This window comes from Girardinichthys multiradiatus, chromosome 7, assembly GCF_021462225.1.
Source record: "Girardinichthys multiradiatus isolate DD_20200921_A chromosome 7, DD_fGirMul_XY1, whole genome shotgun sequence".
Taxonomy (NCBI): Eukaryota; Metazoa; Chordata; class Actinopteri; order Cyprinodontiformes; family Goodeidae; genus Girardinichthys; species Girardinichthys multiradiatus.
Window position 1 is genome coordinate 24,582,389 of NC_061800.1, and position 72,089 is coordinate 24,654,477.

The 72,089-nt window shown below is 39.4% G+C and overlaps 2 protein-coding genes across 6 annotated transcripts in view; both read left to right on the forward strand.

Annotated features, from left to right (window-relative positions):
- Positions 1-850: 850 nt before the first annotated feature.
- On the forward strand, positions 851-52,694 carry mid1 (midline 1). Of its 5 annotated transcripts, none has more exons than XM_047370824.1 (11): positions 851-967; positions 23,792-24,513; positions 26,720-26,779; positions 36,499-36,594; positions 37,178-37,285; positions 39,922-40,070; positions 40,936-41,063; positions 41,623-41,766; positions 44,203-44,364; positions 44,481-44,688; positions 48,792-52,694. In XM_047370824.1, exons 2-11 carry the CDS (start codon positions 23,848-23,850, stop codon positions 49,138-49,140), a joined length of 2,070 nt encoding a protein of 689 aa, XP_047226780.1. In that variant the 5' UTR covers positions 851-967; positions 23,792-23,847; the 3' UTR covers positions 49,141-52,694. The 5 variants fall into 5 exon arrangements, with proteins under 5 accessions (XP_047226780.1, XP_047226777.1, XP_047226782.1 ...); XM_047370821.1 differs by lacking the exon at positions 851-967 and adding an exon at positions 12,630-12,857; XM_047370822.1 differs by lacking the exon at positions 851-967 and adding an exon at positions 15,022-15,173.
- A 2,418-nt stretch (positions 52,695-55,112) lies between these two features.
- cog3 (component of oligomeric golgi complex 3) overlaps positions 55,113-72,089 on the forward strand; it is a 24,041-nt gene continuing 7,064 nt past the window's right edge. The window contains exons 1-14 of the mRNA XM_047371139.1: positions 55,113-55,349; positions 55,604-55,750; positions 55,836-55,897; positions 58,637-58,802; positions 59,079-59,153; positions 59,390-59,482; positions 59,732-59,857; positions 61,268-61,348; positions 61,444-61,487; positions 61,594-61,720; positions 62,509-62,600; positions 62,783-62,922; positions 71,279-71,439; positions 72,085-72,089. The exon at positions 72,085-72,089 is cut by the window's right edge and continues 104 nt beyond it. Coding sequence (XP_047227095.1) covers positions 55,182-55,349; positions 55,604-55,750; positions 55,836-55,897; positions 58,637-58,802; positions 59,079-59,153; positions 59,390-59,482; positions 59,732-59,857; positions 61,268-61,348; positions 61,444-61,487; positions 61,594-61,720; positions 62,509-62,600; positions 62,783-62,922; positions 71,279-71,439; positions 72,085-72,089 — 1,487 coding nt within the window. The 5' untranslated portion in view covers positions 55,113-55,181. The remainder of the gene's footprint in view (positions 55,350-55,603; positions 55,751-55,835; positions 55,898-58,636; positions 58,803-59,078; positions 59,154-59,389; positions 59,483-59,731; positions 59,858-61,267; positions 61,349-61,443; positions 61,488-61,593; positions 61,721-62,508; positions 62,601-62,782; positions 62,923-71,278; positions 71,440-72,084) is intronic.

Consider the following 72,089-nt stretch of genomic DNA (forward strand, 5'->3'; position numbering starts at 1 on the left):
GAGAATAACATATGCTTGCTCAGACAGATTTATGCCGTGCAATAATTTGTTTCTCAACAGCTGCCCCTTAGGCATAAGCTGTTGCATTATTAAGAAATAAAGTTTCTGAAACTATCTAATATAAGACAACTTCCTAAACACTTAGAGATTTAACTTATCTGCAACCTTCCTGTGCATCCCGTCTAGCACAAATGGACAGTTTCATATTCATGAATGTTAATGTGCAAGGATTTGCTGGAGTTCAACAGATAAAATTCATTGAAACAAATTTAGTTTTGGCTAAAACTCTTCTTTCTTTTACTTGGGGGATGCACACCCGATTCCTCAAATATGATCTCATTATAACAAGTATGAAATTGTTTTCAGAGTGACTCATCTATCTCAAAGGATGAATTCACATTGGGTTAGAGAAAAAACTATTCTTTCTTGCTCAACAGTAAGACATCCCTGTTCCCCACCCATCCTTTCCCCTCTCTTCTCTTGATCTTTATTGTCTCTGCTTGGTTACACAAAACAGGCAACAGTGGCAGTGAAAATAGGCCCTCTATCAGCATTATCTGATGCCAGGCTCCTTTTTACACTTTTGGAAAGACAAAATCAGTGCGACCATTTAGTTTCTCCCCATCATTGATGGAGCACATTTTCTGCCAGTTCTCATAGTTTATATAGATGAAAAAGTTTATCCTTTAGTGGCAGCATTTCAAAGGGTTAAGAACTCCTCTTTGGAGCCTTCCCTGATCCTGTATAAACCTGTAAAGAAGATGACATGCTGTGTGTGCATGTGTGTCTCAGGGAGGTATTTGCGAATACACACCCTAGTAGAGAGGAGTGTATGCAGACAAGAACACCTTTCAGTCTTCTGTCTCCTGTCTGTCTTCTTCTTCAGGGAAGTAGCCAGCTGTCTAAAAATAATTCTCTGCATTTCCCTTTTTCAACCGAGAGAGCACATACAGCCATGGGGAAGCAGGTAAGATCTGATCAAGAAATGTTTCTGTTGGACTGAGGGAGTCCTATCTCTTAGATTTTGATTTGGTTGAATCAAGTAGAAATCTAATCAGCTCAGGGTGAGCAATGGGGAATCCTGAAGTCTTACTGAAACAGACAGTATTGATTTTAGAATACGGATCACATACATTTAACCTTGTACCTGGATGCTGGTTATTTCTTCCACTGAATTATGCATGTTGCCATATACATGAATGGACACATACCTGGAGGAGCAAGAGGAGAGCAGGAAGAAGAACTGAATTTTATGAACTCATTAAAAGAGTTCTGACTGTTAGTGTTAAGTTAGAAAGCTATTTTAGAGAGGAGCCAGATGCTTTGTCAAAAAACTGTCCATGTTTTCATATGTATCACAACTGCTGACAGCTGAGGAGCTCTAATATGTCAGTGTCCTCATGAAACAGCTGTTGGTGAAATTATTCATCTGGCAAAAGGGTGTCATTTCACACTCACAAAAGGAAACTTATATGGTTTTGCCTTAGACAGATTTTTAATAAGCAGCCTTGCTCTCCTATTTTTTTGTTAATGGGAACTAAAGCAATGGAGTCTTGCTCTGTTAAAGTCTGGACTTGAAAATTTGGTGGACTTGTTTTGGATTTGGGATTTTTCTTTATACCCCCCAAAAGACTGAGCAGATGTGTTGTTTCTTGTTGGTTTTCCATTTTTCCTGGGGTGCTAGCATTCATTTAATTAAAAATTGATTATTTTGGTCCTTGAGAGCTTTGAATGTTAAAATGCCACAATTTCTTTAATTACTTAACTCCGTTTCCACAACCCTCCCTTCAAATCATAGACAACCATATCTCCTGCATTCTCAGTGCCAACTTCATTAGCAGCCAAGTTTTCTATGCCTGGTTGTTGTGACAGGACGAGAGCTGTTGCTAGACCACTCCCATTTTGACAGCCAACACCACAAAGATGTGGGGCCTGAAGAACTACGTACAGTCACATTTTGGGGCCATGTGTTCTGAATACTCACAAGAAGTCAGTCTTTACTATGAAAAGGTGCAAGGTCAGGATTAGTCACTAATTTTAGTTAAGAGGACATTCAGTCCAATACGTCAATAGTCATTGACATTAAATTTACACTGGATGTTGGGAACAACTCGTGTAATCCACACATGCAAAGAAATCTAAGCACAGTCCACAGATGATGGGCATAAAAGTGGATTGACATGGGGAATAAGTATTAAACACACTTGCAGAAAATTTAGGGATTTGTTTTTTTTGGGAATGACCACTTAACTTTTGTATGAGGAAGCTAGCCAAATGCATCTCCCAGGAGTGATTTTAACCCATTCTTTCATACGAACCATCTTCAAATATTAAAGTTTACGGGGTCTTTTTTATGCATTCTGAATTTCAAATATTTCTATTGTTTATAAATTATACACAAGTCAGGTAATGTAGTGGGCCACTACAGCAGTCTTACTTTGTTTCTCTGAAACCAATTAGGAGTTTCCTTGGCTGTGCTTGAGACTGTTGTCATACATAGAAAACCACACCATCTTCAGATTCTTCCCCATTCAAACTTTCTTGAACTATGTCTGCTAGTAACATGTGCTGTAAAACAAAAAATAAAAAAACCCATGCCATTTTCACTGTCAACATACTGACATTGTGTAGTGCCATTCTTCCTCCAAATATGAGTACAATGACATCCAAAGAGCTTAGCTTTAAATGACCAGACTGTCATCGTTTTCAGAATAGATCTGACCCACATACAGAAGTACACTCTGGAAAACTGAATCAGTAAAATTATGTTTTATTGTGCAGCAAATAATCAGGAACGTGAACGGATGAATCGCCAACTGTATGGAAGGAAGGGGAAGAGAACTGGTGAATCCACATTTTCTGAAGCAAACAGTAAAGAAGAAGAAAGCAGAAGAAAAAGCATGTTGAAGCTTGTTTAGTGTTTGCTTCAGAAGATCAGTGAAATAATGGCATGATTTGCTTTAATTTAATGGCCTTTTTGGGTTGTTGCCAACATCTGATGTGGATTTTATGTCAGTGACTCCATTAGAAAAATATATTAGTTCATTTAATATTTCAAGCTCGGTGCCATGCTAGTGTTGTCCAATATGCTAATGTTAGCATGTTAGGTTTTTTTTTCACCATGTCTTGTTGCTGCGTTACCTCAAGACAGTATCCTAATTGTGTGATTAACGTTATTAATTCCAGATTCAACCCAGCATCAAAGAAGCAGGTCACATTGAGGTTATAGAGATCTGTGTTTGTCTGATCTTCGACCATCTTGTGTGTTTGTGTTTTGGGTGTGTGTGTGTGTATGTGTGTGTGTGTGTGTGAGTAATGGTGTGCGAGCATACATGTGGAAATAAGTGTGTTTATGATGAGTGGGTATGTGTGAGTGTGAGTTTGTCACCTAAAAGTGTATATTTGTTAGTGTGGCGAGAATGGTAGATGGTCTGCAATCCAAAGGGCAGGTTGACCTGGTTCAGGAAGGCCGCAGCAGTTCCAGGCAGCCAGACATAAAGCATCACCCCAGGGCAGTCATAAATCCAGCACAGAAATAGGTCTGTGTTGGCCCACATGGTGAGCACTTGGGAGGTCAAGAGGGAGGGATACCCACCAGAGCCCAGCACAGCCCCACTGCTCTCAACCAGCCAAACACATCTCCAGGAGCCATAGGCCACCAGACAGGGGCCCACCAGAGAGGGGCCCACCAGACAGGGGCCCACCAGAGAGGGGCCTGCCACGAGCACCCACACAGACAGCACCTCATAGGCAGCCCCCTGCTGGGCCCTCCCATGGCACAGTCAGAGACCCCCCAGGCCATCCCCACACCCTTACCCCCCCTCAGCCAACCTGGCACAGGACCATGCCGTGGCCCCCGAGCACAGGCCCCTTCTGTGCTGTGTTTGTGTGTGTGTCTGTGGTAATGTGAAGTGTTGTAATGAATGCAGATGTGTATGTCAAAAGTGCCTTAAAATTGGGGTTGTGGCTGGGGTGCATGAGACCCCATTGCTTGTTGATAGCAGAGTCTCCCTTACCCCAACCCCAAGCCCTAAGTGTCTCTAGTGCATTAAAATGGAGGTGCAGGACGGGGCTAAATATACCAGAGGGTGGGCACTGCATGGTGCTCCTTCCATGCCCACAAGGCCCATCGTCCCACACACTAAGACCCTACTGCTGTGAGGTGTTGCATATGTGAGGGAGGAGTGGGTGGGTACCAAGGCTTCAGTATAAATCCCCCCTTGGTAGCCAGCTCCCTAGCTGACATATTAGTTAATGTTAACAATTTCAGTCATGATAGCATACACGTGCAATCAAAATTATTTAACCTCTTCTGCAAAGTATTTTTGGCAACATTTAAAATTGTTCAGGTGTTAGCAATAATCAAATTGCACAGACAAAGTTTACATAAACGTAAAACTAATAGAATGATTTTATCAAAATTCAACACTAAATCCTACTTTCAATGACTATTGCAGTCCTATTACTCAACACCCTGAACAGAATTCTTTATTAAAGCACACATTTGGAGATCAAGCGGGGTTTCAAGCACACTTGATCTAATTAAGGGCCTCATGTTGATCATTGTGCTTGAGATAGAACGCCTCAAATACCTGGACTGTTGACCGACTGCCACCAGAGTTCTGCGAAGGCAGCAAGTAAAAAAAAAAAACCCAGACTGCCTGGAAAAGACACTGATGTTCAGTTTCCACAATAAGCTGAATAATAGACAGTAAAGGGCTCCATGCTCCATTCACCCCCCGTAACCCAAAAGCACAAGAAAAGTTGGCTACAGTTTTCTCACATTTGTTTTGCTTTGTTCAGTTTATTGCAAACAGCTGCTTGTTACATTTTACCAATAGACCTATTTTGGGGATTGAATATGTTTGCTTGCAACTGCATACTGCGGACTTCTACCAAAGAAGGCTTGAAATTAAATCAAAATATCCTTGAACAAAGTATTATTTTATTAGTATCCATGTTTATGAAACCAGGCTATTGCACCACTTTTATTTTTCTTATGTTTCTCCCCAGATGAGTTGTTTGTTTTTTGTTACATGACTGTAATGTCATGTGACAATAAAGCTGTAAAACTGTTTTTAAATGATTTATCAAGGGGCCATTGGCAATGCCTCGGAAAACGTTTTGTCCACGTTTAACTCCAAAGAATGTGTTTCAGCAGCCAATATTCAGGAATGCGTCCATTGATGTCTTCAATAAATGCCCTGTTGACGTCTTGATGGATAGCAAGTGAGAATATTCAGTTGTGCAGCACTAAGCTAACATTCATGGCAAATGCATTGAAATTAGATATGAACCCTCAGGAATATCTGCAATACAGCAATGACAGGCTTCCAATGTCTATCTGTTTTATAAATCTCATGGTTATCACCTATAGTGTTAACTGTAAGAGTACCAACAGTGTCAAAATGCCTAAACGTGAGCTAGTAGTGTTTTGAACACCCCCCAAAGCAGACATTTAGCTGATCCTGATCCAAACAGCTGGGCTGCAGCATTTGTCCCTGACTGCCTCCTTGGAGATGTGAACACAGTCCACCACGACAGATGTTCAGATCAACTTCAGTAAATCTTGGTCAAGCGTGACGGTGTAATGTTTAACAGAGATGGAGGAACAACATTGTCTCAAAACTCTTCACCCTGAGAAATGAAGAACATTTACTTATCTACCTTTGTTGAATAGGGCCTGTCTTTCAAAGCTGCTGTTGCTGCTGCTTGTAAAGCAAGAATACATATGGGGGCTGGGGGTTTGAATGTACAACCAGACAGTGTAGGGTGGTTGAGTGCTTTATACCTCTACCGTCTTTGATAAGGTTAGTTCTCTGCTGTTGGTTGGAGATATGTGATAAAGATGTGACAATAGTTCTCTATGATAGATCCACACGCAAGCTGGAAGCAATTACTGAGTCACCCAAGCAGAAAGAATGCAGCAGGCATTCTCTGAACCCTTTTGAAAAAGTAGATACTTCTTCCTATCCGTAAAAAAAAGGCAAGACTTTCAGACAACCAGTTTGTGGTGTGGACCTAAAATAGCAGATGACTTTTCTTTTCCAAAACCTCTTCCCTTATTTGTTTAAGCGAGAGAGCACCAGACAGTAAAGCATTTCACTATTTCTTTCAGCCACAAAGTATAACCGGCTTCTTTGGTAAATGATCAAAAACTTTTTATTTTTGCAATATTTTCCTGTGATCCTTTGCCATAGTTTTGAAAATAAAACCCAAAAAGTTATTTTAAGCACATCTTAAATAATTATTTAAGCACAGACTGTTGACAAACTTTACAGTGCCTTGCGAAAGTATTGATGGCCTTTGGAATTGTAATGCTAAAACTATAACTTTAACATATTGAGATTTTATTTGATCTGTCTGTCACAGGTTTTTTTCCTGAATAACCTCAGATTGTAACTTCATCCATCTTCTTATAAACTCTGATGAGCTTTTTGTCCTTGCTGAAGAAAATCTTCTTTCCCAGAACCTGATGCTACCACCTCCAAGTTTCACCTTGGGAATGACGTGTTAAGGGTGATGTGCAGTATTAATTTTCTGCCTCATGCATTTGCATGTTCTGCACAAATGTTCAGTTTTGGTGTCAACTGACCAAAGCATATCCACATATTCCACATATTTGCTGTATCCCCTACATGGCTTATGGAAAAATGCAGATGGCGATCCTTATGGCATTCTTTTAGGAATGGTTGTCTTTTTGCCACTTTTCTATATATGCCATTTTTGTAAAGTGCAAAACTAATAGCTGTTGTTTACTTACTTTATTTACTTGCTCTGGGTCTCTTCGTGCTTTCCCCACAGAATGATGCTGTCACCACCATGTTTCCAAATGAGAATGGTATGTTTAGGTTCATGTCCAGAGTAAGCTGTCTAACACACAGCATTTTGCACGTAGGCCAAAAAAGTTGGCTCACTTTACTAAATAGGTGAGCTCTTAAGGCAGTAGGTTGAATTAAATTGTATGTGAGCCTATCAAAGCAAAATGTAATGCATTTTTTAGACCACCTATTTTTTCCTTCCTTATACACTACTTTGTGTTGGTCTGCCACATAAATCCCAACAAAATCCTTTGAAACTTTAACAAGACTATATGTGATAATACCAAAGGGCTGTGAATACTTTTACAAGGCCCTGTATGTACGGAATAAACAAAATACACATTAACAGAGTTTCTATAGCATGTTCTTTCAGAAATCTAAACAGTGGTGCTTTCAGGTTTTATAAAACGTATTTTAAGTCTCTGTATATAAGTGCACAGAATATGTTAGTATAATATCCTTTACAAGAGAAGAAATAGAGAGAAACACAAGATTAAACCTGCTGGTGGCATCTTCACAATCACTGTGCTGCTGAGAGGGAGAAAGATCAATACCAAGTCACTGCCCACACCAGTCCTGCATATTTAGCCTGCTAACCTCAAGCTAAATGCATGCAGACACAAGCTTATATGGCCAGTGCCATGCAGTTTCCTTAAACATTTTTAATTTCTTTAAAATAATTATTTTACCTGCACTGAAGATAAACCACACTGAGCGTTAATTAGGTTTTCAATAACATTTTTTTTCATTTGGCTGACGTCAAGCTGATTGTTACTTGGTGGTTGGCAGCATGTCTTAGGGCATGAAAGCAATTAAAAAGTTGAACTTTTGCCACAATGAGGGCAGCCTGTCCTTTCATCTTATTGTTTACTGGCAGAGTGAGGACTGATCTTGCAAGGAAAATGATCATAGGCGCTTAGATCAGAGCTTGCACTGAGAAAGACCATCCTAATGCCTGTAAGCACATGCTAACCCAATTAGACATTTACCTTCAGACTTTAATTACTGTGATTATATAGGAGTTTGATGCCAAACACAACATTATAAAGACATCGTGTTTTATGTTGCCCATCACATTAGAGTAGGTTCTGCACATCATCCTTTGGTGAGCAGAAGTTGGTTAAAAGGATGTATAGGGGGGTGTGCTAAATGCAGCGATGCAGCACAGCCCTGGAGACACAGTCCCATCTGTTCAAGGCCAGGCCGCGTAGTTAGAAACTCATCAAAATGTGGTCCCCAAGGTTTCGCACCCCCTCGCTTTGTCTCTCCATTTGTTACCTCTTTGTCTTTTTGCTTTGAGAGTGGGTGGGGAGTCAGTGGGCAACTGCTCTACCCCATAAGGGGTGGAAGGGTGGGGGTTCATTAATGGAGAAGGTATCCATGAAATGGCCTAGTGAACGTAACGCTTCCTGGTCATGATTTAGGCTTGCATGAGCATACATCGAGGCATGGGGCTGGGGCTGGGTGGGGAGATTCTGCAATGAGGGAGGGCGTGTGGAAAACAGAGCAGCTGGGATGCTACTGTATGTTTTGTTTATTCTCTCATCAATGTGCTACTGAAATAGGGAGCTGAGCTCTCATTGGGAGGTTCCCTTTCCTCTTGCGCTCGAAATAAATCTCAAAGATTTCTCAGGACTTCATTATGTAAGTTGATTTAAATGTTTATTTTCTGGCTACTGAAGACGATTTCATTTGCATTTGAGGCTATTAAAATTGTACATTACTCAGCTTGTTTGCTGATACAGCAGTGCCATGGCTATTATTTTTAAATATGCTATTTTAAAAGTATTTTTTGTACGCTTGTATGCATATTTAGGATCTCTTTGTTTGGGATGAGATAGATTTGCAGGAGGAAGTGCTTAAAAAGCAAACGAAAAGCTAACCTTATGACATGATGACAATGCAGTTGGAAAAAAAAAACCTCCCTCTTCTTCCCCAACTATTAAAGTTTATGTAACATTCAATTTCCCGGCCTGCTTTGCTCCAACTACTTATCTCACTTTTAAGGAGGGCATTTCTGGCCCTCTGCAGGTCTTTTTCTAATTAATGCAGCTTGATGTGTCAGCTATCATCAAGAGCACTGCCTTAGGCTGCAAATGGCCTCATTTAATGGGGATGAATATTCATTTGTTTGGAATAATTTTGTGGACAGTTATGTTATTAATTGATAAGGAATGTATGCCTTTTTTAGGCTGTAATTATATAGGGATTATTCTAAAATATTCAGAATCTTCATTACCACCTAAACAAATGCATAAACATAAATAATCAGTTCTTAGCACTAGGCATCTGGAAACAGTATTTTATATTTGTTACTTAAGGTAAGATGTTGTGAAAAAGTATTTATCCCAACTTTTTATTTTTAATATCAGACATGAGCAAATACAAAATGCAGTTTTAAAATCCCATTCCATTTATTAAGAGAAACAAAGCTGTCCAAACCAACCTGGCCTTGTGTGAAAAAGTTATTTCACTTCGAAGCCTAGTAACTGGTTCTGCCACCCTTGGCAGCAACAACTGCCATAACGTGTTTGTGAAGACTGGCAATAATTTAGTTGCTATTTTTGGATTATTATTTTCTTGCATAGTCCAAGTGTGCTTTAGCTTAAAGTCACAAACGCCTTGAGGAATTTCTTGTACAGAACCGAATTCATGGTTTTGTCAATCAAGTTACCCTGGTCCTAAAACAGTAAAACAAACCTACCACCATGTTTGGCATTCTATGTTCTTTATTTGAAATGATTGTTTGTGTGTTAGTTTTATGCAGGATGCAACAGGCTGTAGTGCTTTAGATGTTATTCTGGGTTTGTTTGTGACCTAAGGTGTAAATCATTGATGGAACTTTTTTTGTAAGCAAGCCATACCTGGAAATGCTCACCTCTGTTCCATGTTTATGTTTATGTTAATTTTTATGTTAATTCCACAAGTATTGCTGCAATCAGGCCTGGTTGGGCAAGTGAAATTGGATAAAAATATTTTAATAATGGGGGAAATTTTTCCATGGTTTCCAGCTTGGGTTCGGATAGCTTTTTCCCTGAACAATGATATCATTTGAAAACTGCATTTTGTATTTACCCAGCTTACCAGTTTGTCATTAAGATTTGTTTGACCAAATAAGTTTATTGTTGACAAGTAAAGCAAAGAATAAGAAACAATCTGTACGGATTCTGGTTTCGTCATTTAAAAAAAACACAGAAAAATAAATATCTGAAATCACTTTTCCTGAAAGCAAGAGAAACCTTGTGTGTCACACCAGTGCAAGGATCCTTCTTCAGTTTCCAGCTAAAGAGGTGAGGACGGTTACTTGAAACCACAACCCAGACAAATTTTATTTTATGGAAAGCTAAATACAGAAACAGACATGTTTTTGTTTTTTCAATTGGATGTTTATTGCATTTCAGAGAAGGGCGTGGCTTTTGAAATGACCAAAGAGAGCATACCAATTTTTGCTGGCTTCAAATATCGGTTCGTCTCCAAAATCCAAGTAAACGTCCATGGTTTTGTGCCACTCTGTTGCAATTGAATTATTTTCTGTGTGAGAACAAGTGTTCACGAAAATATTAAATAAATTTATATATGTGTTGCAGGGCCTTTTTTATTTGGCTGTAAATTAGTGTTGTTTGCAGCATTCAGCCAACTAATGATTTTTAAATGTGGTATAGAAATACATTTGGACTTTAAAAGACTTTGAATAATATTTACCTAGAACTGTAAATGAAAAACGAGATAACATACACATCAAAACAGGTCTGAGAATACAGGTGGGTTTCAATAAATTATCAATACAATTATTATAATATCACATTAAAGTATTTGATTTCAGTCATCAAGTTCAAAAACTGAAACTCTGTACATAGATCGATATATTTCAAGATACATTTCAGCTAATGAAAACCCAAAGTTCAGCTTATCAGAAAATATGAGTACTACATAAGAACAAGAAAATGTTTTTTAATGCAAATGTTTTACATTATAGTCCTTTTATGTCCTACCCAATCATCAAGATGGCTGCTAACTTGACTGTTGACTAGTTGCCCACCAGACTATCACTGACTAGCATTAAGCCACAAAGGGTCATTACAACAGAAACTGGATGTTCACAAAGTTCTGTTTCCATGCACATTAATGGAACGTTTAGTAGAAGGAAAAGTGCTGGGATCAGTGCTCTACACACAAATGAATCTACCATATGAGATACAACTGTCACATTGCTGGTGGCAAGCCACTCCTGAAACAAAAACAACATCAGAAGCGTCTTACCTGGGCTAAAGAAGAACAAGGACAGGACTGTTGCTCAGTGGTCCAAACTCCTCTTATGAGATGAAAATTAATGCTCTTTTTAATTTGGAAATCAATGTGTCAGAGTCTGGAGAAGGAAGCAAGAGACAAATAATACAAGTTTCTGATCTCCTAGGAAATCTTGCAGTCCATGCTTCCATTTGCTGACAAATGCCATGGAGATGCTAACTTCACCTTCCAGCAAGATACCGAGACCTGTTTTAATGATCATGGTGTCACGGTGCTTCATTGGCCAGGAAACTGGCCTGACATAAACAGAACCTATGGAGTATCATCAAGATAGACGTTGATGCAGATGAGCTGAAGGCAATAGTTAATTAAAACAAACTTGTCTTCCTCAACATGAACATAATTTTCATCTTGTGTAGTATTCAAATTTTCTGAATAACTGAATTTTATCTATTCATTAGCTGTATGCCATATTCAAAACAAATAGAAATATAAACTTGAAATATATAACTCTGCATGTAATTTATCCATATAATACATATTTCACTTTTTGAATTGCATTAGTGAAATAATGAACTTTTATTTTAATGTATCAAAAGGAGCCTTTAATTACACACCAAATGAAATAGCATTACATTTGGTGTGTTTTACATTGAGAAAAGATTTGGTGAGTGCTGTTTACAAATCCATTAGTGTTTAGAATGAGTCAAGCACAGGCATCAGATTCACGGCCATGCTTAATTTGCCTGTTGTTTCTTGTCATTTGTCAGTTAAAGAGTTTAATCCTGGCCCTGTGAAGGGAGTGACCTCTCTCAGGTATTGTTTTACTCACAGTGTCTCTACACATTTTACTTCCTTACAAAATGCTGTTGACTTCACATTGAAGTGGGATGTTGGGGGGAATCGGAAAGTAACAGACAGTGGTAGGCTTGATGGAGAAACAAACAAGCTGTGAAGAGAGAGCTGAGAGTTCGCCAGCGAAAAGATTAGAATGGCATTTGGCTCAAGAAGCAGGATGCATCCTGGCTCCTGCCAAACTGCCATAGCAACGGCAGCTTAATGCATCCCTCGTAGTCCCCCTGCTGAGTGTCCTGACTGTACCAAAGAGTCATTTAAAAGATCTTGACATTATTCAGCTTGACCCCAGCTTTTATCCAGTTGCCAATATATTAAACAAAATGCATTTCCCTCAAATCCAGCTGCATAGACATTTGCTGTCAACTTTGATTACTGCCTCATTTCTACAGCTTTATTTTAAATGAAATGCAAATGAGCGAGCTGTGTATAAGTCTATTATAACTGCATGTAACCCTAACAGAGCAATCCTATCTGTCTTAGAGCTCCCATTTGTCATGCGGGGCACCTCTTCTCCCCAGTGACCAATCAGTTCTTCCTTGGAGAATAAGAGCAGCACCTCACCTCCTCATCATCGCGAGTGATTGACGGCTTCCACAGAAAGGAGGGGGTAGTTATTTACCTCCTCGTGTTCTCATGGGACTAAGTTAATGATCCCAGCCAACAAAATAACACAAAGAGGGAAAAGCCTGAGAAGTCGTGCCTGGTTGAACCATTTGGACCAGTTTCGGCTTGCTTTGGAAAGAGGAGGCTTGTGTGAGAAAACATTCAGAAACGGGAAGAAAACGGATGAAGTGGCAGCACCCAGACCGACAGTTAAAAAGTAGAGGAAGGAAAGTCAAAATTTTTAGAAAACTCATCCCTGATTTCTATCTGTATCTGTGTGTCACCCCGACAGAGGACTGTCCGGTTGAGGGAATAAGAGCCTGTGAGGTAAGACACACTTTGAATCTCTAGAGGAAGACGCATAAAATGTTCAGATGGAAGACTCAGACTTTCTATTTAAGCTTTGACAGTGTATTGGTTTGTAAAAATGATTTTGTTTCACAATATTCTGCATACATTTCCATTCATACATTTGGGATTGAGCAAATGTTTTTATGAACAGGAGGCTAAATATAAACAAACCATCTAATGACACTCAGTGGCAGTTCTTACAAAAATCCCCATCCTTCTGCACCTGATCCTTCACATACATTCACTGGGTATTTAATTTCATAAACCTGTTCAAATGCCTGTTGATAAACAGTGAATTAGCCAATCACATGGCAGCAACTCAATGCGTATAGGCATCTAGACACGGCGAAGGCAACTTTCTGAACTTTAAACTGAGCATCACAATTTGGAAGAAAGGGGATTTAAGTGATTTTGAGTGTGGCATGGCTGTTGGTGGCAAGTGGGCATTGTATGAGTATTTCAGAAACTGCTGATCTGCTGAACTTTTTATGCACAGCTGTCTGGTTTACAGAGAAATGTTCAAAAAGTGAAATTATCCAGTGGGCAGTGAGCAGAATTTCTGGCATCAAAGGTCAGAGGATAATGGGAAGACTGGTTTGAGATTAAAGAAAGGCAACAGTAGCTCAAGATACAACCACTGCTGCAGAGTACCATCTCTGGTAGCACAATACATCAAACCTTGAAGCAGAGTGGCTTCAGCAGCAGAGGACCACACAAGGTGACACTCCTGTTAGCAAAGAACAGGAAACAATTCACACAGGCTCACCAAAATTGGACAATAACATTGAAAACAACATTTCCTGGTCTGATGTCACTGGATTTCTGCTGTGATATTTAAATAGTAGGTTTGAAATATGTCATAAACAACATGGAAGCATGGATCTATTCTGGCTTGTATGAATATGTTAGGGTGCTGTTCTGATGATGCGAGAAATATTTTTTGTTGTGTACTTTTAACTCCTTTTAACTCCTTTCGACTAACTGAGCATTGCAGGTATGCAGGTAGGTAGGTAGAATTAGTCATTTCAAATCAGATACCAGCATCAGATTAATTTAACTGACAGAAAACCTTTTATTTTTTGCAAGTGTCATTGCTGTCCTGGGCAAATAGTTTCATTAAGCATATAAAAATAACATTGATAGTGCTAAATTCTTGAAAATTTCTGGGAAAGCATATCTAGACATTTTAGGCTTCTCAAACTGCACCAAACGCTAACTGGATTTAAACTAGTTGTCCTGTAAAATTATTACTATATTTGTTTTACTTTTCAACGCAGGAAAGTTACTAAACTGTTTTAGTTTCTCCCAGTTCCTTTCATACTACTCTGAAAGCTGAAGGCTAAACTGAAACACGAGGACTCTTTGGCATTGGACTTTGGCTGCCTCATAATCCAAGTGAATCCATGCCATTTGAGCTGTGGTTTTACCCTTGTTGTAAAAGCATGTGTCTTGCACAATAATCGCATTCTAAAAAAAAAATCACATTCCATCATCGGTGACAAGGTTGTCTCAAGTAACAGCATCTAACCGGTTTAACTTTGAGCTGAGAAACTGATCAGACTGGATTTGATCTTCCTCTCTCTCTGTATAGGTACCAACGGGGTCAGTCTTTGCACATGTTAGTTATTTTCTAAGCAGCTGAGGAATTGTGAGCAGATGTCAACAATGTGAGAGAACTTTCAACACTTTTTTAAGTCTGCAGTCGCAAACCTCAGTGCATTCCTGTGTTTAATCTGAAAAATATGGTTGATAACAGTAAGCATCTGCAGCAAAGCATATAGTCTGACTTCACAGATTCTTGCTGTAAGCATGATGCACATTTGCAGATCCAATACTCGAGACTCAGTTTGATCAGGATAGGGATGATGGTATTGGCATCTGTTTAATTTTGTTTCTGGTGTTCAGCTAGAGGCGTCTAAGCTTGAAAAACTAAAACTGGAAAGCTTTCCTCCAAGTAATGTCCGATAGCCTCAAGTTATAGTGGAAAGAAGCAAAAGTCCTGCCCCCCTTCACACGATTGGTTTCTCCAACATACTGCAGCCTGTTGCATCCACGTGGGACAGTTCTCAGTCCGAGTAGATAAAAAGGTGTAAGTATCGATCCTCCCACGGGCTTAGAGGAGAGGGTTAAGAGCTCGGAAACTCCCAGAGAGTCAGAGAGGCGAGTCGCTATGCTTTAAGCTCAGACCGCTACAGTGTATCAGCTTTGCAGAGACTAAATATCAGCAGTGACTAACTGTAAAGGTGACTCTGTTCTTCCCCTTGCTTCTTTATGGCTGGAACTATGAGGCAGGTAAGTCAAGAAGTCACTCAGAACACAGCCTGTATTTAACGATACCATGCTTTGTGTTTTTTTCTACTAAAACATGAGTCATAATGTGTTTCCAAGGCTTCAGGTGGGGATCTTTTTTAAGTGCAAAGGTTGTTGAGTTATATTTTTTTCCCCAAGGTTTTGAACTGGATTACACGCTGAGTGCAATGACTAAGCAAGATCTAGAGGGAATTTTTGTAACATAGCATCACAATGAGTGGGTTGAGGCTAAAGTAGAATTTCTGTGTAAAAACAGTAATTTAAGACTGCTTGACATTGTTTAAACACATACTCAACTGTAGGTTTTCTGGAAATGAAAACAGTTTTTTGGCACATTTACTTTGGTTTTTATATATTTATTTTTGAGCATGCAGCTTCAAAAGGATGGTCTTTCCTTTTTTATTATTGCTATTTGGTTAACACATGTTTTACTCTCTTCAGATGTCAAGCTGATCTTCATTGTGGAGGAGGAAAATACACTTTTTTTCTGGCTCCTATTAATTAATAACTGATTTTTATAAATAGTAACTGGTTCTTGTAAAGAATGTAAGACATCTTTCTACCAGGGCACCCTGCTTCTGATCACCACTGTGACTAATAGACAACAAGCTGTCACCATGGCAACACATGTGGAGGTCTTTATAGCAGTTATTGGACCACTGAACTCCTTGAGTTGGTCCTGGTGCCTGAAGTAATAGCCAGTCTGAGGGCCCAAGACCAAAGTAGACTTAAAACAACTCCAGTGTCAGAAACGCCTAGGCGTCTAATATATTGGCTATTTTATGAACCTTAAAACACTGTCATGTTTGCATTGTTTTGCACTGGGATGTTATTTACACTAGATATACAGGTGGTGGTGTGCCACCATGGATCTTCCTGTGTAAAACATTTAAAGAGAACAGAACATGTAATACCTTTCTTGTCTGAGCAAGTGTCCGATAGAGAACTAAAACAGTTTAAGAATTAGAAATATAGTAGTCGTTCAAGTAAATGCTATTTTATCCTATTTTTTGCTGCCCTACTTTTTAAATGAGTTACTTTGACCGAAGACAATTAGAAAGTTCTCAGTTGGTTTCACTCACCAAATACATTGATGATGAACCACCTCCTATCTCCACTTTTCATGTAAATTACCATTTTCTTTCTAGATAATAGCCAAATCCAAATAATGCAAATGAAAGGACTGTTTAAACTCTATTCAAACAATGCCTGCAAAAACGTTTTTGACAGAGTTGTTTTAGGACAAAAGAATTCCATTTTGGCCTTGGCCGTTTTTGGACCATCCATTAGCTTCAATCTCCGAGACTTAATCTGGAGTTATATTAAAGAATAGAGTTGCATTTACTGTGTAAATGGGAGGAGCTAGGTGCGTGACATATGGCGTAGCGTTAAAGATCGCAACCCAGAAACAAAAACAGAGTTCAGGCGGGCGACCAAGAGGTCGTCCCCAGCAGGCACAGAGTTCAGGCGGGCGACCCGACCTGCACCAAAGACATGGAGGCCGACAGAAGCATAGAGACCGTGGCGGCCTGCGACGGGAAACTGCAGGTAGATCAGGAGGCCGACTGAGCAAAGTAGAGGACCTCCCAGAAACTCTGTGGAACTCCGGAGGTGCGGAGCCTGGCGAACCCTCAGAGGCTGAAGCTGAACCTGGTGAACCCTCAGTGGCGTGAGCAGAGGCTGAGGCGACGCCGAGACCCTCAGTGGCGTGAGCAGGAGCTGAGGCGTCGGCCGGAACCTCAGTGATGTGAGCAGGAGCTGAGGCGTCGGCCGGACCCTCAGTGACGTAAGCAGGAGCTGAGGCGTCGCCGAGACCCTCAGTGACGTGAGCAGGAGCTGAGGCGTCGGCCGGACCCTCAGTGACGTGAGCAGAGGCTGACTTAGGGTCAGGCGTCATGTCAGGCTGTGGTGTTGTCAGGCTGTGGTGTGTCAGGCGGTGGTGTGTCAGGCCTGGAGTCAGGCTGCTCTGCAGCAGCGCTCTGGAGACCTGACGTGGGCTGCTCTGCTGCAGCACTCCTGTGGCTTGGTGTGGGTGAAGGAGGACGACAGTAAAACAACCTTACTGCCATTTCATAATCCATCTCTATCTGTCTTATCCTCTCCATCAGCTCAGGAGAGGAATACAGGAGACTAGTCGTCCTGAGGATCTTTATTTGGCATGCATAGAACCTCAAGCGCTGCTCCAGCTTGGCAGGTGTTGCCCCAGAACTCCGGGCTGGAGCAAGCGCAGACGACATGGGCGGAGGTGCAGTGAGCCTGGCAGACAGTGCTGTGGCAGACGAAGATGCGGGCTTACTTGCTGCAGCCCTCACGTAGGCTGGCTGGGAAACCACCTCCTCGCCAGCCGAACCACAGGAAGGCGCTCCGCGCCAACGTTTCTTGCGGCAGAAGGAGGGCGAGGGCTTCACTGCCGTATGAAGGGGAGGAGAAGAACGGCGACGAAGGGGACCTGTCCCCGGACATGGAATCGCCAACCTGGATCCATCATAAGCCGACTGCGGCAGAGACAGCCCTGCAGAACGGCGCAGTAACTTCTCGAGACAGGAAGGTAAAGAGGTCCATGGAGCTAGCCTGATGCTCATCCGTGAGGTCCATTGTTGGCGGAAACATTCTGTTATGACTTGCGAGATATAGGACCCCAGAATGCAGACGAGCAGGCAGCGTGATGGTAAGTGAAAAAAAAGGTTTAATGACAAAAACTCACTCACAGCAGGAGGCAGGAACAAAACAAACGGGCAGGCAAGACAGGCATGTCATTATCAAAAAGACAAGACTTGGTTTGAGAACAAGACATGAGCATGAGAAAAGTTTCCGCCACGACTAACTGAACAGGTGTGTATATATGGAGTGAAAACCAGGTGGAGGAAGGAGACAGATTAACTTGGAGCAGGTGAACCGAATAAACTTAATTGACAGAGAACACAACGTGACAGGCATTTTTGTGACACTGACTCACATTTAGACAGAATTTTTTTTATACTATTTAATTTACATTTTTTTATTCTTTTGTTAAAACCGCTTAAAATCCCATGTTTATTTTCCAAACTAAGATGAAACAAGTGAAGATATTTATCATGTACTGTAAATGGCAGTATGTATTATGTTTATGGCATACGCCTACCGGGATCATGCAGAAAACCTCCTGTATGCAGGCTGCACGGTGGCGCAGTTTCTGCATGGAGTTTGCATGTTCTCCCCGTGCATGCGTGGGTTCTCACCGGGTACTCCTGCTTCCTCCCACAGTCCAAAGACATGCCTGTTAGGTTAATTGGTCTCTAAATTGCCCTTAGGTGTATAAATGAGTGTGTGCATGGTTGTTTGTGTGTTGCCCTGCGATGGACTGGCGACCTGTCCAGGATGAACCCTGCCTCTCGCACATAGACTGCTGGAGATAGGCACCAGGTTCCCCGCGACCCACTATGGAATAAGAAAATGACTGACTTCCTGTATGCAATTATGCAAATAAACCACAAGATGTCGCCATTTGCGTGTTTTCTCCACCCGTAAATCATTTTTAAACGACTTCTCCAGATTGGTATTTACAAACAGAAAATATAAATTGACATTTCAACAGAACTAGTATCGGAATAGTTTTAACTTCTGGGACACTCTTCCCTCATCTCTGAACTTGCGGGTAGTGGATTGCTGCCGCATGCTAGGAAAGTCACATTCCCTTAAGTTCCTGCGGTCGTGGAAAGGATAGGGTGTTTTCCCGCTGATGGCACCTGCCAAGCCACGCAGAGGAAATGAGAAGTTGCTGCTGACCAGGGTGACCTGAGCTGCTCAGACTGTAAGCAAGGAAACTAAATAAACTTGTTAACACAACCAGACTTATGTTTCCAGTAGAAATGTCTGAACCGTCATATTTAAAGCCAACATTTTCAATCGAAGCTTATTATCAGCTCAGGACAAAAGTATTGTTCTCCATGGCAACATATTTGACAGATGATTTTGAAATTCATTCGAAGAGATGCTAAGGTTACTAATTAGGTTGCGCTCTCTAATCGTTTAAACTACAACCTGTGTCGGGGCTGCGCAGGCTCCATTAGCGCTGATCTGGGTAATGTGTGCAGCTGCAGATCAGGTAGATTAGTCTGTCTAATCAGCAGGCTAGTGCCAACGCAGCTGTAAATCACATTAGGCCTGAACGGGCCGCTGCTGAGACGAGCAGAACTGAGCAGAGCCGGCTGCTGGTGCTGCTCCTGCTCCTGCAGCCCAGCCCAGGCCCCCTTCATTGGTCACAGCCACGCTACCAGGACAGGATTACAGATAACTATGTTAGGTGTCAGCCCGGGAAAAAAAGACAGAGGAATAGCGTACATGGATCAAGACTATCATTAAGGCTGATAAAAGGCCATAACCAAAAGGATTAGGGAGCGTTTGAGCAGGAAATTGCCCTCATATCTGAGACATTTTGATTGTTTCATCTTTAAAGGAACCATTACTTCCTAATCAAAATATAACTCCATATGTCAGTTCAGTACCTTGGTCCATTTTTTAAGGCTAAACCCCAGTGTCTGAACACATAATATTCCTTACCTTTCCATAAATATCATCTGAAAGTGTGTTTGCTTTGCTTTCCCAGTTAACATTTTGTACAGTACAGCCACAAACTCCAATGTATTTTAGCTGTTTTCGAGATAGACCAACACAAAGCAACAGATAATTATGATGTGGAAAAAAGGATACATGATTTTCAAAACGTTTTACACATAGAAATCTGAAATGTTTGAAGCACATTTGTAATCAGTTCACCTAAGACAATACTTTCTTTATATACGTCTATACCAGCTCTGCACATCTAGAGAGTCTAACTTTTGCCCATTCTTTGCAAAATAGATCAAGCGAAGTCAGATTGGATAGAGAGCATCTGTGAAGATCAGTTTTCAAATCTTATCATTCTCATGGCCCTCTTGGCTGCTTCCCTGATTATTGCTCTCCCTGCCTGCCCCATCAGTGTATGTGGACAGTCAATTTGTCATGATCTATTAATGGAATGATGGCATGCGGAATAGTTATGTCAGGTGTTTGTGCAACATTGTTTTTATGACCTAATCTTGTTTTAAACTGCTCCCAAACATTATCCCTGAGCTTTCTGGTAGGTCTTCATGATGTTGTTTCTTTACTAATATTATTTAACAGCTTGTATTCTGAGATTAAATTACACATAGGTAAACCTTAGGCAGTTTTGCTGATTTTAATTTTGGAGTATTAGATCAATAGCGGCTGAATACAGACCTATGGCACACTTTTCGAACTTTGATTTGCTAAAAGTTTTAATTTTCATTTCATAATTTGTGTTAAACTTTGTGTTGGTCTATCCATTGAAATCACAAAAGAAATCTGGGTTTTGTATTGAACAAACGGATAAGTTCCTTTTTCTGCTCCAGGGCGAGTGAATTTATTTCAAGCTGGAGGCTGCACAGAAAGCATCCAGGGAATCCCAGTCACATTCCCCTTGTTACTCTCTCCCCCTGGATGTTTGGAGGCACAGGTTTGTCGAGAAAAGGCTTTTTTAAAATTTACAGCTTCCTGTCTGAGTCTGAGAGTGGATAGCCTTTCAGGGGACGCCTTTGAATGACAGGAGGATCAAAACAGAGCCCAGCAGGGGTGTGTTCGGAAATAGTCGCACATGGTAAGCAGATGGCTGCTCTGTGATTCGTCACATCAGGGCCAGCTGTGACAGATGTAGATGTTGCAGATGATGTTAACTCATGTCTGGCTTCATTTTCTAGTCTTATTGAACATTCTCCTTTGGGACTGTACAGATATTTTGCATGCTGTACAATAATGCTGAGGTTTGAATTACTCCATAGTGGATCAGCTTCATTACTTGTTCATAAAGGGAGTTATGACCCTACTGTATATCCTTACCATGTCTAAGAATTCTCATCTGAGCTTGTCTTGTCAACTTTTGCCCTTGAGTCCCTGATGAAGGTGCCAAGAAAAGGTTAAGTCCTCAGTGTTGTGCTCAATGAAACAGTGGGAGCAGTTGCACAAAGAAAACTGAAACGGATACTGAAGCTTTGAATTTCTGAATGGGCAGGGCTGCCAGGACACTGACCTGCCTGTGAGGATGAGGTTTCTGCAACAATCCCATTCCCTCCGATTGTTTTCTGTTTTTGACTCCCTCTCTCCCCACTCACTGCTGTCCTCTCTCCTCCTCTTCTCCCAAGCTCTGGCCGGAGCTCCTGCTGTAGGTGGAGCTGGCTTTCCTGGAATTGTCGGGCAACTTTTCCTGTTGTGCTTGCTACCTCTTGCTCAATCTCTCGCCTAATGACAGCTCTGTGGCAGGATTACTGGGGTCGGGAAAACTTGTACCATCTGGATGCGTGCTGCACGACGGAGTCCATGTTTATTGCATTTGTTAGAAACAGATTTTCATGATTCAGGTCAGAGGTTTCCTTGCAGCAAAAATGTCTCGGCAGTGCAAAGTGAGGCGAAATCCATCGGTGGGTAAAGTAAACTATGTATGAATGAGAGAGCTTTCAGGAATGCAGATATTACTTGGGGTTGTTTGCAATGGCTCTTTGCCACTGTATTTTTTTACAAGCCTTTTTATAAGTTCATGATGTTTTATAATTAGCTGGCGATGACCTCAGAAGATTAATCTCTTCATGCTGAGCCTATTTAGAACTACTCTTTATTCACCTTGTTTTTAGTACAGGCTGCATGCACCAATAGCCTAACCTGTTTGACAAGACCTGCTAAAAGCTGTTGTAGCTGTAGATGTTTTTTTTGTTTCTGAGTCAAAATTAAACAAAGAAAATTCTTTTTTTATTGTTCTATAGTTTTATTACTGAAAAATATTTCCTTTAAAAAAATAAAATGAGCATACAATTCAAAAATAACATAAGAAAAATAAGAATTATCACTAAAAACATTTAGAAAGTGTGCTAAATCCAGCATCTCCTGTGACTTTATTGTAAAATACATTTTTAAACAGGATTTGTTATGAAAGGTTTGCCGTTAAACAATTTTTGTCAACAATGATGTGGGAGAGATAATGTTTGAACCAAAAAAAAAGAATTTCTTGGCACTTACTTTGTCAGGTTTGTGTGCAAAGAAAAAAATAACAAACTAACAAAGGCCCACATATGCACAGTCACAAGAGACGCCACAACAATTGCTTCTTGTGTTGTAGGTACAGTAAGATAACCAAAAGTCTGGAGATCCTAGAACAACGGGAAACACAAACCCCGATCTCTTGCGCTCAGGCAATTGTGGCTTCCTTGTGGCTTTCAAGGGGCTATTTGTGCCTGACTGTCCTTAATAATGAGCTTCTGCCCTCTTCACACATAATGAGTGGAGGTAGAGAGTTCACACAGGGAGACACGGTGTGTCCGCTTGCAGCTGGGAGTGTCTGAGAGAGTGGGAACAAAGGCTTAGTGTCTGTGACGGTGTGGAGCCCCAGCCATCAGCAAGCAGGCCAATAGACTTCTGCTTGGCTTAGCTGTCAGTCTTCACTGCTCTGTTCTCCAGTGGACGACAGTGCAGAGGGGAACTCATGCAGGCTCCTCTTGAGTCAAATTAAAATGAGCTGCAGCTGCATTCTTCAAGTTCAGCAAATTGAATATATAATAAATATACAGAGGTTTATTTATTATAAGAAAATACCTGCTTATCCTAATTGGTCTTCTGCTTTTTGTCTCTTATAAGATATGTCCAACAGATATTTGCGCAATATATATACTTGTGCTCATCTTGCAAAGGAAAGCCAAATAAAAAACCTCAAGATAGAGGTGAAATAATAAATTTTGATTACCAAAACTATTTGATAAATGTTCAAAATCCCTGTTTAATTCAGCCTTTGTTTGCATTATTTCTAGAGATGCATCGATTAGAATACCTGCTGATACTGATTTTAGCCAATGCTGTGTTCTCATTAAGAACTATAATATATGATAATACAGAAACAGCATTCAAAATATTTTCATTTACATTTGGAGCAGAGGCGACTTCATGACGTCTATAAGTGAGAGCAGTCACCGTAAACCAGTGTTTTACTAAAACTAACAAGCAAAAAAAGACTAGGGACTTGACATTTTAAATAGTCTTTGGCATCTTGTGTTAGTAAGGTTAGTGCCGCTATAATACCGAAACAGCAACACACATTTAGATCCTTACCTTAACACAGATTTCCATAAGGCTGCCAACATTTCCAAATCAAGAATGTTCCATAATAGAAAACACAAACGGATAAAACAGATAAAATAGAGTGACTTTGTAGTACTCTCTTCGACCTTCTTGTTATCTGCTGAAAATCGTGGTCTCTCTTGCAGCCTGAATAAAATGCAGACATGTTCTTACATTTCTTTACATGTCTTAGAATATACAGTTTCTTTTTAAATTGACTCTTACCTCTCTATGCTTCCTCATGTTATTATAAACGCCTCACCTGATATTGAAAGTACCCCCAAATTTGAGTCATCTTCCCTCAGTAACAACTTCCACATGAAAGGGTGGTAATGTTTGCGCAACCTGGTTGATTTGGAGTGTCTGACCAAATCTGATCTATGTCAGGTTGCAACACTCCAATGCATCTTTAACTAGGTTTCAACTTTCTATAATTGAGCTATTTTCCTTTGTGTCATCCGTAGATAGCTGATCAGCTTCCCTGGATTTCGCTGACAATCCCTCTTTGTTGTGCCTGAAAATGGAAACACTAGAGTCTGAGCTGACCTGCCCAATCTGTCTGGAGCTTTTTGAGGACCCACTGCTGCTGCCCTGTGCTCACAGTCTTTGTTTCAACTGTGCCCATCGAATCCTGGTCTCCCATTGCACCCCCAGCGAGCCTATTCAGTCTATCAGCGCCTTCCAGTGTCCAACTTGTCGCTATGTCATTACTCTTAACCAAAGAGGCCTAGAGGGACTCAAACGCAACGTGACCCTACAGAACATCATCGATCGCTACCAGAAAGCCTCTCTAAGTGGACCCAACTCCCCTAACGAGACTCGTCGAGAGCGAGTGATCCCAGAAGGCAAAGCCATGACCTCCCCCACGGACCGTGTGCAGTGTCAGTTCTGTGAGCAGGACCCCCCGCAGGATGCTGTGAAGACCTGCGTTACCTGCGAGGTATCATACTGCGAGGAGTGCCTCAAGGCCACCCACCCAAACAAGAAACCTTTCACAGGCCACAGGCTGATTGAACCCTTGCTGGACACCCACCTCCGGGGGCTCATGTGTTTGGAGCATGAGGATGAGAAGGTCAATATGTACTGTGTTACAGACGAACAGTTGATCTGCTCCTTGTGCAAGCTTGTCGGCCGACATCGAGACCACCAGGTGGCGGCCCTCAGTGACCGATATGACAAGCTCAAGGTAAGACATAGAAATTTTGAAGAATGCTTGGGGATTTATAAAGCAGGCATTCTAGTACCTTTTTTTTTTTTGCAGTTATCAAAAACCACATTTCACCTCTGAAGTACTTTATTTTTAAAGTTGCACAAAATGATAGTAAATTATTAAAATTTGCATTAACTAAGGAACAAATGCATGGTTTCATTGATATGCAGAGTCACATAAATCAAAGTTTATTAAAAAACAGACACTGTCCTGTGCACTTTACCTTTCTTAGAAGCACTTCTGAATGATCTGGAACTTAACAAAGCATGCAGGGACAATGAGTAATTACATCTCATCCTCCTTCAAGCTTACTTTGTAATGTTTTTGAAAGTTGATGATTTACGTTTTACTAAAATAGTGTCTTCCCCCTAGACGTTATCGACTTCATTCCCGAACTGCATAAAATTCTGTGGTGTGGCTTTAAAAAAAAAAAAAAAAAAAGAAAACATAGTTGTATTTGCCTTGAATGAGGTTTGAGTTCTGCATTTATTGGTAATCTGTTGTGATTGGTTGTGATCAGCTGTGTCAATGCTCTTTTTCAGACAGATCCACAGTGGGGGATTTTTTTCAAAGCTTTTTATTATCAACTGTGCTGTAATATGTCGTGTGAGGAAACCAATTTTTACTCTGCTTTAGTCCAAAAAGCAATAGCGCCGGAACCAGAGAATGCATTTACAGTTCTAACTGTTCTCACAGTTCTAAGTGGAGCTGCTCACCTTCAGCAGCAGGGCAGGCATTAATAAGACATGCTGTGAGCTGGAGCATAAAAAGGTGTTTCTGCTTTCAGTTCCTTGTAAATTTATATGAGCAGTTCGTGGAAAAAAAATTTCAACTATGTAGGTGATTTATTTTAGGTTCAAGAATCTTATGGGTTTATTTTATGATCTGCACTTAAAGCAGCCTTTAGTAAAGATAAAACACTAATCCATAAGAGGTCAAAACATGTTAAAGATCACAGCAAATTGTGGTATGTATGGTATGGCAGCGTTGCTGCTAAATTATGATTGGCATCATCCAAAATGAAATGCAAAATAATGTTTGTGTATGTGTGTGTGCATATGATCATATTCAATAAGTTTGTAAATTATTGAAAAGTTCATTTATTCAGCTCAATTCAATTCACTAACTGAAACACATTATATAGATTATTTACACACAGACTGATGTTTTCAAGCCATTATTTCTGTTAGTTATGATGATTTTCCACTTAAACTAATATAAACGTGACATTTAAGATTAGAATATTACATCAGACCAATAAAACAACCGTTTTAATACAGACATGTGGGCTTAATGAACAGTTAGTTTAATCTGTGCATAGGGTTATTTTCAAAAGGTACTTTTAATCTGACAAACAAGCCTCACCGAAACACATATTCTAATTTATTGAATATGACTCTATTAAATCCTAAAATAATGTGCTTTACCATCTTAACTGCTGTCATCTATAGTAGGTGTGGGCATCAAGGACAGCAAGAGTCAATCCATTTTGCCACCATTTTGCCAAATATATTATTGACATTAATTCATGGCATTTGGCTTATACTGTAATAGCCAAGAAAATTTATTTGCATCCATAAAGACATTTTGTAATTTAAATATTAAACACACCAATACTGTGCCGATGACTGCGATTTGATATATCGTGCAGACTTAAAAAGAATGACTAATTTACACACCACAGTAATCCTTTTATTTTGAGAAAACAAAAGCTAATTTTGTTTAACTTTATTCTAATTTTCTCAACATAACATGCAATTTTTGAGAACATGCCATAAACCAGCTTGGCTATCTTGAAATTACAGAATGATTAACTTAATAACAGCAGGCATGGCCATTCATGGCTCCGTATTTCAGAAAGCTTTCAGATCATCACATGATTTATATTCAGTTTTTTTTCTGAAGGAAGATATTCCTTTCTGGAAAAACTGCCTCTTTTCTTCCTAAAACGAATGACTGCATGAAAATGATGTCCACTCACACTCACAATCCATATGCATGAGTCACAAACGTATGTTTTTATTTATCATAAAATCGATCCATATCCTTTTTTTCCCAGTTCTTTCTCCTTTGCTTGCCAGTCACAGTGGAATTTGGATTCAAGGAATCTTTTAGGATGTTATTAGCTCAGGGGATCGGTGTTAACTTCTCTCCTTTGTCTTATCATGCTGTCATCATGCAGAAATCTCCTGGCCGCTTTCTCTGTGCGGGGAGTGATCAATCATATAAGGAGGCGGACCAGGTGATCAGCATCATTTCTTTAATCAAACAATCGAGACGGATTTGTTTTTTTGATCTGCGTTGAATCTGAAAGTAATCTCCCTACGGGATGAAAAGTATTTATGAACATAAAGTGAAGTATTCCCTTAAACAGCTACAATGGGTCTAAGGCATTGACTAATGAGACCTGCTAATGTGACCTCGGCAGCTGTTAATGTATGAGGTATAGTGCTCGGCTTTATGAGCCTGTTGTGTTTTCATTATTGCATCTAGTAGCTAATGTGAACAATAATGTGGCTTAATAACATCGTCCCAATGATTAATGACATTACGGATAAAAGTTTTTTACTTAATCTTCCTGCAGAGTTCAGTATTTACTTGCAGAGTCTAATTTTTATCAGTCGTTGTATCCTATGGACTTGAAATTACATGGAGCAACTTCCGCTGTACGAGGTCGGAAGTGAAAGAGGAAATGGCAATTCCTATGGTTGGGAGGAATAGTTTTTTCGTATGGCATGCAGGGCAGGACCCAGGTGGCTCAAAGCTGAGGTTGTGAATAGCTCTGGTAGTTTTTCTCCTAGTGAAAGTGTTTCAAATGTCTTTGAATCTCCCACACAAAGAAAGTTGTGTGGCACTGCACATACACATGTGTTGTTGGGGTATTTGGAGCATTATGTGCTGTGATCAAATCCCTAATTGCCATATTGTTTTGTGTCAGTGTTTCACTCTGAACAATCAAAGACAGTGACTGCTGCATTAAGGAAGAACTTAGTTTTCCAGTCAGCCCCAAAGCTTACATGTAAAACTTTGAAGTCAGACGCAGTTTCAACTATGGCTAGATGCTAATCTGAAACCATGCAAACAATAGGGGATAATGTTAAGACCTTAAATGTTGTTATGATGACAGTAGGACAGTGTTACAATCATTCACAGTACTGACATAAAGTTCATATTTAATTTAGGTGGTTGTGCAATAATTGCAGTAATAGAAATGTACCTTATTAGGAATAATTATTATATTCTTCTATAAAACTGTATGTGAATTTGACCTGTTTGTCTTATAAAGTGCCTTGAGATGACATTTGCTGTGAACTGCCACTGCATAAATAAACCCTACTGAATCGAATTAGATAGAAAGTTAAAGAAATGACTTTAAAATGAATGTTGTGCTCATTGTCCAAATACCAAAATTATAATTTCAAATATTGAACTTTTATTTACAGGAATACCAATTTGAATTGACATATTAAAAACGATAGAGCAGTAAACATCTTTCTGTATAGTGTAATAAAATCTTAAACAAGTCAATTATTACATCAGTACACGACTTTGAAAAAAGAAAATGTAATGGCCGCATAAAAATAATTCCATATTATGATGTTTACTATTATGGGAAATATTATATATATATATATATATATATATATATATATATATATATATATATATATAAATGAAATATACAGCTCTGGAAAACATTTTTTGTTTCTTTAATCATCATCTCTTCATGTGTATTAGCCCTTCCATTGCAGTGCCTGTTGAATTTTAATAGAGGCACACATCATTCTGCTTAAAGAAATACTGATTAGATGCTCAGCCGATCCCAACAGCATTGTAAAAGACCGTTGGAGAGCGTGCTAAGACACATGAAAGCTGTGATTAAAAGTCAGGGTTATTCCACCTAATGTTTTAAAGCAGTTCCTACGTTTAAACATTAGTATTGTGTTCTTTTAAAAATGAATCCAAACTCGGTTTTCTTGCATTATTTGATGTCTGAAAACACTGCATTTATGAAATTTGACTCCATATAATTTTCTTTGAATTGAATGACAATAATCTTATTTAGAAATGTTGTCTGTAGATCATACAATAAAACAAAAATGTTACTTTACTCATACACATGCCTATAAATGTGCTGATCAGCTAAACTACAAATTTAGCAAAGGTCTCCTATTTTTTCACAGCTGTATGTTAAGAAATACAATGTTTATTTTCTATATTGTTTCTAAAAGTAATAGAAATGTTTTTAGATTCAAAACTGATTTATAATGTACCTTTACTTCCACTTCTAGCCTTCCTCAGTAATAATTGACATTCCACATGCAGGACACCACAGTCCACAGTCAGCTGTAAAAAATGGAGATAATTCAACTGGAAAACTTTAATTTATGCCTCCAAATAAATTCAAACAATTGGGCACAAAGCAGCAGTGCTGAAGTCGATTGGGAGCCGGTCGCACTCATGGTTTTTCGTCATGTGCAAAACTCCAAACATATTGGAATGACATTATTTTAAATGTGGATAAAATGTTTGAAAACAGGATCCCAAAAATACCCAAGAAAAGTGCTACTGGGATTGGCTTTTGGTTCTATTCTTCAAAGAGGGTGTCAAAATCTGTTTAGGGTACTTTTAGTTGGATGTAAGAAACCCATAAAGGTGGGGTTAGCTAAAAATCAAAACACTAAAGACAGACCATTGGAAGGATATAATGGACAAAATCTTCTCTATTAAAAAAAAGTAGACAAGTGAGGGACCCACACAAAGCTGCGAGAGAAATGCTCAATCAACAAGCTAAAAAATAGGCATATGCACTCTACAAAGTAAGGACTGTTTACATTTAGAAACAGTTTAAAACATAGGGAAGTCATCCATAATTATATGTTCATATGACAATCTAAAAATAAAGACTGAGCTAAAAGGGGTTTAAGAATGTTGAATCTGTGGCAGACCACACTTTGACATTTTACATTGTTTGAAATGTTTTTAAGCATTATGACCCAGGTATCTTTTTATGGAAAGATGCATTTTTGTATGTCAGATGCTTTAATAGAAATCACATGAAATAGTTTTTTTTTTTGTTAATCAGCTGTAGCATGCTTTGGGCGTGAGCATAATTTACAAAAAAAGTGACTTGGAAATATCTATGATTAATCACAAAAAACAACAAAACGTAAAATGGATGTTTGTGGAGTGCAGAAAGTAACCAGAGTACTCAGAGAAACCCACACATGCTTGGTTTCACCCTGTCTGTAGCAATGTTAGGTGGGTGATATATGCAAATTAATGCTAGTCAGCACTTTTAATGTTGTTAGTGTTGCAAATATATATTGAAAAGGAAAATCAATCCGTCCAATTATTCAATAACAACAAAACTATACTGGGTAGTTGATTCTACTCTACTTTCTGATGAAATATTAAACTCCGACAAAGTAAAAATCCCATGTTTCTAACAGAGCCTGTACTACTCACAGGATGAATATGGAGCCAATTCATTAAATTCCTAATGTTGACACAGGATAAAACTCCTGATCCTGACAGTGACCCGCTTGGACTCTAAAAGGAAGGAAGAACGTCTGGCCAAGGCAAAGGTGTGGAACCAGAAGCATTCCAGTAGAAAAGGGAAGCTACTCTTCTTCCCTCTCATCGGGTTTAAATTTTAGAAAGATCTCTCGGTTTGGAGAAAGTTATCCAAACACACGAGGAAGATTGATGTTGTCGAAGAAGCTATATTTTAGGCACATTCAGAGAAGCAGCAGATCAAAATGTTTTCAGAAATGAACTCACTTTATGACTGATGCTGCCTGTCTGTTATTTTTTTTCCCCATTTCTTTTTTACGATTTTATTTGCATCTTACTTGAGATAATCAAACAGCACAAACTTTCAAATTCCTAAAAACACACACATGTGCCTATATTTAAACCACTTCTATTGAAATGCTATGCTCCACACACTACTTTTGAAGCTATGAATCCACCTCGCCTCTCTGTACCTGCAACACAGACTCCAAAATAGCTTTCATCACATTCTTTTCAGTATAAATAAATCATATTTGTGAGAGCAGTAATATAAAGCCTCTGCTATTTTGGCAACCTACCTTATGAAATCCTAATGTGAAACACCTAAATTGAAAGTGGTCTCCAAACCATTTGCTTCAGGCTTTGAACCTTTGCAGCTTCTTTTACCTCTGATCATTGCCTGTTTGGTGTTTTCAACAAAGAGAAGTTGAGGCTTAACATTATTATGTTTTTTGCTCATTTTATTTCTGAATGAGCAGCTGCAGGAGCATATTGTTTGTGACGTATTAGTAGATATAAATGTGCAACAACGGCTTCAAAAAAATCCAGATTTTGTGTTAGATGTGAACAAATACAGGGGCAATCTGCTGTGGTGGGGGCCATTAAAAATTGTTTATTTTTTACAGTATTTAGCAGATGTGTTATTTTTTTTATTGGTTTTGGAAAGTTGTCACAAACAGTCTAAAAATTAGGTTTCAAAATCAGGGAAAATTGTACCAAATATTAGATATACGATTCTCTCTATGCTCTATATAACTGGTGTTTCTCTGTAGTGATTTAAGCGTTACTGTGGACTTTAGTCTTGTTTCAAGATCCTTTGCCATGAATTGTTCTGAATGATTAAGCAGTATTCTGCAGCACCAAGGTTGATACAAGGGATGAACAGCACTATTCCTTCTACTGTGTTATTTATATTCAAGGTGGCATCTCAAAGCCTTGATTCTCTATTTAATCCGTTAATTCATTGCCTCGGATAGGTTTAAACTGCAGTGTAAATCTGGGGATTTCCAGACATTTTTCATTAAGTGTAGTCTTAACCATAACAAATTAGTCCTGCTGTTGTAGCTGCTAAGTGGGACTCCACTGCAGCGGTGAACATGGGAAATTATTTTAAGGATAGACCACAGAAAAGGCCATCAAAATCTTTTCAATTCCGCTGATTAAAAAAAATACAGATTATATTTATATTGTTTCACATTTTCCCTTTATGAGCTCCGATCTGTGTTCAGTGAGTAACATGTGGAAAAACTGTTTTGTGTAGTTTTTTATTCATAAAATGCATTAAATCAAATTTGTTTCACCTTTTTTGGTCTATAAACACATAGACTAACAGCATGTACTTTGATATACTTTTTTTAATTCAGTAAAAGAATAACACAAATAATAGGAACTTTGATACATAAGAAAGGATAATTTTGCAATTCTTTATTTTCTGTTGGATTAAAAACTGCTACCTCTATTAAAGGGCTTGTAGCACATTTTTCCTTGTATGCGTTGTAGTCCTTTGAGAAAATTAAAACTGTAATAACTTTAAATCACAATTGGCAGGTTAGACTTTGAATATACAGGTCCTTCTCAAAATATTAGCATATTGTGATAAAGTTCATTATTTTCCATAATGTCGTGATGAAAATTTAACATTCATATATTTTAGATTCATTGCACACAAACTGAAATATTTCAGGTCTTTTATTGTCTTAATACGGATGATTTTGGCATACAGCTCATGAAAACACAAAATTCCTATCTCACAAAATTAGCATATCATTAAAAGGGTCTCTAAACGAGCTATGAACCTAATCATCTGAATCAACGAGTTAACTCTAAACACCTGCAAAAGATTCCCGAGGCCTTTAAAACTCCCAGCCTGGTTCATCACTCAAAACCCCAATCATGGGTAAGACTGCCGACCTGACTGCTGTCCAGAAGGCCACTATTGACACCCTCAAGCAAGACGGTAAGACACAGAAAGAAATTTCTGAATGAATAGGCTGTTCCCAGAGTGCTGTATCAAGGCACCTCAGTGGGAAGTCTGTGGGAAGGAAAAAGTGTGGCAGAAAACGCTGCACAACGAGAAGAGGTGACCGGACCCTGAGGAAGATTGTGGAGAAGGGCCGATTCCAGACCTTGGGGGACCTGCAGAAGCAGTGGACTGAGTCTGGAGTAGAAACATCCAGAGCCACCGTGCACAGGCGTGTGCAGGAAATGGGCTACAGGTGCCGCATTCCCCAGGTCAAGCCACTTTTGAACCAGAAACAGCGGCAGAAGCGCCTGACCTGGGCTACATAGAAGCAGCACTGGACTGTTGCTCAGTGGTCCAAAGTACATTTTGTGGATGAAAGCAAATTCTGCATGTCATTCGGAAATCAATGTGCCAGAGTCTGGAGGAAGACTGGGGAGAAGGAAATGCCAAAATGCCAGAAGTCCAGTGTCAAGTACCCACAGTCAGTGATGGTCTGGGGTGCCGTGTCAGCTGCTGGTGTTGATCCACTGTGTTTTATCAAGGGCAGGGTCAATGCAGCTAGCTATCAGGAGATTTTGGAGCACTTCATGCTTCCATCTGCTGAAAAGCTTTATGGAGATGAAGATTTCATTTTTCAGCACGACCTGGCACCTGCTCACAGTGCCAAAACCACTGGTAAATGGTTTACTGACCATGGTATCACTGTGCTCAATTGGCCTGCCAACTCTCCTGACCTGAACCCCATAGAGAATCTGTGGGATATTGTGAAGAGAACGTTGAGAGACTCAAGACCCAACACTCTGGATGAGCTAAAGGCCGCTATCGAAGCATCCTGGGCCTCCATAAGACCTCAGCAGTGCCACAGGCTGATTGCCTCCATGCCATGCCGCATTGAAGCAGTCATTTCTGCAAAAGGATTCCCGACCAAGTATTGAGTGCATAACTGTACATGATTATTTGAAGGTTGACGTTTTTTGTATTAAAAACACTTTTCTTTTATTGGTCGGATGAAATATGCTAATTTTGTGAGATAGGAATTTTGGGTTTTCATGAGCTGTATGCCAAAATCATCCATATTAAGACAATAAAAGACCTGAAATATTTCAGTTAGTGTGCAATGAATCTAAAATATATGAATGTTAAATTTTCATTATGACATTATGGAAAATAATGAACTTTATCACAATATGCTAATATTTTGAGAAGGACCTGTAACCACAATTTAGTATTGGTCAGGAAAAGCTAGACCGGTGGTTTTTCAATTCAACATTGAAAAACCACCACAGATTTTGAAAACATCCATTTATGGGCTTCCTCCAGTCGACAGTGAGGAAGAGAGGTTATACACCTCACAGACACATTTGAGAAAAACAACCATTCATGCTCACACTCAAACCCATGAGGCAGTTTAGAATATCTAATTTATAGCCTGTAAATATTCCCAGAGAACGGAGAAAGGTATGTTCTCTCTTCCAGGGGTGGAAGAAAAGATAAGTGGCATTCTTTTTTTGCAGGTCCTGGTTTGGTTTGGTTTGGGAGCTAATTCTCGTCACCTCATCTTTGCTGGATGTTTTTCTCGTGTGGTAACAGTATTTTTTAAATGATCAGGCATAGCTAAATAGAGAAAAACTGAAATGTTCTCACTTTCCTGCTGCTGCCTATTTCCCTAGAGTTTTGCACATAATTTTCTTGAGAAGTATGAAGTGTCCTGTATGAAGTGTCGTGTTTGTGTGAGCAAACTATTTACTTGATTCTTGTACAGCGCCTTAACTTAACATGTATGTTTTTTGGGACTTGGGATAAAACTGGAGTATTCAGAGAAAACCCATGTGAGTACAAGGTGAATGTGGAAACTCCACACACAAAATCTCCTGTTGGAATTTGATACCAGGACATTTTTGTTGTTATGCAAACTACTTTTCCAGTACTTTAGCAACCAGCTTTGATCGTTTTTTGAATGCTTAAAAATGTATAAACTCCACAAAATTATTTGACTATATCATTATTACTTTGTCAAAGCTATAAAAGAGCACAGTTCAAAACATTGCATCAGTAATGGTATGAGGACACCCCAACACAGCCCAAATTTTAATGCACTTTAGACATACACATCTGCATTCATAGCAGTTCCTCACATTACATTACAGACATGCAAACTGTGAATGGGGGGAAGGGCAGGCTGGGCACGGGGGGATGTTGTGGCCCTCTTTTGTTCCCGCCTCTGCCTGTTTGGTGGGGACTGGAGGTGTGGGGATGGCCCAGGGGTCTCTGGCAGCATCACAAGGGGGCTGTGTGGATGCTTGGGCCATGTTTCAGAATGGTGAGTTCCCATTGGGTGGCTATTGGCTCCAGGGGATGTGTCAGGCCGGCTGTGGGCTGCAGGGACTACACTGGGCCCAGGTGGGCATCCCTTCTTGACATCCTAGGGCTAGCTCACCAGGTGAGATGGTAATGTGCCCTCCATACCTTGCTCCTTCTGAGTTACGCCTCCACGGTGGGCTGGTGCCTGTCTGGCATGTTGGGGTCTCTAGGGTGGTCTCCATAGCCTGAGGCTGGAATGTCTTGCTGCCGGGGGTTGGTGCAGGCCCTTGGACGTCACAGGGACTGGCTCTTGAGTACCGGGTCCTGGGCTTGGACTGTGTGCAACGTGCTGGTGATATGGCTGGGTCAAGGGGCTCGGTGCTCTACATCTCACCCTGTGCCTCTTTGGCCTGGGGGCTACTGTTCCTGTGCTCCACTGCCCCTGTGAAGAGCATATGGCTGCCCCGGGATGTTTCCTTTTGTCTGTCTGCATGGGGCTGCTGCAACTTTCTGGAGCTGAGTCCATCTGTCCTTTGCAGGTTTTGGGTGCTGTGTGTTGCAGGCCTTCTACAGTTCTCTCCAATCTAACAACTGTGCACCTCCAGGCTACAAACTCACTCACATGCACCAGCTCAACACAAACATACTTATTTCACACATACACTCACGCAAACACTTTTCTCTTAATAGAAAAAGATATCAGGAAGTGAATTGGACCTCCACAAGTCTGTTTCATCCTTGGGTACAAATTCCATGCCTGAAGAACCCAGGTGTATCTAGTCAAACAATAATACTCATATAAATAAATAGCATGGAAATGTCCAGTCATCATAAAGTTTAGGAAGGAAACTTTGTGTGGCAATAGCAACTTTAACTATTCTGTAACAATTCTTCCACAAGGTGGAACAAGTGTGTTCATAATTAGATAGAAAAAACAGGATTGCAGCCTCTGCTCAAAATTCATCCCAAAGGTGTTTAGGAAGCCCAATTCAAGTTTCTCCACACCAACCTTGATACACCTGTGGCCATGCAAGTGGTTGTATCACCAGAAAATATGTGCAAACAAGACAGCCTACAAACCGGACTCAGTTACACCAGTTCTGTCACGGTAAATGGGCCAGAATTCCAGCAAATTCAGGAAAGAAGCTTGTGGAAGGAAACCTAAAACATGGACAAAGTCATACAGCTTAAAAGGCAATTCTGTGAAATACTAAGGAAATGTATGTAAACTTCTAAGCATGAAGAAAGTTTTTAAAAAATGTTCTTAAAAGGTATAGTTCTCCTCACTCTTTCATTTAGCAAATAGATATAATTACATATGGGGTTTAAAATGTTGCAGATTAATTATTGTTTTCTAGCGTGATTTACATTTAATCTACAAATTAAACATGGTCTTAAATATTAGTGATTAAAGGATAGGAAAAAAAAAGTACTCACTGATGTGCCCACTTCATCTTGAAATCTGTGTTTTTATTTTGGACGGGTAATACTCAGCATATAAGAGGACATTTCTTCCCATCAGACCACACCATCATCATGCCACCCAATTACAGTCAAGAGATTAAGTTGGAAACATAAGCCTTTGATCTCAGTCAGTGATTAACACAGCCAGGGCTGAGTTGTTTTAATCACTGGCAGATGTTCTGCTAAGCTCCATAGCCCGGCAGACTGGGTGATGGGATCTTTGGCACACCACAGGGAGGTTTTTGAGGGGGTTTGCACTAATCAGGGCCTAAACGTGGACAGTCAGATCCAGTTACAGCCTCTGCTCAGGACATCCGGGCTCTGATATCTCTATGTTCATTATATGCACTACTCCAGTATTTGTTTAGCTGCTTCATGGCTTGATGGAAAAAGGTGTGTAATGAAATTCAACTTTCCTTTTCAATTTTGTTTTGCAGCAAGCACTGGACTCCAACCTCAGCAGTCTAATCAAGAGGACCAGTGAATTAGAAAGCTTGATGGGAAAACTTATTCAAACCTGCCAAAATGTGGAGGTGAGGTTATTTATTTATACTTGCAGCTGCAGACTATAAAGTTTTTAACTCCAAGTAGTAGTTTTTCATACTATATTGTCAATTTTATTTTATTTTCAAAGCAATGCACAGATTAAATAGGAAAAATATATATTACTTAAAAGACGAGCAAAATAATATGGTATTCCAAAAAGGTTTTTATTATTATTATTATTATTATTTATTCATCAATTATATGTATTAATTTACCATTCTTAGTTTTCATAGTTGTCATTAAATATTTTTATTCTACTAATACTCAATAATGGTTAATAAAAGTCTGCTTCTGATAATGGGCACATAGGACAAATAGGGAAATCCCTAACAAAATCAACTGATTATTGGGTTGCTTCAACTGAGACACAAGAACCATCCTCATTTATAGACCATTTTGTTTTCTGCCTCATCTTGCTTATATGCTATTGATTGTGATCCTCATAAGGATTGCTGTAAAGATTTTTGACTTTCTCATACAGAAGCTAGAGGCACATTTTGTCAAAACAAATTCCAGCATGAGCCCCATTTATTTTCACTGTTGCTTATTTGAAACTTCTCTTCTGTCCAGGTAAATGCCTCACGGCAAGAAAACAAGCTACAGGAAGAGTGTGACCTACTGATTAATATCATACAGCAGCGAAGACAAATCATAGCAACAAAGATAAAGGAGGGAAAGGTACTGTTGTTCGTCCTTTGCATCTATATAATATGTGTATCACCTTGTACGAGTCAATAACCTTACATCCTCAGACCGTGAGCATTGTGTTTTCATAAAAACTCTAGTGTTGTTATTGACCTGAGGGATGTTTTTGTTATATTCTTAGTGTTCAACTGGTGTAGACAAAACATTTTTTTTATTATTTTAAAACATTTATGAGATGAAGAAAAAAAACATATGAAATTCAAGTGAAAAGGAATAAAAATCTGGACATATAGACGTTTTCCCTCAATTTTACACAGTGAATGCAGTGGATTCAATGGGAATTATAATGATACCTTGATGAAAATTTGTTTAAAATCTTACTGAAAAGAGATATACTGTCTTTGTATTGAAGCTGGAGATTAGCAGGATGAGGGTCTCGATACTAAAGCTTACACATGATTCATTGGTATCTTGGGTTTGAATTAAAAATCAGTTTCATTAAATTAAATATTTGTATCAGTCTCAAATCTGATATCTATTTGTCAATCATAAAATGGAATATATGATAAAATCTCTGAATCATAATATTCACACTAATATAAAGATTATTTTACTAACAAGACATAAACAAACAAACTAACAGACAAACTAAAATATAACTACTGAAAGGACAATTCTCAAAGTACTGGGTAGTGATCGTTCAGGTTTTCTTTAGGTAATAAAGATTTAACTTTATCAAATGGTTTATCCATGTCTCTTTGGAAAGGTAAACTCTTAAGTGTAGCCACATCATTTGAATTTCCTACCTTTTTAAATACCTCTGTGGAGGTATTAATAAGTCTGGAAGATTTCATTAGAGAAGTCCTAACAGAGGCCCAAAGGTTGAGTTCTATCAAGTCTCTTGCCACTCTTTATGTCTTGGCTGGAAAACACTGGCAGTAGTGGTTCACACAGGTGTATGCCCAAGGAGTTTACTTTGAAGAGATATAATTATAATAGTGTCTGATGACAACAGTAACTGATGCATAGTGCTTTCCTTGATGCCTCCAACACCGCTGCTGGCCGTCCTATCTGCTCGATGTGAACCGACATTCATCAGAGAACAGCACTGAGGTCTATTGGTCCATCATCCAGTGTAAATGCTCCATGGACCATGCAGGACGATGATGCCTGTGCCTGGTGGTGTGGTCAGGTTCCCTTGTGGGGACTATGCTGGTGTAAACGTTTTGAATGGTCTGACGTGACACTTGGGCTCCTCTCACTTCCTTTAAATGTGCCTGGAGTTGAGTGGAATTCATCATTTGGTTCTGCAGGGCACTGTTTACAGTGAAGTGGTCATCATTGTGGGATGTGGCCAAAGGACATCCACTTCTATGCCTTTCTGTGACTCTTCCAGTTGCTCTGTTGCAACCTGCTGATAACAGTAGGCTCAGTGGCCACTTCCATCTGAGAAAATCCTGTTAGAAGCCTCGCAATGCCGAGGTACTGTCAAAATGTGAACAGCAGGATGAGGAGGACTGCTTAAATACCAACTCTAATTAAACCGGTAAGTTTATTGGTTGATTCATGGATCAAACACCTGCTGTGAATTTTGTTGCCCTACTCAGTCTGGGAAAAAAGACTGTGCATTAAATGCAGCTGAATATTAAGTAAATCAAGGACAATGAGTCAGCAAAAAAAAAACAAGACGTAATTAAGGACATATTACATATTTAGTTCTGTGAAGAAATTTAAAACCAGACTGAAAATACTACTACAGGCATTTATGATTAAGAGTACAATTAACAGAAGATCACCTTCACCTTAAATATAAAATGCAGATTTTTTCAGATTTTTGTCTATGAATAATTAAGTCTGTCTTTTTTTATGAGAATACACAGTTCATCACCAAGTGCTTTTGAACCTGTCAGCATTACACTGTTTTACATTTTCTTTTATAATATGTGGTCCGATTTTTGCTGTTGACAATAGAAATGTGCCTACAGTGAATCAGCGTGTTTTCAGGACACAAGAGAGATAGGTAATGATTCCTACTAATTAAGTGCAACCGGAGATAGAGGTGGAATAAATGAGTCGATATTAGATAACATGGTTTTGATATTGGTTATATAACATTTTTCCTAAATAATTTTTAAAAAATGCCACAATAAATACATGATATACCCACCATTGCAGATATGTGGTGATTCAAACAGAGTTTCTATTATTAAAAGAAATGTGTGGGCTTCTGCAATCATTCAAAATATTGTTTACCTTTCTTTCCATGATAGATTCCCTTAGAGATGTGATGTCTAGTTGTGCCTTGTTCAGTGTCAGAGTAAGATCGGCCCAGCTTTCTGTGAAGCTCCTCTCTCGAGGACTCTTTTCTTTCTCCCTTCGTGCCTCATGACAGGTTGTGAATTTGCTCTCGGCTGTTAAGCCAGTTAAGAGGATGTTGTGGTTCTGACAGCGCTGTGGATGCTTTGCAAATGTGCCTCCAGTGCACGTATAGCTGAGTCTGACCAAAAAAATCTAAAGTGTACAATAAATCTGTTTTCCCCAACAAGATTGCGTTACTGGCGTAGCTAAACACCACCTAGCATTTGAAAGCTTGGGTCTTCACACGCTAAACATTTATTGGTTATTTAGCTAGATTAATCATCTATGTGTGTACCATATTTTCTGCCTAGGCCATGAGGCTGAGGAAGCTTGCTCAGCAGATAGCAGGCTGTAAGCAGTGTGTCGAGAGATCGTCGTCCCTCATCACTCAGGCTGACCAAACCCTCAAGGAGAGCGACCATGCCCGCTTCCTTCAGACAGCTAAAAGTATCTGTGAGAGGTAGGAGAACAGTTACACCAAACACCAACAATATATATATTACCTTGCAAAAGTATTCATACCTTTGGACTTTTTCATATTTTGTCACATTACCGCCACAAACTTGAATGTGTTTCATTGGGATTCTATGTGACTGACCAACTCAAAGTACTGTGTTATTGTGAACTGAAGGTAAAATGATACATAATTTTCATAATATTTTACAAATAAATATAGGAAAGTGTGCCATGCATTTGTATAGAGACCCCTTGAGTCAATGTTTTGTAGAACTACATTTTGCTGCAGTAACAGGTGGAGTATGTCTACCAGCTTTGCCCATCAAGTGACTAAAACCTTTGCCTATTCTTTACAAAATAGCTCCAGCTTAGTCAGATTGAATGGAAGACATCTGTGAACATTAATTTTCAAGTCTTGCCACAGATTTCGGTCTCCCTTTGACTAGGCCATTCTAACATATGAACATGCTTTGATCTAAATCTTTCAGTTGTTGTTCTGTATGTTCAGGGCTGTCATACTGCTGTAAGGCAGACCTCTGCCCCAGACTCACGTTTTTCACAGGTTTTCTTCCAGGATTGTATTTAGCTCTATCCACCTTCTTTTCAACCCTGACCAGCTTGCATTTCCCTGCTGATGAAAAACATCTCCACAGCATGCTGCTGCCACCATCATGTTTCACAGTGGTGGTTAGCAGGATGCAGTGTTCAGGGTGAAATTACTGTGTTTATTAACTAGAAATTTTATTTAAGGTTATTAGAGTAAATGTTCAGTGGGTATGAATACTTTTCCAAAGTCCTACATATTTTAGATACAGTAAATTGAAGCATTTCCACCGCTTTATCAATTATTCTTTTTTTTTTAATAACAGGGTCTCTATGGCGACAGCATCCTCTCAAATACTGTTACCAGAAATTAACCTGAATGATGCTTTTGATACTTTTGCTTTGGACTTCACAAGGGAAAAGAAAATGCTAGAGAGTTTAGATTACCTTACAGGTGAGTGAAATTATACTTATAGAAGTCAATGTTCAATTTCATGGTATGATGACTGTATGTAATTTAGTATATTGGCTATTTACTCCTTGATGAGTCTAAATATACCACAAATTGGAAATATATTTAAAGCATTTCACAGCATGAACTGAAAATGATCCACAGGCCTAAATAATGGATTATACCTGATCATGAATTGGGTGGTTTGAATTTCAACAATAGTAAGTGGCTGAAGAATTAAAATCTCACTATTTTTGGCAGCAGTGGCTTTATTTTGTACAGAATCAAAAGATTTAATTGTTTATGCTTAGCCCCTGTTGTGATGCGAGAATGTACCGCTGCATGGGGGCTGTGGTTGTAATTGCTGGAGGAACTCCAGTGTAGATTAATTACACTTGTCAGCCTGAACGAAAACACAAATGGATGGTGCTATTTATCCTCCACTGGTCTCTACAATACATTCGTTTGGTTTGATGATTATGTGTCCGGAATAAAATCCCCTTACCATCCATTAATCTTTGTGGATTAAAAAAAAGCCTTTCTGGGTTGTTTTTTTCTGCAGCACCAAATCCACCAGCAATCCGTGAGGAACTATGTACAGCTTCGTACGACACCATAACAGTTCACTGGACATCTGACGATGAGTTTTCTGTTATATCATATGAACTACAGTACGCCATCTTCACCAGCCAATCTAATGTTGTCAGTAAGTGCATATTGTGCTTTTGTTGTGTGATGTCAGTGGTGACAAACATGAGTGTGATGGAAAGGGATTTCTTTGACAACCTTTATGCCCCAGACTTTGTTACAATATTAAAATAAAACAGTATTTTATCAGCAGTGGCTAAAAGGGGGCAGTTCTGATCAGTCGTTCAGTTAGATTCCTGAATATCAGATTCAATTGGGCTTCTTTAATGTGTTTACATTGTTCCTTGTTTAGGGAGAAATAGTAAAACACCGCACAACGTCAATGACCTCTTGATCAGTGGTACTCAATCATGCTTCCCAGGAAACACTATTGTGCATTGATTATGTGTTTCCCAGCTGCCACACACCTGACCTGAATAAATAGGTGATTAACAGGCTTTTGCAGCATTTGATGGCATGCTGAGCAGGTAATGCAATCATGTGAATTAAATGCGCCGGAGCAGAGACTCATCTAAAACTTGAGGGACAGTGGGCCCTGAGGACCAGGATTGAGAACCAATGCACTAGAACCCAAGCATTTGATAAAATGCCTGTAAGCTAGATACACCTTGACCACAGCTTTTTGTAAGTAAGTACATAAAATGTATGTCTTTAGCATTAGTTAAGACTTACAAAGTGGTTTAAAGGTTGAAATACATGCACATGTACAGTTAAATGTAATACCTACAGTCACAATGCCAAGATAATGTAATACAGTGAATTGAATGTCTGTGGAAATGTCTGTGGAAAATATATTGGCTGCCCATTAAAATGTCAGCAGTGGTCAAAGCTCTCAAACCTTGGAGACCTACACGGAATAAGCAGGTGAAGCATGTCAGACAGACATAAAGGAACATGACAATACAGGGCTCTATATGCAATTACTGGATGTTAATATGGGATCTTAGCATAATTGGGAGATGTTTTTCTGTATTGACTAATTTGCTTACATAGGCCTGGCTTTTGAAGAAATAATCAACTAAGTTTCTATAGGGCTGAGGTCGGGTCTTTGGGGAAGGCATTTTAGAAGCTTTATGTTTGACTGCTTTAATAATTCCAGAACAATTTGTACCTGTATTTGGGATCACTGTCCTGTTGGCACTCCAATTCATGACTATAAATAGCTCATCTGACCGAAACTGTAAAGCTCAGATGAAGAGGAATCCCAGGACCCATCCAAGCTTAAGAGCACCGTTTCCTAAAGCAGATTGAACTCCATTGTCGCTGTTGACAGTTGCTTTAACTTGGACCAAGCAGGTGCTGACAAAGAAAGAACCCCCTGCTCCAAAACTGAAATGATAAAACTTGGCATACAATTTATGTTGCTTACATAGATGAACTGAATACCTTCTGGAGAAAAGGGTGTATGGTCACACAAAACAGACTTTGAGCTACTTGGCCACAAGGGCAAGTAAATGTTTGTTAACAGTGAGGGTTTTGAACCCAAGAACATAGTACTGACTGTCCTACATGATGGTGGCAGAATCATGTTTGGGGGACTGTTTTGCTGCCAGTGGTACTGATGCATTATATAAGCTGGATGGAAGGGAATACCTCTATACCTTTTACCATCACTTTAAATCAATACCTAGAAGGTTAAAACAGGCACAATGATTGAAAATACACTTTAAAACTGGTATTGCTGGTTAAAGCAGGCTAACATTTAGCTTCTAGAATGGCCCCAACCTCAACCCTATATATGTGGACTATATAAGAAATCAGTCATCATAAAAGAACTTAAACATTTCTGATAAGAAGATAAGTCAAACATACAGCCAGAACCATACTAGATCCTTTGGTGTTTCTCTTGAACTTTCTAAATGGCATTTTAATATATTAATATAATAATTTGTGTTTGTATATTTTTGGCCCTGCATGAACAGATTTACCCTGTGGGGGTTAAAATCCTCTATAAATTCAACATTTACACCCCATTCTTGTGTTCAAAGATCCTTAAAGTTGTATGATGTATTTTTCATTTCTCACATTCACCCAGAAAACCCCCATTACAAATGAATCGATAAAAGACCGCAAATTAATTTGATGAGTGAATATAAACATCTGACCACAACACTATCTGCTCGCTTTTTTAGGTAATTATTTAATTTCAGTTAAACAATATTTAATGTGGCACATTTGGTGACAGGCAGGACAGATAGTCGAGTAGCATCCAAATGTACAGAATACAGTGGGCTTGATAATGTGTCGGAGTGGAAATGAGCAGGAGACTTCATGAATTGATCACCCTAATGTGGTCACAACATGCTCAACCGAACAATGTTTTCTTGTCTGCCCCAATGCACCACCGCACTCGCATCAGCGCTAATGATATTGTGTTTCATGAATCAAAAAAAAAAGCTTCCACAGAGTGAAATACTGCTGTGACTTCTGCTAACTAAGCCTGTGATTAACTGCTTGTTCCTCATCAGTGACTTTCTGTATGTCGGGGCTGCAGGTCTGTGTAACTCTGTTGATAGTTGGATGATAGTACCAAACATCAAGCAAAATCAATACACTGTGCACGGACTCCAGTGTGGCACCAACTACATTTTCATAGTGAAGGCCATAAACCAGGCTGGAAGCCGCAGCAGCGCCCCAGGGAAACTCAAAACTAACAGTAGGTCATCATCAGCTGCAAACGTTTATTCATACTAAGAGTTTTAATAGTAAGTTAAAAAAAATGTATTTTATGTCAAAAACTGCAGTTCAACGAGATTTCTGCTTTATTTTAAGGTCAGCCATTTAAACTGGATCCAAAGTCGGCTCACCGGAAGCTAAGGGTATCCCACGACAACCTTACAGTGGAGAGAGATGAGACATCATCAAAAAAGAGCCACAGCCAGGAGCGCTTCTCCAGTCACAGCAGCTACGGGGTCACTGGGAATGTCTACATAGACAGTGGCCGCCATTACTGGGAAGCTCTGATTGGAGGCAGCACATGGTAAAAGCATCTTGAATTGAATTTTAAACTGAGACTTATATCTAAAGTACAAACCGAATTCCAAAAAAGTTGGGACACTAAACAAATTGTGAATAAAAACTGAATGCAATGATGTGGAGGTGCCAACATCAAATATGTTATTCAGAATAGAACACAAATCACAGATCAAAAGTTTAAACTGAGAGAATGTATCATTTTAAGGGAAAAATATGTTGTTTCAAAATTACATGGCGTCAACAAATCCCAAAAAAGTTGGGACAAGTAGCAATAAGTGGCTGTAAAAAGGAAATTGAGCATATAACGAACAGCTGGAAGACCAATGAACACCAATTCGGTCAATTGACAACATGATTGGGCATAAAAAAAGCTTCTCAGAGTGTCAGTGTCTCTCTGAAGCCAAGGTGGTAAGAGGATCACCAATTCCACCATTGTTACGCAGAAAGATAGTGCAGCAATACCAGAATGGTGTTACCCAGTGTAAAATAGCAAAAACTTTCCAGTTATCATCATCAACCGTGCATTACATCATCAAAAGATTCAGAGAATCTGGAACAATCGCTGTGCGTAAGGGTCAAGGCCGTAAAACTCTACCGGATGCTCATGATCTCCGGGCCCTTAAACGTCACTGCACCTCAAACAGGAATGCCACTGTCAAGGAAATAACAGAATGGGTTCAGGAATACTTCCAGAAAGCATTGTCAGTGAACACAATCCACCATGCCATCTGCCGTTGCCAGCTGAAACTCTGCAGTGCAAAGAGGAAGCCATTTCTAAGCAAGCTCCACAAGCTCAGACGTTTGCACTGGGCCAGGGGTCTTTTAAAATGGAGTGTGGCAAAATGGAAGACTGTTCTGTGGTCAGATTAGTCACGATTTGAAGCTCTTTATGGAACACTGGGACGCCATGTCACCCGGACCAGAGAGGACAAGGATGTTTTCAACGCTCCGTTCAGAAGCCTGCATCACTGATGGTATAGGGTTGCATGAGTGCTTGTGGCATGGGCAGCTTGCATGTCTGGAAAGGCACCATTAATTCAGAGAACTATGTTCAGGTTCTAGAACAACATATGCTCCCATCCAGACGTCATCTCTTTCAGGGAAGACCTTGCATTTTTCAACAAGATAATGTCAGACCACATTCTGCAGCAATCACAACATCATGGCTACGTAGGAGAAGGATCCGGGTACTGAAATGGCCAGCCTGCAGTCCAGATATTTCTCCTATAGAGAACATTTGGCGCATCATAAAGAGGAAGGTGCAACAAAGAAGGCCCAAGACGATTGAACAGTTAGAGGCCTATATTAGACATGAATGGGAGAGAATTCCTATTTCTAAACTTGAGAAACTGGTCTCCTCTGTCCCCAGACATCTGTTGAGTATTGTAAGAAGAAGGGGGGATGCCACACAGTGGTAAAAATGGCCTTGTCTCAACTTTTTTGGGATTTGTTGACACCATGTAATTTTGAAACAACATATTTTTCCCTTAAAATGATACATTCTCTCAGTTTAAACTTTTGATCTGTGATTTGTGTTCTATTCTGAATAAAATATTAGATGTCGGCACCTCCACATCATTGCATTCAGTTTTTATTCACAATTTGTTTAGTGTCCCAACTTTTTTGGAATCCGGTTTGTAGAATAATTTTTTGTCTTTTAATACATTTTGAACAGGTGACTCACGCTTTCGTTAGCTCCCAACTGGATTACTGTAACGTTCGGTATGTTGGTGTTAGCCAGCACTGTCTCTCACGACTGCAATTAGTTCCGAACGCTGCAGCCCGTCTTTTAACACAAAAAAAAAAAATATGAACACATCTCCCAAGTACTCACTGCCCTTTGCTTGCTCCCTGTTCGCTTTAGAATTGATTTCACAGTTTTATTGATTACCTATAAGGCCCTGAATGGGCAGGCTCCTGTATACCTGTCTGACCTCCTGCAGCCTTACAGGTCCTTCTCAAAATATTAGCATATTGTGATAAAGTTCATTATTTTCCATAAGGTCATGATGAAAATTTAACATTCATATATTTTAGATTCATTGCACACTAACTGAAATATTTCAGGTTTTTTATTGTCTTAATATGGATGATTTTGGCATACAGCTCATGAAAACCCAAAATTCCTATCTCACAAAATTAGCAGATCATTAAAAGGGTCTCTAAACGAGCTATGAACCTAATCATCTGAATCAACGAATTAACTCTAAACACCTGCAAAAGATTTCTGAGGCCTTTAAAACTCCCAGCCTGGTTCATCACTCAAAACCCCAATCATGGGTAAGACTGCCGACCTGACTGCTGTCCAGAAGGCCACTATTGACACCGTCAAGCAAGAGGGTAAGACACAGAAAGAAATTTCTGTACAAATAGGCTGTTCCCAGAGTGCTGTATCAAGGCACCTCAGTGGGAAGTCTGTGGGAAGGAAAAAGTGTGGCAGAAAATGCTGCACAACGAGAAGAGGTGACCGGACCCTGAGGAAGATTGTGGAGAAGGGCCGATTCCAGACCTTGGGGGACCTGCGGAAGCAGTGGACTGAGTCTGGAGTAGAAACATCCAGAGCCACCGTGCACAGGCGTGTGCAGGAAATGGGCTACAGGTGCCGCATTCCCCAGGTCAAGCCACTTTTGAACCAGAAACAGCGGCAGAAGCGCCTGACCTGGGCTACAGAGAAGCAGCACTGGACTGTTGCTCAGTGGTCCAAAGAACTTTTTTCAGATGAAAGCAAATTCTTCATGTCATTCGGAAATCAAGGTGCCAGAGTCTGGAGGAAGACTGGGGAGAAGGAAATGCCAAAATGCCAGAAGTCCAGTGTCAAGTACCCACAGTCAGTGATGGTCTGGGGTGCCGTGTCAGCTGCTGGTGTTGGTCCACTGTGTTTTATCAAGGGCAGGGTCAATGCAGTTAGCTATCAGGAGATTTTGGAGCACTTCATGCTTCCATCTGCTGAAAAGCTTTATGGAGATGAAGATTTCATTTTTCAGCACGACCTGGCACCTGCTCACAGTGCCAAAACCACTGGTAAATGGTTTACTGACCATGGTATCACTGTGCTCAATTGGCCTGCCAACTCTCCTGACCTGAACCCCATAGAGAATCTGTGGGATATTGTGAAGAGAACGTTGAGAGACTCAAGACCCAACACTCTGGATGAGCTAAAGGCCACTATCGAAGCATCCTGGGCCTCCATAAGACCTCAGCAGTGCCACAGGCTGATTGCCTCCATGCCACGCCGCATTGAAGCAGTCATTTCTGCCAAAGGATTCCCGACCAAGTATTGAGTGCATAACTGTACATGATTATTTGAAGGTTGACGTTTTTTTGTATTAAAAACACTTTTCTTTTATTGGTCGGATGAAATATGCTAATTTTGTGAGATGGGAATTTTGGGTTTTCATGAGCTGTATGCCAAAATCATCCGTATTAAGACAATAAAAGACCTGAAATATTTCAGTTAGTGTGCAATGAATCTAAAATATATGAAAGTAAAATTTTCATCATGACATTATGGAAAATAATTAACTTTATCACAATATGCTAATATTTTGAGAAGGACCTGTATGTGCTCACCAGATCTCCTACATCTAATGATCACTTGCTTCTGGTTGTCCCGAGATCCTAGCTGGTCCACAGAGGTAATTGGGCCTTTTCAGTTATAGGTTCTAAACTGGGGAAGTAACCCCTCCTTCACATCAGACCAGCTTCAACTCTTGGTGTTTTCAAGTCTCTTCTAAAGCATATTTGTACTCACTAGCTTTTAATACAGCATAATGGTTGACTTATGGTTTTATTTTGTCTAGTCATGTTTTTATTTGTTTTAACTTTAAACTATTGTTGTAATTTGTTTTGTGTGCAGCACTTTGGCTAGCGGCAGCTGTTTTTACAAGGTGCTATATAAAAAATAATATAAATAAATTTGATTTGACTAGATTTTGATCGGTGAGCTTGGAATGAGTTATTGATTGATCCAAACTGAAGTACATCTCAAAACCAAAGGAGTATACTGATGTAATAACTAACACACACATAGTTTTCATTTGGGTTTTCTTTTAATAAAGTGCTTTAAATCAGTTATTAAATTCTATTTATCAATTTTCACACACTCAGGTTTGCCGTGGGGATTGCTTACAAGTCTGCACCAAGACATGAGTGGGTTGGCAAGAACTCTGCCTCCTGGGTACTCTCCCGCTGCAACAACTCATGGGTGGTGCGTCACAACAGCAAGGAGATCCCCATCGAGCCTTCACCACACTTGCGGCGCCTGGGGATACTGTTAGATTACGATTTAGGAACTTTCTCCTTCTATGACGCCGTGGCCTCGCAGCACTTGTACACATTTGACATTGACTTTGTTCAGCCAGTCTGCCCAGTGTTCAATGTTTGGAATAAATGTTTGACTGTCCTCAGTGGACTACCCATCCCAGATCATTTAGAGAGCACAGACTTTAACCACTGATCAAACAGTCCCTACTTGATTGTTCTTAATGACGACAAAGATACGCTGCCTTGCAGAACTATTCACACCCTTTGAACGTCCACATTTTGTAATGTTATGACCACAAACCTCAATATATTTATTGGAATTTTATCTGATAGACTCAATAAACTGCATAATTGTGAACATGAAGGAAAATAATGCATGGTTTTCAAATGTTTTTATTCATTTGTATTCATTCCCCTTAACTTAACACTTCTTAGAACCATGTTCCTATCAGCTTTGTACATCTAGAGACTTTATTATTTTCCCATTTTTTGCAAAATAGCCCAAGCTTAGCCAGACAGGAAGGAGAGCATTAGCGAACATCAATTTTCAAGTCTTGCCATCGAAAATCAATTGGATTTAGGTCTGGACTTTGACTGGGCCATTCTAATTATTTATGCATTTAACCAAAACTTATCATTGTAGCTATGACTGTATGAATAGGGTTGCTGCCCTGCTGGAAGGTGAACCTCTAGAGCCTCTAATAGGTTTTCTTCCAGGATTGCCCAGTATTTGTCTCCATCCATCTTCCCAATAAACTCTGACCAGCTTCTCTGTCCCTGCTTAAGAAAAACATTCCCACAGCATGATGCTGTCACATTCATGTTTCTGACGACGTGCAGTTTTTCCTGCACACATTCTGCATGTAAGCCAGAAAGTTCAATTTTAGTCTTATATGACCTGCACACCTGCTTCCACATGTTTGCTGTGTGCATATGTTGTGGAAAACTTGAACTGGGATATCCTTCAGCTTTTATTCACAATGGTTTCTTCTTTATAGTCTTTAAATTTAATTTCCCTTTGGGATTAATAAAGTATTATTTAATTGAATTGAATTGAATTGAATTAAAGACAACATTTGTGTGGTACAGAAGTAATTCAGCATAGACCCCAGATTCTGATTAGTCTATCAAGCTGGGGAAAGAAATTGCAGCCAATAACATGGTGGTGTCGAAATGTTACAACAATCTATTTCTTGTTACTCAATGACTGTAACAGAACATGTTAAAGCTCTCCAAGAACATTTCCTGCTACATTAAATATTAAATAGCAAATATATTACTGGCATTCCTATATATTTTGCTAATATTTATTACTATCCTAGCAGATTTGCATTATTATTATTATTAACAATAAATTTGCGATGATAGTGTGGAGCCCTTGATGGCAGGTACGCTTTCCATTTTCATATGATCGACTGAACAGTGCTCTGTGAGCTGTTTAAAGCTTGGATATTGTTTTATAACCTAACCCTGCTTTAAACTTCACTACAGCTTTATCGCTGACCTGTCAGATTTGTTTCTTTATCGTCATGATGCTGTTTGTTCACTAATGTTCCATATCATACTACTGAGGCCTTCGCAGGACAACTACATATATACTGAAATTGAATCCCACACAGGAGGATTTTATTTACTAAGTGACTTCTGAAGGCAATTAGTTAAACTGAATTTTATTTAGGGGTATCAGATAAAAGGGGCTGAAGGATTTTCATTTGGAAAAAAATGGTAAACTATGTGTAATTTTCCTTCACAATTGTGTACTTTGTGTTGGTCTATCACTTACAATCACAAAAATAACACGTTTGAAATTTGTGGTTGTAGCGTTGAAAAAGTGTGGAAAAGTTTAAAGTATAAATACTCTTATGAGCTATTGTAAATGACCTACATGAATACATGCAAAACGAAATGGCAAATATGACTGAATTAAGCCCATGTTGAAATTTATCAGAATCAGCTTTATTTGCCAAGTTTGTGCACAAAAACAAGATATATTGTTTTGGTTTCACTTGCTCTCAGTGAGGACATCTGTTTTGTCAGAAATATTAAAAGGGGAAAAAAAAGATTTTTGTAAATATGTATATATAGTGGTTTTACAAAAAAGAAAGACATGGTTGAATTGTGCAAATATGCATTGTATAGATCTCAGCACTCTGTTAAGTGTTTGTCAGAGAGACAGCCTACGGGAAAGAAACTGTCTCTGTGGTGGCTATTTTTTGCAATTGGTGCACTGTAGACCTGACCCAAAGGTAAAGGTCTAAACAGTTTATTTGCAGGGTGTGTGGGATCTGCAGAGATGCTAGCTGTCCTTTTTCTAATCCTAGACCTGTACAAGTCCTGGACGGAGGGAAGATCAGCCCTGATTATTCTCTCTGCAGACCTAATAGTTAGTTGTAGTTTGGACCTGTCCGCTTTTGTGGATGAGCCAAACCACACCATGATGCATGTGCACAAAACAGATTGAATAATGGCAGTTTAGAAAATGACCGGCAGCTCCTGTGGAAGGTTGTACCTCTTTAGTTGCCGCAGTAAGTACAGTTCCTGCTGGGCCTTCTTCTGAACAGTGTCTATGTGCGAGAACCATCTCAGGTCCCAAAAAAGCGTGGTTCCTAGGAACTGGAAGTGATCCATAACCACAGTGTGGTTGAGGATGATGAGGGGAAGCAGTGTGGAGGGTGTTATCTGGAAATCCAACAACATCTCCACTGTCTTGAGCAGCTTAAGCTCCCGATGGTACTGACTGCACCAGTGGACATACTGATCCACCTACTGTCTGTATATGACTCTTCACTGTCCTGGATCAGTCCAATGACAGTGATGTCATCTACAAACTTAAGGAGTTTCACAAATGGGCCTGCTGAGTTGCAGTCATTTGTGTACAGGGAGGAGTGGGGAGAGAACACACCCCTGGGGGGCACCGGGGCTGATGGTTCTTGTGTGGGAGAAGATGCTCTCCAGCCTTTCCCGATACTGCCGGTCAGTCAGGAAGCTAGTGATCCACTGACAGGTGGAGGCTCGCACTTTGAGCTGGGTGAGCTACTGGTTGAGGATGTCTGGGTTGATGGTGCTGAAGGCTGAGCTAAAGTCTATAAACAGGATTCTGGCGTACGACCCTGGGTGGTCGAGGTGGTGCAGGATGAAGTGTAGACCCAAAATTGAATGCATCATCTGCCGACCTGTTTATTGGAATTATTTAAGTCAATTTCAGGCACTTGTAAATACTTTTCTTTGCTTTGCACGATACTTAGCAGGGTGAGTTTAGAAATTAGTTTAAAATCTGACATTCAAGACAATATTTTTAATGGGCTCAGGAGTATTTTTTATTGTTTTTATTTTTATTGCTTTGGGTTTTTTTTCATTGAGGATGTTGATGGGCATTTATGCACAAACTACAAGAGACTTTAAACTGCCAGACTTTTTTAAGACAGATTTTTTTTTATTGCAGTTTAACTGATTTGTATTAAATGCCAGCACTTTGATAAGAAGGTCTTTACTATGAAATGCATTTCTAAGTCACTACCAGACTAAATGTTTTCACTTGTTCTTTTGTTTTAAGGGAAAACATTTTTAATCAGAATAAAGCAGTTTCACTCACAAAGTTTGATTCAAAATGAATTTATTTGAATATTTATTATCCTTTGTTGCTTAGTACAATTTAGAATCTCCTCACCGCAGAAGCTTCAATGCTTCATTGCAGTTTTCACATTTAGGTATCCTTACAAAGGCGTAATAAAATCTTACTCCATGTGATCATCTGTGTGACCTTATCCTTTTTTTCTGTGATGGTCTGTTAAAGCTACAATGGGTCCCACAAAGCTGATAATGAGCACTCTTTGTTTACACCCATTATTGTTGGATTTCCCACCATTGCTCGATTGTGTTTTCACAACACCTGCACCACAGAGCGAAGTGTCAGTTTTTACTGCTTTAACGGGATCCTCTCTGACCCACACTGAGCCAAAATACCACCCCTGACAAGATTCACTCTGACATCTCTTTTTGTGCCAGAGTAATGCAGCCTGGATTTTGCAGCGTCTCCTTTCAACAAAGAAGACAAGGGGGAGGGTGAAAAGAAAATCTGAACTCTGCATGACCTTCCTATGAGACACCCCGCAGACAAAGCTGTAATACACAAGCACCACCTCCTCATCCATGTAGTACCAGCAGCCCTGGAGATGTGCTCATTTTTGCATGTTGAGACTCTTTAATAAAAAAAGCATTTAAGCTTTTCTGATTTTTAAAAATATTTTACATATTCAAGATTACCAGAACTATTTTTCAATAACGATTTTGAAAATATTGTGTTTAAAGAGACTAAACACATTTGTCTCTACAAGTTCATATGCAAAACATACCCTTAAAGCAAATATGCCGCATGCAAAACCAAATGTTGCATACCTTTTTTAAATATGCAAAAATGCTGTTTTTCACAAAATATTGCTGTGTTTTTACTATTTACTAAAAGGCTTCTCTTCTTCCTTTTATGGGGGACAAGAGGATGTTAACATAAAGGGAACAAACACTTTGTTTTTATTTTTCCTGTTCCCAATAAAAAAGAGAGACTAATAACAGACTCACCCAATTTAAAATCCAGGACAGTGTGTGTTGCTATAAAAAAAAAACATTGTAGAGAGACCGAGGACATAAATGGCCCAATTTCAATGATCAATTGATAAAAAAAAGTTTCCCAGGGCTCCATCTACTGGATTTGTTTTATAGATAACTGGAGAGAGATGCTTCAAATCACTGAACAAGTCAACTACTATGATCTCTTTAAATGTTTAGATCTCTGTTTTGCCTTTTTTGAAGTTGTAATCAGAAAGAAGGCTTAGATTTATGTTTAAAAGCCAGCTCTTTCATAAATATAAATGTGTTCTTAGGATTCTCTATCAACAGAAAGAAAAGCAACACATTAAAACTGAATGACTAACAGACAATCAGACAACTGAATGTGACGAAATGGGGAGTGGGTCTATTTTCTATTCCTGAACCTGTTAAACTCCACAACCCAAATTTGTTAAGTTAAAAAAATAAAATAAAATTATGGATAGATTTTGAAACGGTGATCACCACAGATAGTAAATTCCACTGTGTGACCATACAAGCAAATTCTTCTTTTTCCATTTCAATAAAAATGTATACGCTAAAAAGCTCATTTGATATTTTTAAAATAAAGGTAAATGCATTTAATTTTTTGATAACCCTGTTTGTTTAAGTATTTAAGTAATATATTAAGCTTGCATTCAAAATCTGAACACATTTTCTGATCAGAGACGTGGCTAATAAACATGGCTAATAGAAAAACATATCTTTTACAATAACATTGCAAAGACACGTGCAATGTTTAAAACATAACCATTTATCTTGGCCTGAGGGAAAACAAATGTTTCTTCTCTGCTGGACTTATTTCAATGAGTTTTCTTTGACTGGCCTGATCTGGTAACATATAATATTATTTTACTAACCAAACTAAACTTAAACCACACCACACCACACATTTCTTCTTGTTACAAAAAGATTTAAAAATATGCTGATATCATCTGTTTACTTTAAAGTTGGTCTGTAAGTGATTAAATCTAGGAATACAGCACAGTAGAAAGTAATTGTTTTCTTCAAAAATATAATGTGATGGAAGCATAAACAAAAGTAGCTCGAAATAAATCAATAAATGGACGAGTAAACAGTCTACTTTCTTATACCTCCCGTCGTCCTCATTCGGTGGCTCTGCATCATTTACATACCGGGGAGAAGAGCGATACTGGAGTATGCTCGATGCTGCGTGTCAAACGGCGCAATTTGTGGCACTTCTGGCTTGCCATACTTGGTTCATATTTCCTACTCAACACTGACAAGAGCGTGTTGTTATTAACGCTACAGATTAGCTGGTTTGAAATTATTGAGAAATGTCAACTAATCAGCTGAGCTTAGATGGAAGTCAGGCTGCGCAACCAGCAGGTACTTTATATATTTTTTCTTTGCATATTTTTGCTAACAATAGTTAACAGAGATCAGGGTAATAGATCACTTTGTCGCGTTTCCTTTGATTTAACTTGATGCATCGTGTATTAAAGAGAGGAAACTACTCCTAACCGAGTCACTCGACGACTGGAAAAAAAAAAACGAAAACACTTTCTTCTTGATTCCTATTGGCCCAGCCTCTCGACAAGCCCCGCCCGGGCTCCCGGAACAGGAACCTGTTCGTTGCTGCTGCTGACGTTGGTGCTCATCTCAGTGACGATGGCTTCTACAGATCTGTCGCTCCTGGATCTAACAGATAAGGAAACTCGGGAGAAACTGTCTTTATGGGACCGCCGTACGGATGCCACGGCCCCCCTGACCGAGAAGCAAATGGACTCTGTCCTGGAGATCCGAGCTGCGGCGGAAACGCTGTCTGTTCCCTCGGAGGTGAGAGGACACTGTGGACACAGCTAGCTGGCTAACATGGATGCTAACTTCATTTCTAAATGCTGGAGAAGTTCAATTTGCGCGTAATTTTACCTGTATGAGAAAAAAATAGTTCTCTTGTGCTTTACTGCTGCGTTCAGGTGACTTTAGCTTAGTTTTAATTAGCTAGTAGTCTGCTTTAGTTATTGTTTTCGCAGCGGGCAAAGCTTCAAGTTAGCTGAAACCTTGTTAGTGAGTGTTGTTTTGCTTTGCAGCTGCCCATTGAGGATCTGTGCAGCCTTTCATCTCGGTCCTTGCAGTCCCCATTCACAGCGACGGTGCCTGCTTCAACAGAGGACGTCCTGCTCAAAGGTTTTCAGATGCTCGAAATGGAAAATGATAGAATAGAAACTGCACAACAGGTAGGTTTAGCCACTTAAACCTACTCTGCAGAACATTGTTTATATTGTAATAAGGTGTAACATGATGCTGTTTGCTTCCTTCCAGTTCTTTGCCTGGTTTGCCAAGTTACAGACAAACATGGACTTGGATGAGAGCGCAAAGTACAGGTTCTGAAAGTTGTTTCTGTGTGCTTGTCTCTGTGTGGAGTTTTACAGAAAAGAGTACGCGAAAGAAAATTAGATATTAAAAGTGAACAAATTGTTCCCAATGAAAACATACATCATATTCACATACTTAATATTCCGGTTTATGTGTTAGAATGTTACACAGTTCAGTTTGGAGATGCACTAGTAAGAGATTTTGGTTTATTATTATTTTTTTAATGCTCTCACCTGTCAAAACCACTTTTAAGTGATTCCAATTTCTTTTAAAAAGCTATGGATTGCAACCAACTTTTTGGATATATAAAAATAAAATAGTTTTAAGAATAAAATGTCGATTGTAAAAGAAAAAAAGTTATTTTTTTCTTTCTCAGAAACAGTACAAGGTTACAGGACTGTCTGTGTGCATCATTGAAAGTATATATGCAGTACAAACCTGCAGGTTATGGAACAGAGGCATCTATTTACACTATACTGCTGAAAGTACTGGGTCACACCACTAAATCAATGATTTCCAGTGTTACAATCGCCTCCATGTCTGCAGGTGTATAAAAACTGATGTGGAGTAACTTGACTGGGCTGCACAGAGTCCTGACCTCAACCTCCCAGAACACCTTTGGAATGAATTAGAGCGGTTTGGTGCAATTATGATAATTTGATTATGAATATTTATTAAACATTATAATAAAGAATCATAATGTATAATTCCAAACCAAAAGCATCCACAACAAATGGATATTGGAAGTACACTATAGGATTGTGATTATCGGGCTACTAGCACTTATTAACTATTATAATTAATTAATTGTAATTAATAATTGCTAACCAAAATCAGCAAAAACATTTGCATATTCAAACCTGTTGTGGAATTGAGGTCATTTAGCCACTAGTAACTGTTAATAATTATAATTAATAACTGGAGTTGATTATAAAAATTATTAGCCAAAATCACACTAAATGTAACCGTATTATCAAACCATTAACCTAAAGAGTGATATTAGCACTAGCTTTATTGACATCAAATCACTTTCATATAAGTTGAACACAAACGCCTTCTGAAAACGTATCAAACAAACTATGCAGGTCCGACAAACTTTCACCAAACTAGAACGCTCACTAACTACTGAAAGGATAAAAAACATAAAAAATGCAAAACAATTGTCGATTTATAAGGAATGCACACTGGGCAGTATTGGAGAGCAAATCAGAAAGTTATGGGCGAAGATGGGAATAATCGAAGCTTTGGATTATTCTGGAATGTGGGAAGTAATAATGGACCTCCAGAGGTCTTTAGCCACGTAGATGAGTGTTTGGACTGGCGACCGCCAGCCGGGAAAAGGGGGAACCAGACCAAATTGGCGACTTTTAGCTCACAAGCAGCCTACCTCCTAGCCACTGACTAGCTGATGTCTAACTGGTTAAAACAATACCAATAAAACTCACGTGGGAAGCCGGCAGGAAACGGGGCGACAAAAAGGGATGAGATAAAAACAAAGATCAGATCCAGCAGCCCAAGGCTCCCGGGGTTACTCTAAATAACTTCAATAATCCAATTTATCGCGGCTAAAAATCGACCGGTCGAAAAAACTGATTAATTTCAAAAAATGGTGTCAACACCAACATACAATAAAACTTTGCATAGGAGTATTCAGTTTGATAGCTGTGCACATAGTTCAAAGCACATTGAATTTAAAACGGTGACAGTCCTGGATCGTCCTACTTCTTCTAACCTATGTTATCCTGCCCGGGCTATGGGAAGGATAACAAAAGAAACAAATGTAATTGAATGACATCTTCTCCTGGTCAGGAACGAGGTTGTGAGTGTTCACACGTCCGTGAAGTGGTTGTAGAAAGAGGTAATCTCCTTCTGCTGAAGGGAAAGAAATTATGAACCACGGTCAATTGACCCAGAAAGAAAACACCTGGATTACAAACTGCTATAATGAGTGACTAAAAGCTGCTTGGGTACTCAGCTAGGCTTCAAAGCTTGCCAACGGCTAAACGCAGCGCATCATCAAGCCTGTAGGGCTTTTATAATCTCTGCCGTGATGTTAGAGCTGCAATGGCTACTGGGAGATGTAGTTACAGTCCATTTCTGTGGCAAGATGGTCCAACAGCGGAGGCTGCAATTCTGTTTTTTTTTTTTTTTTTGTCTAACTATGAACGCACTCCTAAACCTGTAACATTATTAATAAAATTAATTTGTCCAGATCTGCATTGTTTTTATACTTTCATTTAGGGCTGAAACAATTAATCAGATTAATTGATTATTGAAATAATCGTCAACTAATTTAGTAATCGAATAACCGTTAACTGGAGTATACAGACTCTAAAACATGCCATTTGCTGATAGAACAACCCACTCAGAGCAGTAATCAGGCAACAGTTGTACAAAAATATAAATGTTTTGCATTTAAGATTAAAAGCATTCTTTGTCTGTAAAAATGCTCTTTCCAGAACTCGTCAAGTGGTGAAGCTTTATCTTCACCTGCCACAAATCCTGTAAAAAAAGCACCTTTTGCTATCCGATCATTAATCGATTAATCGAAAAAATAGTTGACAGATTAATCGATTAGCAAAATAATTCGTTAGTTGCAGCCCTACTCTCACTTTGGTACAATGTGTTTTCAAATTCCATAAGTAATAATTAATAATTGTAAACTGTGTTAAAAGTCAATATTGCAATTTGCTAGTAAGTGTAATCCTGTGTAACGTTGTCTTCATTTGTTCTTTGTTTTCATTTAGGAGAACCAGAGATGATCTAAACAGCTACCAAGAGCAATGTGATGCTATTCTGAAAGATGTGAATACGGCTCTTGTGCATTTGGATTCTCTTCAGAAACAGTACCTGTTTGTATCCAATAAGACCGGGGCTTTGCATGAAGCCTGTGAACAGCTGCTGAAAGAACAAGTAAGGAAAGCTCTGTGGTCATCAGTAACTCTGTAGAAGACTGTAAAGACAATATGCTGTGATGAGCTACAGTGTTACAAGGTCAGAGGACAAACAGAAAGTTTTTGGTCCGCTGTCTTGATATCTTATTTATACTGATCTGTTTTCAAAAGAAGCTACATCACCTTTCAAATACACAAACTTGTTTCTTATAGCATGAACCTATTATGAAGAACACTTTCCCTACCTTGTCTCAACTGTTTTCTGTTGCTTTTTTTTTTTTTTTTTACCTTGCAGTCAGAGCTTGTCGACCTGGCAGAGAGCATTCAGCAGAAACTGTCATATTTTAATGAGTTGGAAAACATCAACACGGTAGGCTAGCTTTCTTTTCAGCACCTTGCCAAATCAGATAAAACATGCACTGTGTCATACGGTTCATATGGTGGTTTACAAAAATAACTTGGATGTATAATATCATGTATATTAAAAAAGGGAGAATAGCCTACTACCTAGTTTAATCTCACCAACACAACTGTAACTACCATAAAAATATAAACCATGTGGACTTCCTGTTTAAATGACGTCAATCTTAATTCTTTCCTTTGCAGAAACTGAATTCTCCAACTTTATCTGTAAATAGTGAAGGTTTTATACCAATGTTGTCCAAATTGGATGACTGCATAGAATATGTTTCCTCCCACGTAAGTAACATATAATAATTTATATTTTTTAAAATCAGGAATAGAGTTAACCGTATGCTTTAAGCCATGACTGCATGTAATAAATGGTGTTTCAGTATCATTAGGTACCAGAAATCTATACTGATAGTGTTCAAGATCCATATTATAACCAGAACTTTGATGTCCTTGTAATATACTTTAACAATGTGTGTTTTTATATGATCTATGGCAATTAAGTCCAACTCTTTGTTCTTTTCTTTTTCATTACAGCCCAATTTCAAGGATTATCCAGTTTATCTGGCTAAATTTAAACAATGTCTCTCTAAAGCTATGCACTTCATGAAGGTCTACATCGTAAACACTATGCAAACTCTTACCAGCCAGTTAACAAAACGGGTAAGAAGAAACTATGAACTTAAAAGTGATCTAAGATTAGGATGTAAGTTTACTTCTTTAGCTGCAACAACATCTGTTATTTTTCTTGTAGACAGCTTTGCTATGTTTCCACAGGGTCCTAGAGTCTTTCTTTTTTGAAATTTAGATGATGAAGCCAAAACAAACAAAAAATCTTGAATAGCTGTTTATTCAGTTATGGCCATTCAAGTACAATTATACAATTATATACAGGAATTACAGTCTTTAAGAAAAATCTCCAATTTAATAATTTCATTATTAGGCCTTAAAGAGTTTTCCTATAGTTACATCTTAAAGTTGTACATATGTTCATTGACGATTTATTTATGTATTTATTGTTCTGAGATATTTTCTAGCAGCATTAATTATTGACCCAATTCTTTTTTTTTTTTTTTTTTAGATACTGTTTTTCCCCCTTTTTTATTTTTCTAAATTCTGTATTTAATTAATCCAGAAGATAAAAACAAAAAATAATTGAAGGAGGAAATTAAAAATAGTTGAAATGGATTTCATGGATGATAGTCTAATTTATTTAACTATGTAAGGTAGTTATAAATTAGGCTATTTTTTGTAACTCTTGTACGTCTTAGATTTAGGTCATTTAAAATGTCTTAAATGTACCAGTTTGGAAGCTTGCATGTGTATGTCTGTTGGCTTATTTGGGTTGCTGTTTTATCCTGGTATTGATATCTGAGATGTTTTATAATTTTAACAATGTCTTTTTATTTGTATATTTATATACACTAAAGTTGTCGCATAAATATTCACCTGTCTGCACCTGTCTTGTTAAAACTTGGCAGGTTTTCTAAATAGAAATAAAATATTTATTGCTACCAATGTTACCTCCACTTCACTCAATAATTTTGCCCTCACACATAATAAAATCACAAAAATAAAGTTAACAATAACGTTTACTGACAGCATTTAAAAAAAGATTTTGACAAATAATTCAGGTTGTTCGCTCACTGTTTTATCAAGATGGGAAAATTATGTTGTTTCATTTATTATGAACTAATGACTGTGTTTTCAATTCAGTGTTTAATTCATTCATTTATTATGGAACTTAAGAACTGTGTCTGTTTGCAGTTTGTGTCCTAAAAGGTAACACTTTTAGCAGCATCTAGTGGCTTAAATTTCACATTGCACTTAACTAAAGTTTTTCCACGTACCCTTAGAACCTCCGTCTGAGAGTAATAGAAATATGAGTCAAACAGTTTAAGCTGTGTAATATAGATGATAACTGAAGAGGGTGTTTTGCTGTTTAGATTAAGATAAATGACCTAAAATGTTCCCTACTGAAACTCACAGAAGCTGCAGGTTAAGGGTCGGCTGATTTTTGGGCTTTTGTCACAATGCCATACATGATCATGTTCACTTTTCTGTTCTCATCAGGATCCTATGGGTCTCACTAATGCAGACAACGCATTTACACTATATTATGTTAAATTTAGAGCAGCTGCACCTAAAGTTAGAGTAAGTATATTTATTTCCTGAAGATTTTCAACCATTTGTCTTGGGTGATTTTCTGTACATAAATAACAATTTCTATTCACATCTCCTCCCTTTAGTCACTGATTGAACAGATAGAGCAGCGAGCAGCGAAGATCTCAGAGTGAGTATTACCATTTTTCTTGGATAAAGCAGTGGCATTAAGCTCTGTTATAAATCTACTTTTCCTAGGACTCTAAATTGACTCCTCTGTCTCCTAACATGAGCAGGTACCAGCAGCTGTTAGATGAAATCCATCAGTGCTATCTTGACCAGAGAGAGCAGCTGCTTAGTCCCTGCATTACATCCACCAATACTGACTTGACCAAGCAAAACAGCAAAGACCACTGTGCTCTGGTAAGGCATGGCGAGCTCAGAGCCAGGGCTGCCCTTTAGTTATTGGAAGATGACATTTTAGTTTATGTAGAAAGGACAGCATGGGGCCCCTGGGACATTTTCTGGAGTGTTTGAGGAGGCACAAAGCCACGGCACTCGATAAATTAACATGACCTCAGATTTTGCACTGCAGGTGTCAACAGATTTGATCTTTTTGGTCAAGTAAATTTTCACATATTCTCGGACATATTTCATTTTTAAACTTTGAGTGAATAGACCCCTCTGCGTTGAACTGTATCAGACCTAAAGCCTGGCACACTAATAACAGGTCAAATATTTTCTCATTTGAGTTTGTTTAGAATTGTGTGCCTTTACTCGTATCATTTAATCTTTTTCACATTTTCTCATGTTGCAACAGCATATTTTTATGTATTTTATTGGAATTTCACACAGTATACTGGAGACTTGTAAAGAAAAATGGGCAAAAATTGCAGTCTCTTGATGTGCAGAGCAGGTAGAGACTTGCAACCGTATTTGCTGCCAAAGGTGGTTCTTTAAAGTTTTGACTCATGAATACAGATGCAAAGCAAACCCTTTTCATATTATATTTGTAACACATTTAAAACCATGTATCATTTTTCTTCTTCCTAACAACCATGCATTTTGTGTTGTCCAATGAATGAAATACATTGATGTTTTTGCTTGTAAAGTGGCAAAATGTAAAAAAAAATTTAATAGGGTATGCATTCTTTTGCAAGGATTTGTATTTGGAGTTTCTGAACATATGCTAAATGTGCACGTGCCTGCAGGTTCGAAGTGGCTGTGCCTTCATGGTTCATGTGTGTCAGGATGAACATCAGCTGTTTAATGAGTTCTTCTCCAAGCCTACATCTAGATTAGAGTGAGTAGTAGCCACACAAGTGAACACGTGCAACAAGCTACAGTAGAAAATGTGCAGAAACTATTTGCTTAGGGCGGAATTTCTTTAAAATCCACAGCAGACATATAAACAGAAAATAATGTTTTGATTTTTTCTTTTTTTAAATTGTGCAAATCACTGCTATAAATCTTTATCTTTGACAGCGAACTTCTGGAGAAGTTATGTGTGTCGCTATATGATGTTCTCCGGCCACTGATTATCCACATCATCCACCTTGAAACCCTGTCTGAGCTGTGCAGCATCCTTAAGAATGAGATGCTGGATGACCACGTTCAAAACAACGGTAGGTTAGAGCCGTTTCTCTTCTTAAAGCTTATCATTAGGCCACACTGTGTACATAAATGGACTTAGCTACCTGCATGTAACAGAAAATGAGACATAAACATGAGAAAAACATCACCATAAAATATATTCAAAATATGATTGAAATGTAGAGTTTTACTAGATGATCCACATTAGATTTAATACATATTGAACAAATATTAAAGCTTGCATAAATAATCTTTCTTAGTCGGCTACTGCTAATAATCAAGAACCAAACAAAACAACTGGAAATTCTGCATAAAATATCCAGATGTGGTTGGTGTGGTGATGTGCATCTGTTTAGGGGATAATGAGTTTTGCTATTTAAAATTGGTAAACAGGCAACGGCGCATGACATAACAGTAGGGCGCGTGACCCATATATGGAGACCTCCTTTACGCAGCTGTCCCGGGTTCGAGTCCTGACCCCAGTGACCTTTGCTGCATGTCTTGCCCCTCGCTCCACCCCACTTCCTGTCTTCTGACATTCAATAAATGGCAAAAATAAAGACCACAACTTGTACTCGTCGTCTTCCGCTTCATCCGGGACTGGGTTGCGGGGGCAGCAGACTCAGTAGAGACACCCAGACACCTCCTCCAGCTCTTCCGAGGTGAGCCCAAGGCCAGCCGAGACCATAATAAAGGGCCCCCGACTCCGTACTCCTGAAGCACCCCCCACAGGGCACCACGAGGGACACAGTTGAATGGCTTCTCCAGGTCCACAAAACACATGTGGACCGGTTGGGCAAACTCCCATGAATCCTCGACTACCCTGCAGAATGTCTAGGGCTGGTCCAGTGTTCCACGCCCGAGACGAAAACCACACTGCTCCTCCTGAAGCTGAGGTTTGCCTATAGGTTGGACTCTCCTCTCCAATACCCTGGCTTAGGCCTTACCAGGCAGGCTGAGGAGTGTGATCCCCCTAGAGTTAGAACACACCCTCCGGTCACCCTTCTTATGTAGGGGGACCACCACCCCAGTCTGCCAATCCAAAGGCACTGTCCCCGACCACCACACAATGTTGAAGAGGCGTGTCAACCATGACAGCCCCGCAACATCCAGAGACTTGAGGTAATCAGGCCGTATCTCATCCACCTCCGAAGCCTCGCCACTGTGGAGCTTTGTAACCATCTCGGTGACTTCAGCCTGGGTAATGAAAGAGTCCAACCCCAAGTCCCCAGCCTCTGCTTCCACCTGGGAATCCGTGACGGCAGGATCGAGGAGATCCTCAAAGTACACCTTCCACCACCCGATAATGTCCCCAGTTGAGGTCAGCAGCTCCCCAACCCCACTGTAAACAGTGTTGGCGAAGCACTGCTTCCCCCTCCTGAGGCACCGGACGGTTTGCCAGAATCGGTTCAAGGCCAACTGGTAGTCTTTCTCCATGGCCTCACTGAACTCCTTCCAGGCCCGAGTTTTTGCCTCTGCCACAGCAGCCTTGGCCACGGCACGCTTGGCCTCACAATACCTGTCAGCCGCCTCAGGAGTCCCACAAGCCAACCACAGCTGATAGGACTCCTTCTTCAGTACGACAGCACCCCTTACTGCCAGTGTCCACCACCGGGTTCGGGGGATTGCCACTGTGACAGGCACCACAGACCTTACGGCCACAGCTACGGGCAGCAGCAATGACAATAGATGGGGAGAACATGGTCCACTCAGACTCTATGTCTCTAATATCCCCCGGAATCTGGTCAAAGCTCTGCCGGAGGTGGTAGTTGAATACATCTCTGGCCGAGGGCTATGCCAGTCGTTGCCGGCAGACCCTTACTATGCGCTTGGGCCTGCCAAGTCTGTCCGGCTTTCTCCTCTTCCAGCGTATCCAAGTCACCACCAGGTGGTGATCAGTGGACAGCTCAGCCCCCCTCTTCACCCGAATGTCAAAAACATGCGGATGAAGGTCTGACGACACGACAACAAAGTCTGCCTAGGGTGTCCTGGTGCCAAATGCACTGATGAACACCTTTATGCTTGAACATGGTGTTCATTATGGACAATCCATGACTAGCACAGAAGTCCAATAACAAAACACCGCTTGGATTCAGATCGGGGAGTCCATTCCTCCCGATCACGCATTTACAGGTGTCACTGTTTTTTCCCATCTGGGCGTCCCCAGGCTCCAGTTGTGGTTGTGGTGGGCCCACTGGGGGATGGCCTCGCGTCTCTCGTTCGGGCTTCGCCCAGCCGGGTCCCGCGAGGAGCAACCCAGCCACCAGGTGCTCTCCGACGAGTCCCGACCCCAGCCCTGGCTCCAGGGTGGGACCCTGGTTCTGCCGTTCCGAACGAAGTTGCCTGCCTTGATTTTGTGGTCCTCATGATGGGGTCTTGAACCGCTCTTTGTCTGACCTGTCACCTAGAGCCCGTTTGCCATGGGAGATTTTCTTCATGATTTTCTTAAGTGGGTAGGTGGTCTTGTTGGCAGGTAGAGCGCCCCTCTTGGATAATGGTAGGAGAAATGCTCTCTTTTTCAAGACATATCCTGTGGTCTGTCGATACTACAAATAAGGGTTTTGGCTATAATGACCATTCTGATACTTGGAGAACAGGGGGAACTTGCAAGGCTGAGAACACCATCCCAACAGTTAAAAATGGGGGTGGTAACATGTGGGTGTGTTCCCTACGGTAGGGATCGGTGTACTCCACAGAGCAGATGGTATAGTGCGGGAAGAACAACATATCTAGACATCTGCCAAAATATTAATCTATTAATGACCCTAAGTTTACATCAAAAAGAGAGTGGGGAAGAGATTCTTTTGATACAGTGTATGTAAATATTTAAATTTAACTGTAGTCATAGCTAAAACAATACATTTCCTTCATGATAAAGTACAGTGCTATTGCTGTCTTTTAATACCATTTTGTGGATGTTCAACCCAAAATGATTTAAATGACTCACATTTATGGGTGACTCTAATAGTTCCTCGCCATACCTCTTCATAAATTTTGTGAATAACTGTTGCTGAAACATCATCAGGAAGGAATATTATACTGCTGCTCAGGTACTTTAATCATATAATTCCCACCTCTACCTCAACACTAATTTCAACTATAAAACATCCCAGTGCTTTAGTCATGCCATTTCACTGTTTGACTTTTCACTAAAACACCATTTAAAAGCTGCAGGGAGGAGAAGTTATTTCCTCTGTAACTCGCTCCTCCAGGTTCAGCAATCCATATTTCTTCAGGTCTCGCTTAGTTAAGCCAAATTATAGGGCATATTGGATATGAGCACAAAACACAAAAATAATTATACCTCCTTGAATAATTTTTATTTTTTATTTTGTTGCAATAAAACCAGAAACTTATATGGATTTTATGTCACAGATTAACACAGTAGTAGTGTATAACTGTGAAGTGGAAGGAAAAGGATGCCGGAGATTTGTGTTGTTGTACTGTTGAGTCTTTATGCAGACGAGCTTTAAAAACCAATGCAATATCACCATTATAGAATGGTCTAAAAAACCTCTGAGCGTCAAACATTTTTAAATGTTGTCAAAATTGTGTCTTGTTTTAAAATAAAATAGGTTTGGTTTCACCTCCTTTGTGTGTATTTTTCCATACCCGTTCACTTGACCTGTCAAGGACCTGCAGATCTGAATTACAAGCTAAAGTCTGTTCCATTTTTAGTTAAAGTGAAAGTTAAAAAGAAGTGAGGTATTCAGCCAACCCGCGTCAATACTTTTTAGAACCACTTTCTCTGGCAGTCGCAGCTGCAAGCCTTTCGAGTCTGTAGCATCTTTGCAAATCTAGACTGCAACTTTTGTCCTTTTCTTCTTTGTAAAACCGCTCAATTCAGTTTAAAAATACTTTTTTAATCCCAGAGGAAAAATTAGACATGACTCAAACTATCCAAGTTTCCTCAGAGTCAGGAAGGATCTCCTGTAGTGGGCTGTATTACAATGGATCTGAAGAACCCTCTAATAAGTGGCCATGGGTATTTATTGATAAATTAATGATTCTTAGTAAGAACACAGACAGATGCAGAATAAGCAGGCCCAGCTGCGTAGGTTCTCAATACTACTTATATTTCAACACAATCATGCAGAGCAAATAAAACAACAACCTGGAGGCCTGATAGCGCCCCAGCTGTTTAAGAACAACAAACAAGCACACACGGGTGCGGCGCTGATGGTGTAGGGGTTAAGCCCGCGACCATATGCAGAGGCTACAGTCCTCGAAGCGGCTGTCCCGGGTTCAAGTCCCAGACCCGGCAATATTTGCCGAATGTCTCCCCCTATCTCTACCCCTCTTTCCTGTCTACCTACTGTCAAAAATAATTTATAAATAAAGGCCACTGGTGCCAAAAACAATATCTTAAAAAAAAAAAAAAACAAGCAAACACAATGGCATAAACAATGTCTGAATTGCTCCATCCTAATCTACTTATCTCTGTCCAGACACAAAACCTCTTACTCTAGACTGTTCTCGGATAGCGGTCGAAGCTCTGGTCCGATCGGGTCAGAGAAACGTTGCAGCCACTCTCAGGGTCTATGCTCAGATTTTCCTCTTGCAGGAACTCAGACAGCTGGGTACACAAGGCTAGTCTTAGTTTTGGTGTAATAAAGTGTGTGTGTTTGTGGTTTCGTTTTCATGTATCTGGATGATCAAGTAGTGAAGGAACTGTGTTTTATTTGGTTTCTGTAAAGAATGTTCTGCTACTATTTTTTTTTTTTGTATGAAAAGTACTTCCACAATTAATTGATTTTCTAATGATTCAGGTGCATTTAGCTCCCTGTCTTGCTGAGGAAAGCATCTCCACAACATGAATCTGTCACTACTAAGTGAATTTTAGTTTCCCACAAGACATAATGTTATGCCTGTAGGCCAGAAAGTGAAGTTTGGGTATTAATATGTGGCTTTTTTAAGGTAGTTGGTTGCACTGGGTCTTATTTAAGGCTATCAGAGTACAGGGGACACATTTTTTATTGTTTGTAAGTTGTTGCATTATTTTCTTTCCATTTCACAGTGATGCAACACTTTGTGTTGGCTTGTTGCATGAATGTGACAAATTGTCAGCAGAAATAAAATTTACATCTTCTACATTTTTACTAAAACAGTGTTGCGTCTGGTGCACCCTCTAACTCTGAGTCTGGCAGCATTTTTTATTTTTTGGTTTTCTTGCGCACATTGAACCTAACTGAGAGATAGAACCAAAGGGCTCATTTTGTTTCATGAACTGTTTCATCCCTAGGAGATTTCAGTCTAAGTAAATGATGCTGCCATTAAAAGTCATTACGGCTGTACAGATTGAAAAAGAGGGTGACTGTTTTAACCAGCTCAATGTCTTCTTGTAGCATCCTGTCAGACTGGCATGCATCTAACCTAAACAAATGTAGCTACATTTTTGCTGAGGATAAAGACTGTAATACCTAATTGCTCATTTCATTTTATGCATTTGCTCTGTCAACACTTTGATCAAATAAAATACCTCTGTGGAAGAGGAATCTAAATGATGAGATTTAGGTTTATCAGGTTTTCTCATACTGCTGTCACAATTATCAGTATTCTGCCTGCAGCTATTTTCTCGGTTTTCAAAGCTCTGTGAGTCTGTGTTGACACGGTTTAATGGTTATACCCACATCTTTAAAATATTCCTTCTTCTTTGTGTGTTGCAGCAAATTCAGTAAAAGTGACGGTTTTTAAACGTTTGCTTCATTATGAAGCACTTAAGGTACTGAGAGGAACGTGGTTTAAAAAGGATATTGTTTGTATTGTAGTTTTTCTAGAAAATATTTGCTGTATTTATACCAGAGCAGAATGATATGATGCAATGCAAAACCTGCAAAGCACTGTGACATCTCTGCTTCTTTCACCCAGCTGTTTTCATAAATGTTAATGACTACATTTCTTATGATCATTGTTAGCTGAAAAGGTTGAAATGATATAATAAATTCCTGAATGCATTGAGGTAAATCCTGCTCACCTGCTGTGAGCTCAGCATCAACCAGAGAAAAGACTAAAACAAACTCTGTTATCAGAGAGAGGGGAGAAAGTTAAACATTGGTCAGATAAAATATTTAATAGCTACAAGTAGCTGAAAATCTCTAAAACCCTGAAATCCCACAGAAGTTTAAAAAAAATCCTTGATAAAGAAAAACACTTTCATAACATTCAAGTAAGTCTAGAAGACTCTTGAGGAGGTAGGTACATCTTCTCCAAAAATAGTTTTTCAAAAAACATTCACAGGATTGACTGAATGACACAATATATTTAAATAAACCAGGATTGGAATAATGAAAATATGTTAATTTAACAAAAGTACACGCTAATTCTGGCGGGGGTGGGTACATTTTACTAACTGTCCCCACGTGCTTGTTCAAGTGCAAAAATTGCTGCAAAGTGAGAGACTTGATGCTGTGGTCGGTGCTTCCTTGGATAACTTTACCATCTCAGTGTTGTGCCAGTTCATCCTTATCAAGAACGTGATCCAAGTTCAGTTTACACTGTTCAGTACCTAAATATTCTGAACTAAGTTCTCAGTCAAAAAATAAACAGGTTCTTGTTAATTTAGCAATTTGAATTTCTTACAGTCTTTGAGTAATATTTGGATCGTGACATCAATCATCAATAACCACGTTGTTTTTAAATGTCAGCATTTGCAACCTTAATTCCATCAGTTTAAATCTCTTCTGTTCTCTTTGCTCACACAAACTGCTTTCTAATGTGGCCGAACTATCACAAAGCTGCTCTCATTTACACACTTTCATACTTTTCATGTTTTAATTTCAGCCTCCCTCAAAGCGCTATGAGCTTGCTGTTCCTCTTTTAATAAAATCTTGTTTCTGTTTAAATTTGCTGACAGAATCGTCACTCCCATAATTTAAAGACAAGAGTTGTGCTTGTGTTTAGGCTATGTTTAACTCTACAATGGTCAGAGAGTCATGTTGTAAGTGACTGCCTTCATTCGTCCGATTGCGTCCTGCCTGCATCAGACTTTGTGCCTCAACAGCAGAAACTAAGTGGAGTTTAGATAGTTGGAGCACAAGCCTTCAGTTAATGTTGCATTTCAGCTAAATAGGAAGGTGTTATTGTCAGGTTCAGAGCCAGTGTTCAGGCATACATCATTAATAGGAAGTCCCCACAGAGACAGATGTGTGTGTGCACAGCAGCAGATATTTAAACTATGCACTCACACAATGACACAGCAGTCACCAATCTTTTACCTTTAAGGGTAATTTCACAGCTTTATTTCTACATAAAGAGATTGAAGACTGCCTTAAAAGCTACATTCTTTATTCACTTCCAAGTACAGCACTGTTTAAACTGTGTCATCAAGAGCTGGGCTCAGTTAAATTTGGTCATGTTAAAAACGGCAATAAATTCAAAGTTCTCCAAAAAGTTAACGCCATTCATAAACATTCATTCATCTTTTATACCACTTATTTCATAGTGGGTCAAGGGGGAGTTGGTGCCTATCTCCAGCAGTCTACGGGTTAGACGCAGGGGACACCATGGATAGGTTGCTAATCCATTGCAGGGCAACACGCAGGCATACAGGACAAACAACCATGCACACACTCATTCACACCTAAGGGCAATTTAGATAGACCAATTTTACCGAACAGTCATGTCTTTGGACTGTGGGAGGAAGCCGGAGTACCTGGTGAGAACCCACGCATGCACGGGGAGAACATGCAAACTCCATGCAGAAAGACCCCCGGCTGGGAGTCGAACATAGGACCTTCTTGCTGCACGGCAACAGTGCTACCAACTGCGCCACCGTGCAACCCACACTCATAAACATGTTCATTTAAAAAATGTCTGGGCACTACATTTCCAACTAGCATCAACCAGTCTACTGAATTCGACTGTTTTGTATTATATTAGGATCGAATTGGACTGTAACTGGATCAGAATGTGAATATATTTTTGGACTGTATTGGAATGATATGGACTCAGCTGAACTGAATATGAGCTGGTTGGATTCTCTATAATTGATGGTAATTTGGATCAGTTTGTCTTGTAAAGTTCCTTGAGATTAGGTATCATGTGAGTTGAAGCAATAGCAATTAACCTATTTGACTTTATTTATATAAGCCTGTTGTAAGCTGCATTACTAACATCTTATGGGGATCTTGACATTTTACCAGCCTGTGTAGCTGCTACTCGTCAGAGATAAAGATTGAAGCATTTTTTGAAGTTTGTTACTGTTTGATTATATATTTGGCATAATCTTTGGTCGTAAAGCTAGTAATATATACTAGCTTTACATTTTGAAGGTTTAATGTAAACCAAACCTGGCTATCATGATAGCTTGGAACATTAAATCATTCACCAAAACTGAATTAGTTGTGGTGTTGATATTGGTTTAACTGGCCTCCGTCTTCTTTAATGTAGCTGCTCAGCTGGGCGCCTTTGATGCTGTGGTGAAGCAGATGCTGGAGGATGTTCAGGAGAGGCTGGTCTACAGGACTCACATTTACATCCAGACTGATATCACAGGTTACAACCCAGCTCCAGGTGATCTAGCCTATCCTGAAAAACTGGAAATGATGGAGGTAGGCCTTGTGTTCTGAAATATGGCAGTGTGACTTAATGACATTAGGCTGTATTGCAACCAAACATTTTATAAATACTGTGGTCCATTTCACTTCTTCGTAATCAATATGATCTTAGAATTTAAGGAAGCAGCTTTATAAAACTCTGAAATGAGTTGGGCTGCAAAGCATTTTCAGATGAGGCAACTGTGGCTCAGTGGGAAGAGTAGTCATCTTCCGAGCTGAAAGGTTTGGGTTCGATTCCAGCCTTCTCCTGCCACAGGTCGATCTGTCCCTGGGCAAGGCACTTAACCTCAAGTTGTTTTAGATAATTTTGCCTTTTTCTCTATTGTTTTATTCATTTCTTTCAGATGCATTTCATTTAATGTCAGTTTTCAAATACCTGTAAACTCTTGTAGCTGAGGAAAATAAAACAAATTGCAACTTCTCTTTCTAGTTCTTTTTTCTTTAAAACCCTTTTAACCGTGATTTAAATAGGGAAACATTTTTGAGTGTGCGTTCATTTTGCCTTTAGCAACATGGTTGCAGGGATTTGATTAGGTTTACTGTGTTTAGCTTTTAAAAGCTGTTCCTAACTTTACAGTATTGTATTTAGTTGTAATCTGTGTGTCAACTCTCATCTTTTGCTCTTCTCGTCAACAACAGAGAAT

What these genes read in the sequence shown, in the direction of transcription:
- mid1 (XM_047370824.1), top strand. Translation starts at nt 23,848, where the DNA reads ATGGAAACACTAGAGTCTGAGCTGACCTGCCCAATCTGTCTGGAGCTT. An exon ending in GAGTTTAGATTACCTTACAG is followed by an intron (nt 41,064 to 41,622) that starts GTGAGTGAAATT and finishes TTTTTTCTGCAG; the next exon opens with CACCAAATCCACCAGCAATC. An exon ending in AGGGAAACTCAAAACTAACA is followed by an intron (nt 44,365 to 44,480) that starts GTAGGTCATCAT and finishes CTTTATTTTAAG; the next exon opens with GTCAGCCATTTAAACTGGAT.